This window comes from Wolffia australiana, chromosome 3, assembly GCF_029677425.1.
Source record: "Wolffia australiana isolate 7733 chromosome 3, ASM2967742v1".
Classification (NCBI taxonomy): domain Eukaryota; kingdom Viridiplantae; phylum Streptophyta; class Magnoliopsida; order Alismatales; family Araceae; genus Wolffia; species Wolffia australiana.
The window spans coordinates 5,835,807-5,906,797 of record NC_135837.1 but is presented as its reverse complement, the minus strand read 5'-3'; the positions used below and the strand labels follow the sequence as shown (position 1 = coordinate 5,906,797).

At 41.0% G+C, this 70,991-nt stretch overlaps 4 protein-coding genes across 11 annotated transcripts; 3 read left to right on the top strand and 1 right to left on the bottom strand.

Annotated features, from left to right (window-relative positions):
- The first annotated feature begins 8,357 nt into the window (after positions 1–8,357).
- Positions 8,358–12,911, top strand: LOC144700754 (amino-acid permease BAT1 homolog). Of its 2 annotated transcripts, XR_013580845.1 has the most exons (9): positions 8,358–8,587; positions 8,656–8,916; positions 9,441–9,459; positions 9,533–9,752; positions 9,854–10,035; positions 10,682–10,971; positions 11,651–11,780; positions 12,006–12,111; positions 12,509–12,643. XR_013580845.1 is itself a non-coding variant. In XM_078572256.1 (8 exons), exons 1-8 carry the CDS (start codon positions 8,367–8,369, stop codon positions 12,875–12,877), a joined length of 1,692 nt encoding a protein of 563 aa, XP_078428382.1. In that variant the 5' UTR covers positions 8,363–8,366; the 3' UTR covers positions 12,878–12,911. The 2 variants fall into 2 exon arrangements, 1 of the variants encoding a protein (XP_078428382.1); XM_078572256.1 differs by lacking the exon at positions 12,006–12,111 and having other exon boundaries at positions 8,363–8,587; positions 12,509–12,911.
- A 16,733-nt stretch (positions 12,912–29,644) lies between these two features.
- Positions 29,645–43,541, top strand: LOC144700753 (amino-acid permease BAT1 homolog). 3 transcript variants are annotated; one of them, XM_078572254.1, is made up of 11 exons: positions 30,175–30,302; positions 30,886–31,029; positions 32,005–32,265; positions 38,152–38,243; positions 38,339–38,599; positions 39,590–39,608; positions 39,703–39,922; positions 40,024–40,205; positions 40,626–40,915; positions 41,975–42,104; positions 43,108–43,541. In XM_078572254.1, exons 3-11 carry the CDS (start codon positions 32,251–32,253, stop codon positions 43,459–43,461), a joined length of 1,563 nt encoding a protein of 520 aa, XP_078428380.1. In that variant the 5' UTR covers positions 30,175–30,302; positions 30,886–31,029; positions 32,005–32,250; the 3' UTR covers positions 43,462–43,541. The 3 variants fall into 3 exon arrangements, with proteins under 3 accessions (XP_078428379.1, XP_078428380.1, XP_078428381.1); XM_078572255.1 differs by lacking the exons at positions 38,152–38,243; positions 38,339–38,599; XM_078572253.1 differs by lacking the exons at positions 30,886–31,029; positions 38,152–38,243; positions 38,339–38,599 and having other exon boundaries at positions 29,645–30,302.
- Positions 43,542–47,633: 4,092 nt separating this feature from the next.
- Positions 47,634–60,901, top strand: PSS1 (phosphatidyl serine synthase family protein). Of its 2 annotated transcripts, none has more exons than XM_078572252.1 (12): positions 47,634–47,809; positions 48,617–48,682; positions 48,790–48,849; positions 49,240–49,330; positions 49,617–49,665; positions 49,755–49,834; positions 49,934–50,050; positions 50,141–50,225; positions 50,672–50,763; positions 59,822–60,075; positions 60,175–60,263; positions 60,664–60,901. In XM_078572252.1, the coding sequence occupies exons 1-12, from the start codon at positions 47,691–47,693 to the stop codon at positions 60,789–60,791; spliced, it is 1,230 nt and encodes a 409-aa protein (XP_078428378.1). In that variant the 5' UTR covers positions 47,634–47,690; the 3' UTR covers positions 60,792–60,901. The 2 variants fall into 2 exon arrangements, with proteins under 2 accessions (XP_078428378.1, XP_078428377.1); XM_078572251.1 differs by having other exon boundaries at positions 47,635–47,809; positions 49,617–49,671.
- LOC144700751 (amino-acid permease BAT1 homolog) lies at positions 60,795–66,410 on the bottom strand. 4 transcript variants are annotated; one of them, XM_078572247.1, is made up of 8 exons: positions 66,028–66,410; positions 65,671–65,911; positions 65,040–65,058; positions 64,725–64,937; positions 64,442–64,623; positions 63,498–63,787; positions 62,245–62,374; positions 60,795–61,245 (listed from the first exon to the last, which is right to left on the bottom strand). In XM_078572247.1, the coding sequence occupies exons 1-8, from the start codon at positions 66,147–66,149 to the stop codon at positions 60,910–60,912; spliced, it is 1,533 nt and encodes a 510-aa protein (XP_078428373.1). In that variant the 5' UTR covers positions 66,150–66,410; the 3' UTR covers positions 60,795–60,909. The 4 variants fall into 4 exon arrangements, with proteins under 4 accessions (XP_078428373.1, XP_078428374.1, XP_078428376.1 ...); XM_078572248.1 differs by having other exon boundaries at positions 65,704–65,911; XM_078572250.1 differs by having other exon boundaries at positions 65,671–65,786; positions 66,028–66,166.
- Between the last annotated feature and the right edge of the window lie 4,581 nt (positions 66,411–70,991).

The following is a 70,991-nucleotide window of genomic DNA, read 5'->3' as shown; positions in this document are numbered from 1 at the left end:
TTACCAGATGTGCTTTCGTCTCTTCCTTATTCACTCCTCAACACTCCCTAGCATAGTGGCCATATTTGCCACAATTGTGGGACTTGACTGTTGACCGGTCATGTGGTGTGTTACCTCCATCTCAACATCAACTGTCTTCATTCTAGCTTCGTCCATGTCGGCTTTGGCTGCCATCATTCCAACCATGATCATCCCGGGCTTCGAGTACCATCATTCCAGCAACATCCTCCATCACTGTGGCCTTGACCCTAACTTCATGCTCTGAATCGCCCCCAACCACATCCACGAGAAGAGAACCTATCATCTTTATTGTAATTTTACTGAGTCTGCAGAGGTTGTTCCCCCTGCCATGCTTGTCAGCTTTTCAACTTCTCGTGGGCTATAAGTGATCCGATTGCTTCCTCCAGTGACATTATCCCCAAATCACCGAGCTGCTCTATAGAGCTAGTTGTTGGGAGTTGTCCATGGCTGATGGATGATAGAGTGAAGGAAGAAAGGAAGCGAACAAGAAGAAGAAGAAGAAGAATAGAAATTATATTTCACCACAGCAGCAGTGTTCCAATGTTATAGTTATATAGAGGATCTCTCCTTCATGGTGAGCAATTAGCCATTACAACGGTAGTTGCAGACTGATCAGGGTCGTACGTATGGTCTAACGATTAGTTATCGATTTTAGCCACAATCCTTTGATTTTGGGTGAGGTATGTGTTTTGTTGTGATTCACTAAGGTATTAAATTGCTTTTGATTGGTCGACGACAGTTGGAGAGAGGTGACATGCTGGTATTTGAGCTTCAATACCCCCCTTGCAAGCTTAGCGGCCGCGGACGACGTTGAGCTTGGTTATGAGCTGAGTGAAGCAAGGTCGTGGAAGCGATTTGGTTAGAGCGTCAGCGAGCTGGCCATCGCTGGGAACAAATTTGACATGAAGAATCTTGGCAACTACTTGCTCGGGGACAAAATGAAACTCAATTTCAATGTGCTTGGTACTGGAATGAAAAACAGGTTTAGCGGCAAGATATGGGGGATGAGCTCAGCAAGAGGTGCAGCTCGCGAAGCAGGGACTGGATCCAGATAGTTTCGGCAATTGCATTGGCAATGGCTTTGTATTCAGCTTCAGTGCTGGAGCAAGCAACAGTTTACCATTTCTTGGAACTCCAGTAAATTAAATTACCTCCTAGGAAAATTAGAAATGCACTAGTTGAATGGTGGCCGAGAGGATCACCAGCTCAATCGGCATTGCGGAAAATGTTAAGAGCAAAATCAGAATGAGCGTGAATAAAGAGACCATACAGAATTGTGCGTTTAACATAGCGCAAAAGATGCTTCAAAGCTTGCCAATCTGCACTCGATGGGGCATGCGTTTTCTGGCAGGCTTTGTTGACGATGAGTGCAATGTTGGGATAGGTTAGGGTAAGATACTGGAGTCAACCAACAATTTTACGAAAGATAGTGGAATCGGGAGGAGTGGTTGATGAGAGAGAGGTGATGGAGGTAGCGCTAGGCGTTGGGGACGATTTACAGAGAGTCATGTTGGATTGGGCGAGAATTTTACTGATGTATTTAGACTGAGAGAGAAGGCAGCCAGTAGAACGATGAATAAGTTCAATGTCAAGAAAATAGTGAGCAGGGCCTAAGTCTTTGATGGAAAATTCAGAATGAAGAGCGATGCCAATGGTGGAAATAGCAGAGGAATATGGGAAAGAATGAGAATGTCATCAACATAAATGATGATGAATATGGGAGTGGAATTGGAGAGGCGATAAAAGAGGAAAGTGTCAGTTTTGGAGGTGAGAAACCCGAGAGTAAGAAGATAGTTACTTAAGTGAGTAATCCAGGCCCGTGGAGATTGATGAAGACCATAAATGGATTTTTTGAGAAGGCAGACATGATTGGGAAATTTGGAATCTTTAAAACCAGGTGGTTGCTCCATGTAAAGAGTTTAGGTAAGGTCACCATGAAGAAAGGCATTGGGGAGATCTAATTGATGAATGTGCCAGCGATGAGTGATGGCGATGGTGAGCAAGAGGCGGATCGTGGTGTGTTTGACAACGGGACTGAAGGTATCAGTGTAATCAACCCTTCTTGTTGAGTCAATCCTTTAGCGACGAGGCGAGCTTTATATTTATCAAGTTCCCCTGATGGTTTGTACTTAAGTCAATAGACCCCTTTGCAACCAATAACGTGAAGATAGGGATGACGAGGAACTAAGTCCCAAGTATGATTATGCATAAGAGTGTCGAATTTGACTTGCATGGCATGCAGCCAATGGGGATTCTTGGTAGCACATGCAAAGGAAGTGGGTTCAAAGTTAGTGCTGAGGTGGGAAAGAAGACACTACAGGAGAGGGTGTCGAATTAAAGATGTTGAAGGAGGGAAAGTAGTAGTAAGGGAGAGTGGAGGAGGCGAAAGATCGGAGTGGGAATCAGCATAAAGATCGTGCAGGGAACGAACCTTCATAAGAGTGCCCAGATTGAGGAGTGGTCAAGGGTGGAAAGAAGAGGAAGATCAGACAGGGAAGGGTGAGTGGGATAAAAAAAACGAGCATGAACTAGAGGAGGAGGGATGTGGAGTAGAACAAGGGTCAGAGAGAGAAGTAGATTGTGTAGACGTGGGTTTGGAAAAGCTGGACATGAGTCAGAGGAGAGAGGAGGAAGGCCTGCATAGGATGGATCAGAGAGGATGGGAGTGTCGGAGGATAACGAGAAAGTGGGAGCTGGTGAGACAACAGATGCAGAACAAGGGGAAGACTCATTGGATGATGTAAAAGAGCCAAGAATACCATTAGAGGACAGAGAAGGTATAGATGAAAAAGGGAAAAAAATTTCAAAAAATATAACATGTCAAGAGATAAAAACCTTACTTGTGTGAAGCGAGAGACAGCGATATCCAATATGAAAAGGACTATATCCCAGAAAGATGCATTTTTCTGATCAAGCATCCAGCTTGTGCTTCGCATACGGGCGCAGGAAGGGATAACAGAGGCATCCAAAAGTCTTGAGGAAGGCATAATTGGTTTTCGCACACGGGCGCAGGAAGGGATAACAGAGACATGATGAACGATTCCCCAAGTCAACAGATTAGTATGGAGCGATTTATACTCTCCACCCCAGTCAGACTGTAAGTACTTAATTTTAGATGAAAATTGGCTTTCTACTTGCTTTTGGAAAGAATGGAAAACTTGAAGGAGATCGCTTTTCTGTTTGAGGGGGTAGAGCAAGGTATATTGAGTAAAATCATCGATGAATATAACGTAATAGGAATACCTAGAGTGAGATGGGAGGGGAGAAGGCCCCCAAAGATCAGAATGAATTATTTCAAGGCGAGATTTGGTAGTATTACTAGTAAGAGAGAAGGCCAATTTGTTAGATTTCAAAATGTTGCAAGCATCACAAAACAAGTGTTTTTGACTATGAGAGAAAGGAAGCCCAAATTTAGAAACTATGAAATTTAAAATCTTCAGCTGGGGATAACCACGGCGCGAATGCCAGATCGTGAATGATGTTCGTTCTCCGAGATTGGCTGATTTTGGTGTTGGAGAGTGCAGATAGTACAGCCCGCCTTTAGTTGTTCCTCGTAGCAGCACTTGATGTATTACATTGTCCTTCACAAGACAATAGGTTGCATGAAATTCAACATATACATCATTGTCAGCAGTTAGTTTGATAAGGAACTAGCGAGGACCTACCTGGAAAAGAGGAAGAGAAAGAGACTCTCGCACACCAAGCACGGGCCAAGCTATGTGGGCCCAGGGGAGCAAAGTTAAAAAGAAAACGTCGGGCGCGGGAGAAGGGTACGGACGGAAGCCGATCAGTGTGTGAGGAAGGCGAAGGGGAGATCCTCTCCTTGCCCTAGCCGCCAGGCCGATCCGGCCACCCTGCATCAAGCTCTCCTCCCTTCTCTGTTCTCTTCTCTGGGATCTTCATCTTAGTTGGTCTCCTCCTGATTGTGACTGTTTGGACTCTTCTACTGGGACGAGCTTCTTTTGGACTTGTTTGAATATTTTGTTAGGTGGATTCCGTGGCTCGGCGCTGGTCCTACCCCGGAGTCGTAACATAGTTTTTGGATAGGCAAAATATTTTAGTGATTTCTGTAACATGTAAAACACTTTTAAGAGAGAATTTGATCATCAGTTGTGATTTAAGAGGAACCAATAGCAAGAATGTTCAAACTTGTGCCATTACCAATTGGAAGATGGTCGGTTCCTTGGTAGTTTTTCCGGTGATGAAGCATGTGACTGTCAGCAGTAACATGATTTGTGGCACCACTGTCAGGGTACCATCCTTGAGTCTCTGCGGTGAAGGACTGTGGTGTGAGATTAGTCGGGTGATGTGGAGATCTTTGACAGAGTTTAATAAATTCTTGGCATTCTTGAGCACGATGCCCAAATTGTGAGCAGACTTGGCAGCGAGGTTGAAAACGTTGACCTCTGCCTCAACCTCGCCCTTGGACGTAGTTGGCAGCATGATTTCTTCCATAATCTCTTCTTGTGCTTGAGCTATAGATTCCGGCGGATGGTGGCCCAAAACTTCATGCTTGGTTGGTGTGCCTTTAGACTGCATTGGCCATTAAGGGAAATCCCCCATTGTTGACCTTTTGATGATGCATTAGATACCCATCATGTGCCTTCAAATTTGCAATGATTTGCTCAAAGGTCATGTGGTCCAGGTTGGCATTTATGCTGATCACGAACAGAGAGTATTCGTTGTTCAACCCCCGTAGAAATGTGAAAATAATGGATGTGTCATTTACTTGTTGCCTGACAGCTTCTAAGGCTTCAACAATTGATCGAAAGTGCTTCACATACTCATTTGTAATCATTGACCCTTAGCCAACATTAAGAAACTGTAGATGTAGCTCCATGATGCAAGACTGAAGTCAGTTGGCGAAGGTACTTTCCAGCATTTCCCAGGCTTCTTTGGACGACTTTGCTTTGGTTACACATGGAAGAATAGATTCGGAGATGGAGGAGTGTAGGAAACCAAGCACTTTTTGATCAATTCTCCACCACAGCTTAAAATCAAGGTTGTCTATGAGATTTCCCTGTTCATCTGTAATCAACATAGGTGGAAGTGTTCCTTCTCTAAATTTATTCAAATCACACCCATTGAGGAGAGGTAGAACAACGCCTTTCCAGGATTGATAGTTGTCAGCATGCAGCTTGGTCGTTACTGTCATTCCAGGCGGAATGACGAATGGAATGTACCCTACCCCCAATGTGCTTGTTGAGCTGGCAGGGATGGCGGTGAGCTTCACTTCTGGCATGGAGATGGCTCTGATACCATGTTGAGAGTTGTCCATGGCTGATGGATGATAGAGTGAAGGAAGAAAGGAAGAGAACAAGAATAATAATAATAATGATAATAATAATAATAATAATAATAATAATAATAGAAATTGTATTTCACCACACCAGCAGCATTCGAATGTTACAGTTATATAGAGGATCTCTCCTTCGTGGTGAGCAATTAGTCGTTACAACGGCTAGTTGCAGACTGATCAGGGTCGTACGTATGGCCTAACGGCTAGTTATCGATTTTAACCACAATCCTTTGATTCTGGGTGGGGTATGTGTTCGGTTGTGATTCACTGAGGTATTAAATTGCTTTTGGTTGGTCGGCGGTTGGAGAGAGATGACGTGCCGGTATTTGAGCTTCAATACTAGTAATAGCATCAGACTTTGCCACGATATCCTTCTCCGGTACCTTCTCCCCCATCGTCCTAAGCTGAGTTGCAAGACTGGTGAGTTTTGCTAAAAAATCAGCAACAAACTCCTCTTCCCCCATTAGGGGGAGCTCATACTCACACCGCAAGCTCTGAATCCTTGCATGCTTCACTCGATCAACTCTGATACGGTTCTTCCATTGAGCCTCCCACGTCTCCCAAGCAGAGACGTCATCGTCCAGCTGCTCCAGCAAGTCTTCTAGCAGCGCTTCATGTAGAATCATAAGGGCCTTCCTGTCCTTTGTCTTCTCTACTCTTTCCTACTGAACGGCTTCCCAAAGCCCACGGACGTCCAAAACCACCTTCATCTTCCTTGCCCACACCACATAGTTTCTCTTCGTCAACATAGGCAAACCTATTGACAGCATTTTTACTGATGCAGACCTTGAAGGATGTGAAGCCACACCAGAGGAATCCACAATAGGTCTTTCTTCTTCACCAGCTCCCTTCAATCTCGTCATTATCACCAAGACCTGATGACGCTAGGAAGAAACTGAGCTCTGATACCAACTAAAGTCTCCAGCCAAAGGGAGTCTCCCTGAGAGGGAACTGAGACAGATGTGGAGGGGTGTGGAGAGGTTTTACACAGAATGAAGAAGGAGCAAAACAAAAATGACTGTGGCTTACGGTTCTGTGACGTTTAATAAGACAGAAAAATGCATAGTCGTTTCGTGAGAAGGTAGTTACATAGCCATCTTCCCGAGCGATCAATTCAAACAACCCAACTCCTGCGTAATCTGCTGAAACGTAGTCTGTTGTACAGGATTCGAGTCGAGTGATCACAGCTCATGTAAATCAATCGGATCTGGTTCTGAATCTGGAGGCTGCTCTGTGTCAATTGATTCTGCCATTCTTCGTTTTAGTGAAGTATATCTTTTTGTTAGGGATGCTGAATCACACACTTAAATTTACCGACATAAATTATTTTAGTTTATGTTTTTTTTAGTCAGTTCATATCCTTATAAATAGTAAAGATGATGTAACAAAATTGTTACTCCCCATGTATGTTTATCGTGTTTAATGATAGGTTTTATATCTGTTTCTGTTGATCCTCACTATCTCAACGGGTTGTCCACGTGACCTTCGCAACTCTATATTTTGTTTGAAAAAGCTCCAACCCTCATCGCCTCAGTCGATGAGTAATTTATATGAATGGTGCATTACAAATTTGCCCTCATCCTTCCCCTCTCGGTTTTCATTTTTCGACTTATTTGAGAATGAGAAAGGGCTATAGCTAGGGACACTGTATTATCATTAGGTAGGGGAATTCCTCATCTTCCCTTTTTTATGGGATGACTCAGGACAGATTATTGCCTCTTCAACGTTCTATGTTCATTTTTCGATGAAAACGGTCATAATTAGGCCTCTCAATCGAATGATATGAAAGATTTCTAAGTGTAGAGAGAAACAAAAGTAGAATACTCAAAGAGGGAGATATACACGGAGCTAATGTATAGAGATTATTGAGTGATCTATAGTGTCTTTGTATTACATGATGATTAACGAGAGAGCGGAGAGACAGACAAAAAAATTGGATTCCCTGTTTAAGATTTTCTACACAATTGGTTTCGTCATTTTGACATCTTTTTATTAGAAAAGGAAAGATTGATGCTCCAAGTTCACTATTTTTTCCCCACCTTCTCCTGCAAAGTACCCATCTCGTCGTAGCCATCGCCATCCGATTCAAGGCACTCGTCATCGTTATCATCACCCACTTGGGATGAGCATGACTTTTCCATGTCATCGTTTTTATCCTCTTCAGCCACACATCATCCTAACATGACACCCATATTCATAGATGATATTTTTCTTTCCTCCTGTCCTAAGCATGGTGGAGGCATGCTAATCTTCTCTACCTTGGATGGGCTCTTCTGGGAAATTGTCTGAACCCCTTCGCGTCATGGATCACGCGCAGGTAAGAAGCTGAGAAATTGCTTTCCACTCAAATTGATTTCCATACAATACTCATTTGTTCTTCTTTTCTGAGCCCAACAACTTGGCCGAGCGATCGCCCTTGTCGGTACAGAGAATATCAACAAAGAAGATACTTTAGTTTTGCACTATTCTGTGCAGCTAACGCGTAAAATTTATATTTGTTGACCAGATGGTACACCTCAAATAGGCTCTACAGAGAGAGAGAGAGAGAGAGAGAGAGAGAGAGAGAGAGAGAGAGAGAGCGAATAAGAGAGAGAGAGAGAGCAAGCGAGAGCGAATAAGAGAGAGAGAGAGAGAAAGAGAGAAAGAGAGAGAGAGAGAACGAGAAAGAAAGCGAGAGAGAGAACGAGATAGAGAGAGAGAGAGAGAGAGAGAGAGAGAGAACGAGAAAGAGAGAGACAGAGAACGAGAAAGAAAGCGAGAGAGAGAGAGCGAGAAAGAAGAGAGAGAGAAAGAGAGAACGAGAATGCGAGAGAGAGAGAACATGAGAGCGAGAGAGAGAGGGAGAGCGAGAGAGAGAGAGAGAGCGATTCAGAAACCGAGAGACGGAGAAAGAGAGAGAGCGAGAGAGAGAGAGAGAAAGAGAGAGAGAGAGAGAGAGCGAGTTAGAAACAGAGAGACGGAAAAAGACAGAGACAGAGACAGAGGGAGCGAGAGAGAAAGCATGAGATGGATATACTTTTAACTGGGCCACGCTTCATTTAATTCCATGTGCACAGTGCATGCAAAAGTCGTCGGCTTCGATAGAAAGGGAGAGGCTGCATCATCTTCTATTCCCAATCTCCAGCCAAACGGCAAGCAGACACCCGAAATGACCAAGGAATCTAGTGCATCGAGTAAGGTTCACCAGGATGGCGATTCCGGCGTTGACTCCGGCCTTTCTCGCCTGCATCAGCTAGGCTACAAGCAAGAGCTCAAGCGCGATCTCTCGTAAGCTCTGGTCTTTTCATCTTCTCTTTGAATCTTAGCCGTCGATGACACTTAAATCTGATGATCAGAGTGCTCTCCAATTTCGCCTTCTCCTTCTCCATCATCTCCGTTCTCATGGGTATTACCACGCTCTACAACACGGGGCTGAGATACGGCGGCCCATTAACCATGGTCTACGGCTGGCTCGTCGTCAGCTTCTTCACTATGACCGTCGGACTGTCCATGGCTGAGATCTGCTCCTCTTATCCTACCTCCGGCGGGCTTTACTACTGGAGCGCTCGCCTCGCTGGGAAGGAGTGGGCTCCCTTTGCTTCTTGGATAACCGGATGGTATGATACCCATCAACTTAAAATGCTACAAATGATTGAATTTGCTTCAAAGTTTGTAGCTTTTTACTCTTTTATCCGTCTTGGATTGTGTTCTGCGACTCGGTCATAGACGATTGATCACCCTGATCGAGACTCTCGGAGAGTTGAATCTGATTGTCCGGACATAGATGAAAACTTATTAAAACTTATGGGGGGCTACTTGTAAGTACAACATGTGAAAAATGAAACAAAGGATTGGAATCGTTTCCTTTTTCTTAGTGTTGTGAAGATATCATTCATCGATCTAGAAACAGAGGATTCATGTCAGCTTGATTGATCACTTTTAAATATCTGTAAAAGAGGAGTCAATGGGCCCATTTGCCATGTCAGACTTAAACATGACGTTATATGAGATTACTTGATGAAGCCTAAATAAAGAAAATTTCGAAAGAAAAGCCTGTCAGTCTATCAGAGAAACGAAACTGATGTCTGGCCTGTTGGATTTACACCTTGTTTACAGATTTTGTTCGTCTGATTTTTTGCAGGTTCAACATCGTCGGACAGGTACTCGGATTGGATAAACCCGGAAAAAGAAAGAGTCAACGGAAGTCTCTGATGGGGAGTTTTTCTTTCGCAGTGGGCTAATGCCGCCAGCGTAAACTTCTCGCTGGCCCAGCTGCTCGAAGTGATTATCCTTCTCAGCACTGGGGGCACCAACGGAGGGGGGTACGTGGCGTCAAAATACGTCGTCATTGGCTTCCATGCTGCTATTCTCCTCAGCCACGCATTACTAAACAGCCTTTCTATCACCTGGCTATCCATTCTAGGCCAATTTGCAGCTGCATGGAATGTCATGGGTAATAATATCAAACTTCAACGCTCTTTCTCTCTCTAAATTTTATAGATTCCTGGACGAATCAAATCCTTTGAGATTGTTATATTCTCGTTATTGCTGCAGGCGTGCTTCTGCTCATGATCCTCATACCCTTGGTCGCAACCCAGAAAGCCAGTGCTGATTTCGTTTTCACCCACTTCAATACGGAAAACGACTCAGGAATCCACAGCAGGCCGTATATATTTGTTCTTGGGCTGTTGATGAGCCAGTACACATTGGCCGGATACGATGCATCTGCCCACATGGTAATTTTCATTTTAAAAATTTGATTATCTCTAAACTATATTAAGTGATCAATGTTTCATGATAATCGCTTACCAGAATGATTGGCCTAATATGAACATGTGATGTCTCTTTTAGAGCAACAGAGTGGTTAATAAATTTAGCCTCAATCAAATATTTCTCCTGTCACTTTGAAGAGAACTGATGCTGAGAAGAATCCTGTGCTCTATGTTCTAAAATTGATTTGAAGGTTAAGAACGAAAAGATGATTGTTGCTATTGTATTCAGTAATATAGGTTTAGCCATGATCGTTTTGCAGATTGATAAGCTAGATTTGGATAAGAGGTATTTCTTTTCGGGCATATTACTAGATAACAAAAGAAGAATGGGTCGAGTTTTTTGTCAGACTGTGGAGACACGAATGCAGATAAAAATAATACTCAGTGATCTTTGGTTCCAGAATTAATCACGCCGTCGCTTATTAATCTTTCAGCCCACTCCCCGAAATAAGATAGAAACTTTGTCTGATTTTTCGAGGTCGAGGAAGACCATGCCTCTGTTCTATTCAGTGATCTTTGTATCTTGGCACTCTATTTGAATATTGATGAGCTTAAATATTACTATGTTTTGATAATAAACGAAGACTGAATCGGATGTTTTTGCTGTCAGACTGAAGAGACAAAAGATGCAGATAAGAATGGGCCGAAAGGGATTGTCGGCGCGATTGGAATTTCAATAGTGTTTGGATGGGCTTACCTCCTCGGGATTACATTTGCTGTGACTGATATTCCACAACTTCTAAGTTCTGAAAACGAGGCTGGAGGATATGCGATCGCTCAGGTGTTTTATCAGGCATTTAAAAGTCGATATGGCAGTGGAATTGGGGGGATTTTCTGCCTAGGAATAGTCGCAGTGGCCATTTACTTCTCCGGGATGAGCTCTGTGACTAGCACTTCGAGGTAGCAGAATATTTCCCCAAGAGCAATTTAGAATTTCCCTCCAACTCTTATATTTATTTTTCTCTCTACGACTGACCTCTTTCAGAATCAAACTTGTTTAAGTCATTTTTTTCTTAGAAAATAAGAAAGAGAATGTTGGAGTTCCGCTTGATCCACTTTAAAATAGTAATAATTTACCAATAAAATGTGCCCTCTTTTCAAACCAGCAAACCAAACGGTGTTACAGCTCAATTAGTGTCAAATATTACGCCAATTATCTTCCATAGAGTCTTAAGGGTTCAGATTCGATTAATGCTTGAAAAAAAGAGCGCTACAAATATACACATCTTTGTATACTTACGATGCAACGTTCGATCTGAATGAAAATGTTTAGTCGTTAGCATGTCTTTCATATCATGGATGGAATAGAGAAAACAATCAGAAACGAAACTACAAAAATACCATTCTACAGTTCACTTACTCATTTGTTATTCCCTTCATTCAAGTACAACTAGAATGAACAACAAACAAACGCATCTTTGCACACCCATAATTCAATGTTCGACCTGAATGCAAGTTTTAAGTTGAAAATTGGATTCCATTGAAAGAAAAGGCTAATTTCGTGTCTGATTGTAAAGGCACCTATGTTTCAACCAAGGTTTTTTAGGGATATAAAGTCTGGAAGCTATTCTGGTTTCAGGATGACTTATGCGTTTTCTAGAGATGGAGCGATGCCGCTTTCGTCTTTCTGGCACAAAGTTGACTCCCGGGAAGTCCCCATTAATGCTGTTTGGCTCTCTGCCTTCGTATCATTTGCAATGGCTTTACCCGTAAGTTCATCTTCTCTCACCTTAATTTCCCATGAAGTTATTACTTCTAGTCTTCGCCATTTTTCTTGGTTATATAATGTAAAAATCTTCGTGAATACTTGAAATTTAAGATCGGAAAAGAGCAGTTTTCCGGTGCCAAAATTTTGTTAGAGTCTCCGCGAATTGAAGAAATTACTCCGCGTGATATTCTCATTTATTTTGCATGATTCTGCGCCAAAACAACAGCATCAATTGGGCAAGCATGATGTGTCTAACATAGCCCAGCACTGCAACTGGTGATCCATGCGGGAGTTTTGGCCTTGAATTGTTTTTCATTTCACTGCCAGAAAAGGTTAAAATTTCTGCTTTTATAAACGAAATTAATGATAAAATAGCGCTAAAAATGATCATCCCGGAAAATTTGCTCCCCATTATTGGTTCTTGCAACTGATAACCAAAATATATTGCTTTTCTTTAATTGCAGTTCCCCAAACTACCCATTAATATCATCATTATAGTCATAATAATCATTGTCATCAGTTTTCACCTTTTGTAGTTCCTTCTCAGATGCTGTCCTCGGACATAATCATCATCATTATCATGGAATTCTGTATCCCATTGCCTCTGACATCACACTTTCCACCAAATAGCCGAAGCATTCTATCTTGCATCGTCATCTTACTCACAAACTACTTCCATCATCATGATTATCATCTGAAGTTCTTCTTTCTTCTTGGCCACGGGCACAGTCTCTGGGAAGCCTCGTGGCATTCCAGGCAATGGTATCAATTACGACACTCGGACTGTACATCTCCTACGCGTTACCCATCTTCTTCAGGGTAACGCTGGCGCGCAAGTCTTTTGTGCCTGGGCCTTTTAACTTGGGGCGGTGGGGGGTTGCAGTGGGCTGGGTCGCTGTGATCTGGGTCGGCGCCATTACTATCCTCTTCTCTCTCCCCGTCGTCTATCCTGTCGCTCCGGATAAGCTCAATTACACGCCCGTCGCCGTCGGTGGCCTCCTAGTCATCGTCCTCTCCTGGTGGTTCCTCTCCGCCCGCCTCTGGTTCCGCGGCCCAGTCGCCAACATCTCCCCTGTCAGCCGTCATTCACCGATCTAATAGACGATGTCTCTCTGTCTCTGTCTCTGTCTCTCTCTGTCTCTGTCTCTGTCTGTCTGTCTGTCTGTTTGTCTCTCTCTCTCTCTCTCTCTCTCTCTCTCTCTCTCTCTCTCTCTCTCTCTCTCTCTCTCTCTCTCTCTCTCTCCCTCTCTCTCTTTTTCTCTCACTCTTTCTTTCTCTTTCTCTCTCTCTCTCTCTCTCTCTCTCTCTCTCTCTCTCTCTCTCTCTCTCTCTCTCTCTCTCTCTCTCTCTCTCTCTCTCTCTCTCTCTCTCTCTCTCTCTCTCTCTCTCTCTCTCTCTCTCTCTTTTTCTCTCTCTCTCTTTCTTTATCTTTCTCTCTCTCCCTCTCTCTCTTTTTCTCTCACTCTTTCTTTCTCTTTCTCTCTCTCTCTCTTTCTCTCTCTCTCTCTCTCTCTCTCTCTCTCTCTCTCTCTCTCTCTCCCTCTCCCTATCTCTCTCTCTATTTATCTCTCTCTCTATCTATTCCTCTCCCTCTCTCTCTCTGTGTTGGAGGGTGTCAGACCCCTCCCCACCATATTACGACTAGGGTTGGACATTTAGGACCAAGGACCAGTTTTACCAGACTGGACTGAGGAGCGGTTTTCCCGGACCGAACTGGGACCGTAGATCCTCCGTTTGAGGGTAGACCGGTTTGTCAAAAAGGTTTAGATCCAAGGTCAAACCGGACCAGAACCAGAAGCTTATTATTTGATATTTTTTATAAAATTCTAAAAATATCAAATACCACTCGACGGAGAGGTTTGTATTGAGCTCAGCGTAGACACTATATATTTGACCATATGTGGGCACCCACTATATGTAGAGGATATTTAACATTACTAGGAACATAAATTTTGTACTTTAAATTTGACATTGACTAGTCAACTTGACCAGACAGGGACTAGTTCGGACCGGACCGGGACTGAACAAGAACAGACCAGAACCAGACCGAAGTTTAGGTAAAGTTTAGGTCTTTTCTAAAAACCCAGACCGGACTGGGATCATCAACCCTAATTACAAGATTGAGGGATTGACCAAGTACCTATGACAAAGCAGCTACTTGGTCACAGATCCTATTTCTAGGATATTGGGACCACTAAGGCCCTTGTTTTTGTGCATATTTTAAGGCCTTGCCTCTCCTTGTTTCTATCCTTGATATTAGACATTTCTTTGGAGGCTCTTTGCATAGAATTAGGAGTCTCTCCCTCACTTCCCTCTTCTCGCTTTCCCTCTCTCCTTTAGAGCAAAAGGTGACTTCTTGATGTTGACTACCACAGGATGTTGCTAGATTGAAGGCAACACCTAGGATATTCTCGGTGCATTACTTGTTTAATAATCCTCATTATATTCCATATTCGTTCATGTCCAAATACATTGTAGCAGGGGTTTATTCTCTATAATTGGTGCCATGGCTACATGTTTGTTAGGACATATGAAGAACTATGAAATGTCAACTTCCCTCATTTCTCGAGATGATGTTGAGAGATTGAGCAGTTCTATGAACTTCAGTATATGGTTTTTCACCTTGAATTGGTTTTTAATAGCCCTCATTATATTCCAGATTCGTTCATGTCCAAATACATTGTAGCACGGGTTTATTCTCTATAATTGGTGCCCGGGCTACATGTTTGTTAGGACATATGAAGAACTATGAAATGTCAACTTCCCTCATTTCTCGAGATGATGTTGAGAAATTGAGCAGTTCTATGAACTTCAGTATATGGGAACATAAGGTCAAAAATAAATTGATTGATAATGATATTATTGAGAGGTTGGACGATTTAAAACCACAAGGAATCAATAATATCAACTTGAACAGCTTCAAATGAAAGTTTTTAATGGCATTTACTAATGCTTGCCAGATGGTCTGAGACAACACGTTTTTATCTTAAAGATCCTGCCCTAATTGGGAAGAATTTGGGCGATGATATGTTGGGAAGATGTCTATGAAAACCTTGAATTTGATGTTGTTTGATCTCTAGATAGCTGGCTGGACCAAATATATTGATTATTTCCAAAATCAGTGCGCTGAATTGTAGAAGTTTTAGGGTGGCATTTTAGAAGAGAGCAAAACAATCATTTTGTTCATTCCTTGGACCAAAAAGTATGATAATTTTCTTACAACTATGCTCCATGGAACAAAACATTTGAGTCTACATGAGGAAATTTGTACTTAGATGGAGTCGGCCTTGATATGTGTTAAACAAGGCCCATTAGGCGTATTCTCTCTCCTCACTATCTTTGGTGGTTAGTCCCACATGGGATATTTTAAACACCCTAATCTCCCCTTGCCTATACAATAATATCAAGGCCTGTATTCATCCTTTTTCTAATCGCCTGGTGTCGGATATCGCGACAGGCGTGGCGTTCGCGCGGATCAACACGTGCAACTTGGTCGCGGGCAATCGTGATGGTTGGTCACCGCGTGGGAAGAAGTTCCCCGGTGACGTCAGTTGCACCTGACTTTCACGTCGCCATCAACCCGGTGGAGAGCTATGTTGCAAAGATAATAGGAACTTGGTGCCGGCGATTCAGGCTCGTCCAGAGAATTGGCGATGCCGGTGGTTCAGGCTCTTCCTGCTCGAAACTGCTTTGAGTGCGAGCCACGGGTGGTGGGGGCTGTACTGTGGACAACTGAAGGCTGCCCTAGCGATCTCGGATGGGTCCATAATGGTTGCACAAATACCTGAGGGCGTCGGGATGGGGCCTTGGCAGTACACCGACCTGGGCAGTCATCGTGAGGAAAAGCCAAGCACCATTGAGCGGTGTGGGCATTGACCTTCACCGTAGCGTTCACCACGAACACTCAACTGGTGGTGTACAGGAAAACATGCAACGATCAATGGGACCACTGAAGAAGGGCAACGGCGCCCTTGGCTGCAGCGGTCAGTGACGACGCCTGCTTCTAATGCTTTCCTCCTTTCCCTTCCCTTCTTCCCCTCTCCTCTCTCCTTCTTCTTTCTCCTCCTTCCTCTCCTCCTCTCTTCTTCTCTCGTGAGACCTGGAAGGTGTAACTGCCAAACAAAACAGCAAGATCTCCATCTAACTGGCGCCCATCATGGCCTTATATAGGGCCATGATGGGCCCTTATGATTTGGGGCCCCATTAAAAAAAAACAAAATGAAATTTGAGAAAACACTTGATACATACGACTACGATAAAACGACTCAAAAAGACACGAACACGAGCACAACAAATACAAATTTGATAAAACGACGATCATAGTGAACACGTGCGGACGTGTTCTACCTGGGGTATTTGAACCTGGGCGTCTTCAGGTGCGCCTTGGTGTGTCGGGCAGGCTGGACGCAAACCGGCGGAGCTATCGATAACGATGATGGGGATTCCGAAGATAACTCCAATGGAACGGGTTGGTGTGCTCCACCACACGTCCCTCCATCGGCACGCCCCTTAGCCAAAGGTACAATGTGCACCATCGACGGTGCAGCTCCTAGACGAGGCTCTCTCCGGGGCAACTAAGATCGCACCCCCTATCACCGGTGCAACTACGCTCGCCCCACTGCTGCTGACGAGAGCTGCTTCTCGTTGGCCGAGCAGTCATCGGTGAACGCTGACGGGTGTGGCCATAGCACATTGCCGTGTACTCTCTCCTCTTTGCTGCCAGGCTACCAGCCGTGACCCCCTAATTGCCCTGCGTTGTCACGATAGCACCCTGTGCCTATTTTTTCCTCTAGAGCACGTTACCCGTGGTTTTCCCCAGCGCGCCCACCATCACGGCCACGCTACACCCGCTCCAGCTGTGCCATCCGCTGTTACATCTGCCCAGCATACTGCCTGCCTTGTCACCTTCCACGTCTACCGCTGCTCCCAAATGCAGTCACCTGCTCACGCAATAGTGCCCTCTACGACTACTCCTGCCTCTGTGAGCTGTTCCTACAGTGCCATCCGTGGCCACCCCGTTCTAGCATGCGACGCCAGCCGAGGCACTGCTCGGTCCTGTCACTACCCCAAAGTTGTCACGCAATCAGTCGAGGTGTTTGTGATTGTCGGTCCTTACTCTTCACAAAAGCAGGCTCACCCAGTGTACCATCTCGGCCCACGACTGGGACTGCTCTAGCCCCAAGGAATCCCACGTCGATTCCATGACAATCGCGGCCCACCTCACGCATCTGGGTCAGAGCCCGCAGGTCACCTATTATCTTCCCTCTTGTAGTACCATTACCCTCTATAGTGCCGGTCTTTGTTTGCTCCTCTGCCGATCGTTCTCGTTTCTTAGGACTAGCCACCAACGTTCGAGTTAGGGTTTTTCTTCTTTTGTTGTCAGGTTAGCATCGCTCCCGGCGACGGTCGGCACGCCCATGGATAATGATTTTTCCCCATTCCATCGGCCTTCGAGTCGGTCATCCGGGTCATTGGGAGATTATCCGAGAGATAACCGCTCGTGTCGCTTACCTGGACTATCGTCCCAAATCAATAGGTTTTCCATCATACTTCTTGTTGAATTTTCTAATGAACTAATCATTTGCTCTCATCCCTGTGGTGTGACACGAGCCATTTGAACCTGGCACTACGTGTTACATCATATTGGTATTAGAGTCGATTGTGATTGTTCCCCATCCCGTTGGTCTTTGAGTTAGTCATCCGGGTCATTGGGAGCTTGTCTAGGAGACAACCACTGGTGTTGTTTACTTGGACTATCGTCCCGGATTAGTAGATTTTCCGTCGTACTTCTCGTTAAATTTTCTAATGACCGCATCATTTGCTCTCGTTGCCTTCATGCATATTCTCCCACTTCCTGTGGTGTGACACGAAATATTCAATCCCGTTACTTCGTGTTACATCAGGCTAAGTGATCAAATCTATTTTTATATTCATATTCTGATTTTTATGGATGTATTGATATTATTATGAATCTTTTAAGCATCATATTCTAAATTGAATTTGTTTTTAGACAGAATGTGCTTTTCAGATTTTTAATAAGTTGGAATCTATCTTTTTACTTTTAAATGTATTTTATATAATGAAATTTATTCAAGGCCTTTTGGCCTTATTTTCTGAACCTACACAAGTAACCATTCGACTTGATTGAATGGCAACCAATCAATGCTCTCTGCAATGATTAGCACTACTAATCATTGAGAAAATATGATATTGTGACATCTCAAGTTGTGATGAAATAATGGCCGATGATTTATCAATGCAATTTCATTTTTTATTCAGTTGGGTGTCGTGGTTCGATATTGAAAAAGTACTAAATTAAAAGAGTACTAAATATGATCCCATGCGAACAATAAGGCACATATCTACTTCACAGAAATGTTCAATTTATTGTACAAGAAATGCTTTAAAGACAAGAAAAGCTGTTTGCTAAGTGGCATCACACCATTGGTTAAAAGTAAAATGTGCTGATGTGACACCTCACAACAGACATGACCACATACCCAATATAAATGCAAAACATTAATGTGTATTTTTTAATACACATTAACAAAATCTGGCCACTCATCAGTCAAAAAATTATAAAAGTTTAGACTTGGTGTGCAGTGAACTGTCTCCACGTCAAACATCAAATAATTACTTAACTTATTATTTTTCCTCTTATCTCATGCAAGATGTGTCATTCTAGCAACCATTTATTGTGAGTGATTGATAATCTCAAAATATAAACCCGTACCCTCTTAGTAATCTTAACTAGTGATGAGTACAGACCGTCTCCACAGGGAATAGAGATTAAGGCTGTAACATTCTATATTTGATGATTACTGAGTTGAGGTGAGGTACATACTAATTAACAGATCGAGTAACAACGAAATGTGAAATGAGATAGTGATATTATGATGAGGAGAGTAGTTCATAGTTAGTGATAATTAGAATTTAAGAAGATCGAGTGAATGTGAAGATGAAATGACAATGATGCAAAGAATGGGGGGAGTGAGGAACGAGTTGGATACAGCAAATCACAAGCAATTTTACAACAAGATGATGATGTGAAGGTTTTTAAGACATGGTTATAGAGTGTATGCAATTCAATCTAAGCTAACAACGGTCTGGATAGAGAACAACATAAAACGAGGACACTTACTGTAGATCCTTACGTTCTGCTACGATCAAAGATTTTTTTATTGCAGGTAAGCTCCCCCTCTTCTCTGTTGCTTCTTCCCACACACCCAAGACTCCAAGAATAGACTTGATGGATCTCAAAAAAGTTACTATCTTTCAGTCAGCCCAAATGAGTAAGAAACAAGTTTAAGTATGCATTTGACAATGATCCACATATCTATTTATAGATCAGACACTACGGATGGAAAAAGGGGTCAAGATGAAGCAACCCAAAAAATTTCATTTCAATTGGACCTCTACATCGTCAGATATCGAGCTTTCAAGTTGGAACAATCCTTGCCGTCCTTTTTCTCTCATACGGCACTAACACCTCTTTTTTTCCATTTTCGTTTAAATCATCCAATTGACAGATATTAAGAGTTGACTTCTTAACATGATATCATAACCTGAACAACAAAAGTGGAAAGAAAGGTTCTGTAATAAAAAATATTTTTAATCGCCGAAATTGTACAAAATCTTGTTCATTTCCATGATCGCCTCCTTTTCTGCGATCTGCATAGAGGAAAAGATGAAAAAATAGATTTATTATTTAATCATTGCGTGATGTGGCACCACACAGCTTATCTTGGGATTCCTCATTTTTCCTTTTTCTAATTAATTCCATGATAATGCATGTCATTGATGTTAGAACGGGGAAATATTGCCTCATCATTACCTGACGTGGCATGCACTTCTAAGTGCCATGTCAGCCTTTTTCTTCCATTAATCAATTCGGGGGGTAGACATGTGCACCACCCATACTACTGCAATTGATGACTTCTCTTTTCCCTTTTTTATTATTTTCTCTCTCGTTATGATTTAAATCTACCTTTTCTATTGGTCCATGTCACCCCTGAAAATATAAATAAATAGAGTGTCAGATAATGATTGGCATATTATGGAATTGCGACTCGTGATGCCATAATCACATTCTTTTACAATGATAGCATTGGTTATCATTGCGGGTACTCATTGTTGGTTGCCATTTCACGAATCAATGGTGACACGTGGTGGGCGTATATTCAAGGAGAAACACATTAATAATGATAATAAAATAAATAGTTAGTCATAAAAATATAATATATCTATATATATTCTTAGAAAATTGTATGTCCTTGAATATAAGCTGAAACAATCATAAAAAATATATTCTGAATCAGAAAATTAAGTTAGTTAATGAGATGATGTCGGTAAAATCCCTAAAAATGATTGAGTCCTCATAAATAATAATATCAATATAAAAATATTTTTAATCATTTAAAGGTTGATAACATGCATGTATGATTATTTTAATGCATCAACACGTATAAATTTCCCAGAAATAACCCAATAATTTACTTGTTATCAATGATGCAGAAAAAAAGCAGCCAATGATGGTATGGAATATTATGAGACGTTTAATGACAGGAAACCATGAAAGGATAAATATGAGAATGTTTATTTCAATCAACAAGCAAGATTGCTCCATCCTAAAAGCTTGATATTTGAAGATCCAAAAGGTTAATCGAGCTGAAATGTTCAAGGCAGCTTCATCGTTCCCCCCTCCTTTTGTTTGCCCTTCGACTTATAATTTGAAGTCCTGATCACTGTGAAATGTTTACTTAAATTTTACATATATGTTTCCTGTTTGAAAGAGAGTGAGTTTAGAGATCCATCTGGTTCATCATTTGTGTCTTAGGTGATTGAAGAGAAGCAACATACAAATGAAGCATATTCCTTACATGTGGAAATTTGAGTGGTCATAATGGAACATAAGTACTGGGACATTTGGGAATCGATTGACATGATCCAAACTCAATTACATAGTGGAATATAAAATCAAAGACATATCTGATACCAAAAACAAATAAAAATCAAAACCATCATGTTTGCATGGATTACGTCCATGATTTAATAGTTCCTTAAGTGAGAACCTTCAAGCCATTCAGATGTCTTGCCTCTAGATAATTCAATATCATCTTCAAATATCTGGATCTACTTTTCTTTCCAATGAAGGGGGAAAAAAAGGAGGGGTAACTCAAACTGGCTCGCATAAGTATTAAATGAGGGTCACCTGAATTTATACTATTTAGGAAATCTTCATACAGCCCTTGTGGAAATTTTACAAATATCTCCATCCTTAGGAAGAATTAATGCAAGTCCTTAAACTTAGAGTATATACAGAAACATCCAAAAAACCTAGGATCTTGTATCCAGAAAACCTCTCTTCTCCTCCGTGGGGGTGCCGCTTCTTCTCTTTCTGGCCCTTCTCCGATGCGGCCCCCAACTAGTTGCGTAGTGGTAGAGCTTTCATGACTCCAAACCTTCACTCCAAGCCATGAAAGGGTATCCGCCGTGCTCCTTCCTATGACGACATATGGTAAGTTTACTTGTAAAAATTCATTTTAAAAGTTCAAGAGAAGTTCTCTCCACAGTTCCATAGGATAGACCTGATCCAACAGCTCTCCAAGGGCCATTGGATCAGTCTGCAACACCCTCCCCCCCCCTTGATAAGTTCAAAAAGTGCATGTTTATATATGTCATTAGCGGTATTTGAACTTAATCAATAAAATTGTTTATCCCTTAGTGCTTAAGTAAGGGGTCAAACCCTAGGGAGGCAATAGTGTTATTCAACTTTCATCGAGTTAGGGAATAGAATTCTCTATGTAGATGATGTGATTTTTAGTTAAGTAGACGATAGTAAAGCCATGTAAATCATAAAGCAAAATTTAAACCATCACACATTCATGTGCACCTAATCATTCTAGGTTGTTTATCAATAGAGACCTGACAGTACTTAATTCCTATATTCTTGGAAATCAACGAGAATCAAATTTATGATTACTTAGCAATTGTTGATAAGATTTGCTAAATAATCCCCTAATTTGGATCAATCATTTGGCAAGTTGATTTTAGTTTTTTTGTAATTTTAATACTACTCTTCACTAACACACTTCGACAATGAAATCTAGATGAAAAGATGACAGTTGGCATTCGTTATTTATTTGATTCAAAAACTTCATTTGGTTTGAATTACGTTTTTTTGGTCATTTCATGAATTGAAAATGTATTTAGAAAATGGATTAAATTCTAATTGGTTTATGAATTTTTATCAAAACCTGTTCACCGATTCTTCACGGATCAGAAATCTGTTATTATTAATTTTTACTTTTTAATTTTTTTATCCAAATTTAATCCCAAAATTTTGACAATACCCTGAACTAGCAAATCATGATTATGATTTGCTGATTACAGAAATTCGACGACAAATTTGAATTGATTCAAGATTCAATTCGATTCATCGTGATTTAACCTGAACTACTGAGTATTAAACGCTTGAAAAAAAGGGAAAATTGATAACTAAAATAATTGAAATCAACTTTAAGAAGAAATCGTAAACATAAAGAAACTTATGAAATTGATAAAATTGAAACCAAAATTAAGTATGCAATCAATTCAAATTGAGCCTAGAAGTACCAGGGATGATCAGTGAATTGATCTGGGCTGATTCCGCGCAACGAACACCCAAATTTCCCACGAATGTTTGCTTGAATTTGGGGAAGAATACCGCGATGGATCTGCAAAATTACTGCCCAAATCGAGCTCCAAATTGCTCCGAGTTGATTCTTGACTTCAAGGAAGCTAGGCCTTCTTTCCTTGAGCTAAAAAATCAATAACGTCCAGCTCAATTTTGATTTCCCCCTCTTATCATCGCAGAATCAGAAGAACTTGTTCTTCTGATTCCATTACTTTGTCCTTTTTTGCTTTGTACGCAGGTGGCCCAGAGCATTGTGATTGCTCCGTTTTGTGCTTCACGTGGCTTCATAGAGTGTGCGACACGCACGGAGATGTGTATGTGCGTGTCGCGCACCGAAGGCACTAACGTGGCCTCTGATTGGCTCGTAGGGTCCTCGTGCGCGTCCTACACAACTTATCCACCAGTTAGCGCTTAAACTGGCCCAATAAGGGCCATTTTCGATAAAAAAAACAATTTTTATTCAAAATTAACTGGAATAAACTGTAAAAAATGTTTATTAATGCGAAAAAATGTTTTATTAACTTCTAAATAAGTTTTATTGTTACCTATGTTTATTTATGGAAATAGGTCAATTAAAAGCATTTAATTTCTTATAAACACCATTTTAAAAATGTTTAAAATGTATAAATTGACCTAATTATTTTTCCAAAGTGTTGTTTAGTTTGAAATTTAAGAAAATTCTTCTTTTAACGTGCATTAAAATTTTATGTTTTTAAGCATTAAAAGCCCAAAAATATGATGAAATTAGCACTTTATTAGCTCTTATTTGCATGTTATCAACCCCCCCCCCACAGTTGCCAATCTCCGCCAGCTAGCGGTGGGGATATGATGGTTGGGGGTGATGAAGGACAAGTCTATCCCGCAACCATTCAATCTCTGGGAAGATGGGTCAATGGATGTGATTAAATTGCACCTCCAAACCCTTCTCACTATGGTGCACCCATTTTCTGCCTCGTTAGTGGCCTGTCATCTGCCTAGTCAGCGCTTCTTACTTCTAATTCGTCCTTCTCTTGGCATCGTGATGCAGAATGACAGGTCGCGCTCGAACGACCATTCTGACGTCAATTAGGTGGGTGAATGCCCAGGAATACAAATGTGAAATGCATCGAATAAAATTCAACAAGACGTGCAACTCGGCAATAAGAGACATCATCAACCAATAAATCATTGTGAGGGGTCCTAGGTATGTCACTAGGCTCCCAATGACCCGGACGTCGGGTTGAAGACTGGCGGTGTGAGCACGACTACTGCCTCAAGTGCAAACACCCTCAACAGGTCCAACCAAGGACGTGCCGATAGAAATTCTATCCCACGCAGACCCTCAACAGTTTGAAGACATGCTCGAGAGGTACTTACCGAAGTAATGAATGCATACTTGGGGAGAGGTGCAAGTGTACCAGTTTTCTTGTGGTCCGGTCATCCTTGTTAGTGATAATGGGAGCTAGTGGGTGACCTGTTAGTGATTTGGACAGCATGCGACAACAGCGCAGGCGGCGTGAGTAGAGTTGGCAGTCACACCGCAGACGATGGCACAGATATCGAAGTGTGGTTGATACAATAAAACACAGCGGTAGAGACACAGTGCGGGTGGCGGCAGCAAGGCACAGCGGTGACACGATGCGATAGAGGTGCAATGTGGCGTGGGGATGGCGTTACGCAGAGCGGTGGCGGCAACCCAGTGTGGTCGACATCAGAATGTGCAGTAGCGACACGACACGGGCAGCGGGACAATTGTGTGGTTAACGGCAGCGGCAGTGCAAACCTCACAGAAGCGGAAGGGTGGCCCAAGGCAGCATTGTGGGGTGGCTCAGGGGTGCCAAGATGGCATGACGGCGTGAAGGCAGCGCGGGGCATGGAGATGGCACAGCAATGGGTAGAGAGGTGGGGGTGTGAGGGGGGCATGGAGACATCAAGATAGACCTAAATTAAAATTGCACTTTTAATTTCTACAAAAATGACATTTAATTTACTGTTGTAACCAAATGCATTATTTAATTCATGAAATGAAATTTTATGTTAAGATGAAGATAGTATAAATAAAATGATGCCACAAATGGCCTTAGAATATGTATGGTTTCATGCCACATTTACGACTCATCACACAACACTCATGATGTTTGCTGAAATCATGAACAAAATGAAGGTGTTGGCGATGGATAACTATACATAAGGTTTTGACAATATATATTCAAGAATTTTAGGTGGCCAGTTCAGAGCATGAATCTGAAAATAACAGTACAAAGAGGTTCCAAGTTTCTAACCAACTTCTGTTTGAATCAAATACAAACCCCATGAATATTTGGACATCAAGATACACCACAAAATATAATATATTTTAGGTCTCTAATGGAAGATGAAGAAGAAATTTTCATTAATCGTGAGACAAATTTCCTTGGGAAGACAATCCTACATGTTGGGCATCATGAAGAACATGATTCCCGACTTAAGGTGGATGGCATGATAGGGAACATATTGCCTCTCCTCCAAAAAAAGCCTTGAGTTGAAATCACCAAAAGAGTATATTTTTCGAGTTCAACACAAATCTAAGGAAACACATGAATCACGTGTGATATAATTTTTGGAAATATATTATAATTCTTGCGCAAAATTTTTACATTTCACATCTCTTAAATAATCATGGACAATATCTTTACTATAATACACATGTGGTGCTAAAAACTTGTCTCCACTAATACATACAATCACTAAGTGAATTATGATGATATCATTATACGTTAGTCTCTAGTCTTTAAGCATGTGGTATCATTGTGAAGTATATATGAAAAGAATGGTACCATCTAGTCCCATTCATATCATTAGTATGGCTGATCCCATAGTAATAAGTGTAGAGATACTAATGACATATATTTTTTGGTTTACTTAATGGTTTATTTAATGGTGCTTGCCAAAATAATTTACTTAATTTATATGTATGAATCCCTGGATTATATTATACCCATGTTTTAATAAATTTAATTTACCTCGTAGTTATATAACGGTTCCTTAGAGCTGAGATATGAAAGACACATTATGAATGTGCGGTTTTGTTTTGAGTATGTCCAACAATTTTCTAACCATGGAGTTAAATCTTTCTTATTTTAGATACAACAAGAAATTTGCAACAGTGATTGTGAGGTCAATATCGGATCATTAGATTATAACACACATTCTTAATAAGTTGGTATAATGATATTTACATGTTTATTTGTGTTAAATTGGTTATATATGCATGCTTTCAAACCTAAAAGGATTAAATTTAATTTTAGACTGATTTTTTTAAAAATATTTTTAGCTATTTTTATAATGTCACACTATGAAAGGAAAAAAAATGTTTGAGTGGGAATAAGATTTTTCCAGAATTTTTCATTTTTATTTTCATGAAGATATGCTTTTATGAAATTGATATTTATATTTATTTATATATTTTGGGTTTGGATTTAATTTTACATGAATTATTAGCGTATTTTTGGGTTTAAGGTTTCTGTTTGATTTGCCAAACAGTGACCGACAGATTATTCTTATTCATGATTGATGTCAATCAATTCCTGATCCCAATTAATAATTGGGCTCAGCTAATCATTAAAACTGTACTGTTATGGCAACGCAATTAGCCAACCACAAGCAGGTGATGATAGCTATCCAACCAATAAGCGCCCAGATAAACAAAGCCCATAGTAGGCCATGTAGCAGATGACACACAACCTGTACTTGCACGTGGGGAAGAGAGAATTTTAATTCAGCATGTATATAGCAGTTATATTTATTTATTTTTCTGTTAGGGAATTAACACATTTGTCTTTTAAGTTTCAGGTTTGCAGTAGCTGAGCTGATAAGATAAATAAATGGATCATTGTTGAGCAGACCGTGACTTAAATAAAGAAAGACATAGAAAATTGACTTGGCTTTGACTTGACCTGGACTTAAAGAACTATCAGGTACGCATCTTGTTTTCATTTGAATTTCATCGAATAGCCGATCTGAAGCATTTCATTGAATGCCTGTTGGATATCAAAAATTTTGTTATAAAAATAACAAAATTTACTTAATAAATACATAAAGCATATCCTATAAATATAATCGACCTCCCTAATAAAATCAGTAGATGTAATCAAATTCCTAACCCATCTTTTTATTCTCTAGTATCCTCTACTTCCCCCTCTCTATCTAATCTGTTACTTTCTCCTAAACAATGAAACACAACATTGCCTTACCTCGAACTCCTATCATATGCAACATTTATCCTTAATCTATGAATATACATACAATCAATTAAGTTATTTTACATATCTATCTAACTCTTATTCGCATTCTTCTCCTCTTCCTCTTATATCTTACTAAAATGAACACACTTATACATTACCTTCCATATTAGATAAAATCTAATCAGTAATTAAAATAAGTATTCATAAAAAGACTTCTTTATTACCTTATTATTACAAGTCTGGTCCCGTAATTAAAATGAAAAAATGAAAGTTCACTACCTATCTTAATCTCTCCTTCATCAGAATACTAAAAGTATACCTCATCATCCTACATATCCATAACCTCTAATCCCTATAAAAATAATAATATCTGCTCACTTTTCAGTATTTCTATTTTTACTATAATCTTTATCCAATTTTACTACATAATAAAATATCTATTATCCATACTATCTTCATATTCTTCCTCTTTCTACCTTACAATTAGACCCATATCTTAAGGTTAGTCCTTGTGGAGATGATGTCACTGACCACTATACATATTTGAACGAGTAATTTTATAGATCTGGAAAATTTACATTTACAAAAACACCAAAATTAATGCCCTAATTTGTCTTCATCAATAAAACATAAAATAATGTCAAATATCATTTTTTAGGATTATGATTTATGCAACAAAGTTTCAAGTTATTTCTTCACTATGTATAGAACAAGGGTCTAAACAGTAGAGAGTATGTAATAAGGGAAAGAGATAGAGGTGTAGCAAGAGAAAGAGAGATCTTCAGAGGCCGAGAGACAAAGAGAAAAGAGAGATGCAACAAGAGATGTGATTATTAGATAATAATATTTTTATTACTTAGATTGTTTTATATTTTTCGGACTTTTGTGGTTTTATAGGAATTCAATGAAAATTAAGGTAAATAAAAAACTTTAAATATATAAATTTAATACTTCTGTAATAAATTATCTGAAGTTTATAATATCTTAGACATCTTCTTGGGATTTTTTAGGTAAATAAATGAACAATACATCAATAATAAACCTCCACTCAAATTTTTCGAGCAGTAGTTTCATGCGTTTGCATGAAAAACGGGCACAAGTTAGGTAAGCAACACAATGAGCGGTGTAAAAGACTAGCAGAGGGGTGTAAGAAACACTTTAACATTTTCTACAAGAAGTATTTTGAGGCGTGGTCTCTGGAATTGGAAAGTTCCTGATCCAGGCTATCATTGCAAGGATAACCTAAAAACAAAGATGAAATAACATTTGAAGAATAGAAAATAACTCATGTCACACCTGGAAGCAGGCTTGGAGGGCTTCCTGGATAGAGAAAGTAAACTGCAGATGGATGATCACATTAGCTGACTAATGGACCAATTAAGCTGAAAAAGTTGGCTATATTGTTAATCAAGTAGTGGAAGCAGATCAAAACTGGAGGCCCGCAAAATGAGCTAAATCACATGAACCAGGGGGATGGACTTAGTTCAAAATTAGCCAACCCATGTTTAAGTTAGACTGTGGTATTGTTGGGCTAAGTCACCTCAAGAGTTCAAGAAGAAGAAAAATGGGGATTGTGAGATTCTGGTCAGAGGGTGGCATAATATTTGTCTTACCCAAGTGATATCAGGAAAAATTTTCTTCTAGTTTATGTGATATTTTGAACTAGTTTCCATATTAAACATGTTCTTCTAATAGATTTTTATTTTGGAGTTCCAAAGGTATACTATGATTAACTTTGGAGATATAGAGACCTTTTTAAGAACACGTCTTATGACTACAGTTGAATGAATTATGTCAATCTGAAAATACATTATTAAAATTTAGGATTCACTCATTCTATAATTAAATCCAAAAATGAAGGATTTCAATTCTTTTTGGGTACAAACTGAAATTATGCTTTACACATAATCTAGGAGAAATAATTATTTTTATGCTGGTTTATAGTCCTATTTAACTGTCTCCCATGAATACATCCACTTAAGTTTATTGTGTGAGCGATTATATTGCAGTTGTTTCATCCATGAGCAGCCTTTGGTTCACTTAAGGTTGAGTCAACCTGTAAGCCTAGATGAGCAAGTATGGTATCTAACTAGACAAATGAAGCTGGAATTCTGCTTCATCCATGATAATAAATATGATCCAACCTTCAACTGGCTGCGAAATAAAACCCCCACAAACTGGAAATGTTTCTATTCCGCCATAGAAATGTTAGCATAACTCTTAAAGTAGGTGCCAAGATCGGTCATGGTCTTACTAGCAAGACGAGGGAAAGAACGACAACAGCCCACTTGGATGGATTTGGAAAGTATTGGCGTCTGCCTCTTCTGCTTGTGGCTCTCCTTCCTGCGGCCGTCCACTTGTGGCAACGCGTGATTTATGACCAACAACTACTCTTCTCTCTCTCTCTCTCTCTCTCTCTCTCTCTCTCTCTCTCTCTCTCTCTCTCTCTCTCTCTCTCTCTCTCTCTCTCTCTCTCTCTCTCTCTCTCTCTCTCTCTCTCTCTCTCTCTCTATCTATCTATCTATCTATCTATCTATCTATCTATCTATCTCTCTCTCTATCTCTCTCTCTATCTCTATATCTATCTATCTATATCTCTATATCTATCTATCTATCTATATCTCTATATCTATCTATCTATCTATATCTCTATATCTATCTATCTATCTATCTATATCTCCATATCTATCTATCTATCTATCTCTCTGTCTATCTATCAATATATCGCTCTCTCTATCTATCTATCTCTCTTTCCCTCCCTCTCCCTTTCTCTCGCTCCCTCTCTCTCTGTATGTCTTCCTCTCTCTTGTCTTTCTCTCCCTCTCCCACTCTCTCTGTATGTCTACCTCTCCATTCTCTCTCTCTCTCTCTCTCTCTCTCTCTCTCTCTCTCTCTCTCTCTCTCTCTCTCTCTCTCTCTCTCTCTCTCTCTCTCTCTCTCTCTCTCTCTCTCTCTCTCTCTGTATGTCTTCTCCATTCTCTTTCTCTCTGTACGTCTACTAATATCTTCTCTTTCTCTCTTTCCTCTCTCTCTGTCTTTGTATGTCAAGCTATCTCGTCTCTCTCCCTGTACTTATGAACCTCTCATCGCACTCTTTCTGTCTACCGATCTACCTCTCTCACTCTCAGTCTACCTCTACCTCTCTCCCTCTCTACCCCTTTTCCTCTCCCTCTCTGTCTACCTCTATACCTCTCTCTCTCTCTGTCTCCTCTCTACCTCTGTCTCTCTCTGTAAAACCTCTCTCTACCTCTGTCTCTCTCTCCCCTTACCCCCTACTCTCTCTGCATCTCTGTCTACCTCTCTCTCTTCTCTCTCTGTCTCTCGCTCTCTACAAAGAGCGTGTGAATGTATTCGAGAGGAAAGCGGAATAGTCAGAAAGTGTGAACGGGTGGGATAGAGAGACAAAGCGCTCTTCCAAGCGAAGGAAAAGAGCGTGAGGGGCTGTGAAAGAGGGTGTTCTTCCTCAAAGTCGGAGTTTCTGTGTAGAAATGGCGACGGAGAGAGGAGCCGACAACTCCCCCACAGACGACGTGGACGCCATCGGGCCGTACATCCTCCTTGATAGCTCTCCGACGATGGAAATGGACGGTGATCGCTCCCTCCTCATCCAGCTCGGATACAAGCAGGAGCTCGGCCGCCATCTATCGTAACTTCTCTTCCCTTCGACTGTCAGATCTTCAAGCTTCCTGGACGGATGACGGCCAGGATGGAATTATAGTGCAGGGACGCGGACGGACGAATTTCAGGACGAAAATTCGTCCCGGGACCACCGAACGGGACGATTTTCGCCCCGTGGGACGAAAAAATTGTCCGCCCGGAGGACTCCGGACGATGGACGGACGAATCTGGACAGATAACTGCCGGATTCACATCTGACGGTGGAGATGTTTCCACGTGGCCTCGCAAGGACAATATATAATATATTATAATCAATTATAATATATTTAAAAAATAAAATGTGTTTTTTCGTCCGGGACAAATTTTGGGATGAAAATTTGTTCCAGGAGGACTGGCCGGGACAAAAAATCGTCCCGAGAGTATTGGACGGGACGGTTTTTTTGTCGGTGGACGAAAAACCATCCTGTCCCTCGTCCCTGAGCTAACATCGGGCATACAACGGGACGAAATTCATCCTGTCCCGTCCTTCGTCCACGTCCGGGACGATCCGGAACTATAGATGGAATGAAATACTTTACCAGCTCTCAATCCTATGTTTGTCATCTGTCCAGAACTTAACAAGGAAGTTTCAAGTTGCCATGGTGGAAACTATGATCATGGCAAGTCTCCACTTTTATTTGAAAATATATCAAGAAAAGAATGAAGGTACCCCAGGGTATCAGATTCCAAAATCAGGATATTTAATACTGTATCAGGTAGATTTCTCGACAGGGTCATGATCAGGAATTATTTTTTCATTGGATAACGGAAAATAAGATTTTGATATCAGCTGGGTCAGGATCAAGAATTCATTTTTTCATTGGATAATGAAAATTGTAATCTTTATATATCAGTTGGGTCAGTTTCAAGAGTTGATGTTTCATAGAATAGCGCAAAATAATAACCTTCTTCTATCAGCTGGATCCTGATCATGAATTGATTTTTCATAGGATAATGCAAAATAATTCACTTGATCTATCTGCTGGGTCATGATCTAGAGTTTTTTTCCAAAGGATGACGAAAAATAATATTATTTTCCATCAGCTGGGTATGATCGAGTGTTCTTTTCATGTGATAATTCTAAATAATAATCTTTTCCTATTAGCTGGGTTATGGGCAAGAATTATTATTTCATACAATAATGCAAAATAATAATACTTCTCTATCATCTGGGTTATGATCAAGAATTATTATTTCATATGATAATGAAAAAAGAATAATCTTTTTCTATCAGCTGGGTTATGATCACGAATTATTATTTCATATGATAATCCAAAATAATAGTATTTCTCTATCACTTTGGGTTTATGATCAAGAATTGCTATTCCATATGATAATCCAAAATAATAATCTTTTTGTGTCAGCTGGTTCATCATCAAGATTTCTTTTATCATATGGTGATGATGCAAAATAATAATATTTCTCTATCAGGTGGATCGTGCTCATGGTTTATTTTTTCATAGGTTTATGCAAAATAATTCTTTTATTTTATCAGCTGGGTTAGGATCAACAATTCCTTTTTCAAAGGATGGCTCAAAATAATAATGTTTATTTGTCACCTGAGTCCTCATCAATAATTATTTTTCATAGGATAGTGCAAACTAATAATTTTCTATCATCTAGGTTAGTATGAATCATTCTTTTTCCATAAGGTAAGGCAAAATAGTAATCTTTAGTGTGGGTTATTTCAGGGCTTTCTCCAGCTTTGCAGTGACTTTCTCCATCATATCTGTCATTACTGGAATAACAACAACTTATGGACGGGGCCTGGAATTTGGGGGACCATTGACTATGATATGGGGTTGGCCAATCGCGGGTTTCTTCACTCTTGCGGTGGGCCTATCCATGGGAGAGATTTGCTCATCTTTCCCCACCTCGGGAGGACTATATTATTGGAGCGCAAAACTTTGTGGAAATGATTGGAGCCCCTTTGCTGCATGGATTACAGGCTGGTAAGAATCTATCCTAGCTTTCCCTTGAAATTGATTGACATACTATATTCATCTTGTCAAGTGAGGAGAGAGGAAGAGAAGAGAGGACAAGGTGAGGCTTGTGATAAGTGAACAAAGGAAGATGGGCTTGAGGTGTTTAGGAGGGAGAATCATGACAATGGGAAAAGCCTACTTATGGCCATAGTGCCGCAAGGGGCATGCCAGTAATAGGGTTTAGTTTTCTGAGTGGGACCAAGAGTGGTCAATATGGCTTCACAATACTCCCCTTTTAGGAAGTGATGTTAACTAATTTGACCTTATGGTTGACGAGGATATCATGGAGCCGTTCATGTATACTCTGCCTCAGTAATACAAGTATCCACACTCTATTTTTGTGCTTCTCCATAACATAGGGGTCCCCCCAACAAATATACAGTATCTTGAGGAAGATCACAGATCATCTCTGTTTCCTACCCAATATAAATCTGTATAACATTCTGCTTCCAAGTATTACTATAAGTTTATAACACTCCAAGTCATTGACTGCCTTTGGGATATTGAAGTATACACATGACAGCATCCCAATGGCATGATCTTTGATCATGAGTGAACTGACAAACAAAATTCACCACATAAATGATATCATGACGTGTATGTGACAAATAACTTAGAGGCCCCACCAATCATTGATATAGTTATCATGTCAACTTTCTCTCCTTCGTTAAGTGCTAGTCAATGATGTTGATCAATGGGGGTCACAATTAGCTTACAGACTAAAATTCCAGTCACTATGAGAAGGGCTAGTGTTTACTTTATATTGGGTAAGAAAACCCCAAGGAAGTATCTCAACTAACCGAGCTTTTTAACCTCAAAAGTTTCTGCTCCATCATCCTATCTTCTGATGATATCATCTGCATATGACTGAAGGAATAGTGTGTGATCACTGTTCCTTTTTTGATAGGCCATCTGATCAATAACCTTGCAAATAAATAAAATTGTGCTCATAGAGACGGACATATAAAAATCCCTTTAAATTAAATATGTCGCCTCTGTGATACATAAAATCACTGAAGAATTTTCAGTACTTCCTCTTGAAGATATACATGTACAAGTTTATTTTCCACATGAAGTAGATATACAACACATACATTATTAGCAGCAGACAAGATGAGAGCTCATAGAGAACGCATCTTTGCAGTGGGTGCAGAGGTCTCCATTTAATTCAAGAAATAATTTTGAGTATATATTGTTGCCCCTAATTAGGCTTTTATTGATCTACAATTTCGTCTGATGTTTTCTTTATTATAAATACCCATTTGCATCCTACATGAATTTTCCCATCTAGTTGCATGATGAGTTCTCATGTTTTATTTCTTCCAAGGCATCCATTTATTTGGGCATTACTTCTTCCACTTGAGATCTTCCCATTCCAGTTTCCAGCTGGAAGAAGCATTATTTGATCAGAGATATAGAATAAAATTCCTATGGGACAAGCTAAGTGATTTTTATAATACAAAATCTACAATGACATACTTTTATCACACAATGTGGAAGGAATTGTTGTGCAATGTATGTCTTTGCATAATGCAATTGGTACATACAATTCCTTCGCAATCTGAATAGTTTCTCATGATAAAACCATCAACTGTTACTCAGGTGTTGTGGTGATTTCTCCCTTTGGCCATGGAAGAGTTGAGCGATTGTAGCTCCCCTATCATTGAGATGGATAATCTGGTGAAGCTTTTCATAAATATAATGAGAGGCAGGTTTTTAGGCATAAATCCCATGAACCCCATCCTCTTTGTGCTAGGCACAAAATATTCTTCAATGGAAGAGCTTCCATACAATAATTCGTGCTCACAAAATGTCACATCTATATTAATGTATATTTTGTGTTTGAGGTCAACCATCACTTTAAGCTGTTGGGAATCTCACCTTGTCATCCAATTCTAATCCTGATGGAAGAGAGACAGAGACATCAACAAGGAATGAAAACACCAAATCATTAACTCTTTGGAATAGCTGCAGTTCCTTAGGAGAAAAAGAGGGACAATATCCCCTTTTAAATTATAATAATAATAGTCCTCAAATGTTTCATTTATGAGGAAAAATGGAAATAATCCTAGGTTGAATATGGCTTTATCTTCCCATACGTATCCCTCGTTTTTCAGCTTTTACAAGTCAAGCCCTTCACACATTCACACGATTGTAGGGCTAACATACACCAACAAAAGCCTTTTTGGGTGGGTGAATACACATGAGGATCAAGTTTCCCTTGAAAGGATAGATGACTCTGCAAAAAACACGCACAACCCAATACTTTGAAAGGCACGCCATTGCAATCCCTCCCTTTCAAGCATTCAATGGGATTCTTGAAGTGCAACATCCAAAGCTTTGTTGTTAATAAGATAACCTGTTGTAAGTGCTACCTTATTCCAGAAGACTTTGGAAAATTGATCAAATCAAGAAAACAATCAGCCACATATAGAAACATTGTGTTCTATTGTTCAACTTACATATACTCAGCAGGAGCATTAACATATGAGGGTTGGTGTATGAGGCCGAGCAAGGATAAATAGTCTTGCAATTTCTATGATGTGTTATGTGTCATTTTCAGAACATAGAGTCCTCATAGTGGTTGAGTACTGTGTATATATCATATTGCAGAATGATAGAAAGTATGTAAAAACTTCAAACATACTATAGAATGAATGGAGGTACGTAAAAACTTTGGTCTTGTGCTTTCATCAAATATATCTGAGTGAAGTGACTCAGACCATCAATAAATGTGATGATCAAATTGATGAAAAGAAATGGATGATGTGCCACCCAGCCTCCACACATCAGAATGAATAATTTCCAAAGGAGATGTACCTAAAACTTGTAAGGATTCTAGATAGGACGCTCTCATATGTTTAGCAATTTCACAAGCATCATGTACAAATTTTATTTGTCTCAACCACAAATTGAAAATGACGGTTGAGGGGTAGATGTATCGTTTTCAAATGGCAAATGTCCAATCTGAAAATGGTGCAAAACCATTTTATATTCCGGGGAAGAAAGTACTAATAGTCCATTGTGGACAACACTGCAGGTGTCCCCACCATCCAAAGCAGTAGATGTCTTTACTCATGTGTCTGTCCCAAGTGCTCGTTCAGTTTGGGCACATGTTGAATATAGGAATCTTCATGAAACTATAATACAGAATGAATGTCACAAGTGAGGCCGCAAAGACGGGATTTATCACAAACAAAGAATGGCGCACAAGTAATAAATGCCATTGAAATCCCCATCATATGACTAGATTGGACAAAATCAACTTCCATGGGATGAATTCAGGATAAGTCAGAGAAAATGACCACAAATTTTTGCTGAGGGAAAGTAACTCCACACATTTGACTCAGGAAACATGCACTTTTATTTGATGGACTAGAATGTGAAGCACTAGTTTGTGGTTAAGGCTCCATGTATAATACTCGAGGAGTATAACCTTTGTTGTTATCAGGTCTCTAGGTATAGAATTAGAAGAAAAATGGGCATAGTTATTAACAGATGGCCTATAGTTGCCACAATTATTAACATATGGCCTATTATTAACAGGCCCTAAAATGGACAAGTCAAAGAAAAGGCATGCCCTTGTCATTACCACAATTAGATGGCCTATAATTACCCAATTCTTCTTGATCTCTACCATAGATATTAACAGAGTCAAGATGTTCATGAAAATCATAATAGGATCTAAAGAAGTCCTCCAAGGGTCATTTATTCGAAATATTGTCAAAATCAGACAAACCAACAAGGTCCCGTAGGGCCATGCATCCTCCAACATAACGCGAGGCGAAATATAATATTAATGTTACAATACTCATGGATAAATATATATATATATATATCTAAAGGTCATATACAGATTCTTTCACACTCGCATTCAAGGTCTTATGCATATTGTTTTAGTGGTGCCACAAGTAATCACTTCTTATTCCCATTATATCCAAATAATGTAAGAATAAAGACCCCAAGAGGTCTTCTTTGACTCTAGGGCAAAACCACTGTTGGGGGTCTGTTTAAACTAGCAGACCCACAATCAGGATGTGCAGACCAAACCCTATGGCCTAACAGCTAATGCTAACTGGCCTATTTTGTATTTTTTCCAGCCAAAAGCCCAATTCCTACAGTGTGGCAGCAACCCATTATTGCTCTAAAATTGTCCATCTGCTAGGGTTTGCGGACGGATGACGGGACTGAACCAGATGGGCAGAACGAGACAGTAGTACTGACATCCAGTCTGGCACCCGTCCAGGAACCAAACTAAACCATCTCAAACAGCTCCAGCATCCGTGCACCGTCTCAAGGTTACAAGATGGAACCAGATGACAGTCTGGTTAATTTGGCAAATAGTGAAGTGGAAAACCATATCAGTTCAACATCGATGACGGTTCAAGAAGGATGACGGATGACGGATGACGCAGAGTGAGTAAATTACTGCTATCTTTTCCAGGAGATGGCTACTGCTCTGTTTTCCACGAGACAAAGAAGATCTTGTTTTGGGTTTGCATCGTATTCAAAGCCAACCCAGAGATTCGTTCAAAGATCCCACGTGGTCCAATGCCTTTCATTTAGGGCAGAGAGAGAGAGAGAGAGAGAGAGAACAAGAGAGATAGAGGCAAGATAGAGAGTAGAGACAGAGAGAGAGAGAGAAAGAGACAGAGGATGCAAGAGATGGCAAGTGAGAGAGAGGGCAATGTAGAGACAGCGAGAGAGAGAAAGAGAGGAGGGAAGAGAGGAAAAGAGAGATAGAGAGCAGTATAGAGACAGCGAAAGAGAGAGAACGAGAGATAGGAAGCCCGCAAGAGAGCATTATAGAGACGGCGAAAGAGGAAGAATCAGAGAGAAAGAGAGATAGAGAGAGAGCAGGAGAGAAATAATGAGAGAGATAAAGCAAGATAGAGACAGCGAGAGATACAGAGCAAGCAAGAGGGAGAAAGAATGATAGAGAGAGGAAGCAAGAGAGAGAGAGCAAGATAGAGACAGCGAGAGATGGAGAGTGAGCAAGAGGGAGAAAGAATAATAGAGAGAGAGAGGCAGCAAGAGAGAGCGAGAGAGAGAGCAAGGGAGAGAGCAAGGGAGAGCGAGGCAGCGAGAGAAAGTGCGAGAAGATGGGAGCAAGAGAAAGAGAGAGAGAGAGATACAGCAAGAGAAAGAGCGAGCGAGAGAGAGAGGGCGAGAGAGAGAGAGACAGCAAGAGAAAGAACGAGAGAGAGAGAGGCAGCAAGAGCGAGAGTGAGGAAGACAGAGCGAGAGAAAAAGAGAGAGAAAGAGAGAGAAAAAGAGAAGGAGATAAAGAGAGCGAGAGAGAGAGCAAGGGAGAGAGCAAGGGAGAGCGAGGCAGCGAGAGAAAGTGCGAGAAGATGGGAGCAAGAGAAAGAGAGAGAGAGAGAGAAATAGAGATAGAGAGATACAGCAAGAGAAAGAGCGAGCGAGAGAGAGAGAGACAGCAAGAGAAAGAACGAGAGAGAGAGAGGCAGCAAGAGCGAGAGTGAGGAAGACAGAGCGAGAGAAAAAGAGAGAGAAAGAGAGAGAAAAAGAGAAGGAGATAAAGAGAGCGAGAGAGAGAAAAAGAGAAGGAGATAAAGAGAGCGAGAGAGAGATAGAGTAGAGGAAGAGAGAGACGGAGAGAGGATTCCAACGTATGGTGGAGAGGAAGGGACGCGTCCGTGTCCATGGGACGCCATCACTGCGCTGCAGCTATGGAGTGTCGGGAACTCCCATCACTTAAAACGCTTTCATTACTGTTCCTTCTTCTTGTTTTCCTCTCACAAACTGTATCAACCCGTTCGTCTTTCTCCCTCCCTTCACCATATCCAAAACACTCAACATCTCTGATCAAACTCAAAGGAAACAACCCAGATGAACACGACCAAGAACACCCATGAAGAAGATTCAGGCCTCGCCCGCCTGCACCAGCTCGGCTACAAGCAAGAGCTGAAGCGCGACCTCTCGTAAGCTCTGCTCTCTTCTTGTTCTTCTTCTCTCTGGAGCTTTCATCTTCGTCGAATCTCGGCCGTCGATGACGGTTCGATCTTATGATGATCAGGGTGCTGTCCAACTTCGCCTTCTCCTTCTCCATCATCTCCGTGTTGACGGGGGTGACCACGCTGTACAACACGGGGCTGAGATATGGCGGGCCGCTGACCATGGTCTACGGCTGGCTCGTTGCCGGCTTCTTCACCATGATTGTCGGCCTGTCCATGGCGGAGATCTGCTCCTCTTATCCCACTTCGGGGGGGCTCTACTACTGGAGCGCCCGCCTCTCCGGCAAGGAGTGGGCTCCCTTCGCCTCTTGGATCACCGGATGGTATCAAACCCATCAATCTAAAAATGCTAGAAATGCTAGAAATTTGGTTCAAAGCTTGTAGCTTTTCACCGCTTTCTTGATTTTAAATCGACTATTTTTGTGACAATTTTCTTCTTCTTCGTCTTCTTCTTAACATTTTCTTCTTTTTCTTTATCAAAAGCTTTACCATCATCATCATCGTCATTTCCATCATTATCGTTATCACCATCTCCATCATAATCATATTCAACATCATCATCATCATCATCATTTCCATCATTATCGTTATCATCATCTCCATCATAATCATATTCATCATCATCGTCATCATTTCCATCATTATCGTTATCATCATCTCCATCATAATCATATTCATCATAATCGTCGTCTCCATCATCATCGCCATCATCATCGTCTCCATCATAATTAACTTTCTCATTTTCTTCTCCTTCTTAACATTAGTTTATTTTCCTTCATCAACAGTGTCATGATCATCACCTTCTTCATCGTTATAATCACCATCATCAATGGCTCTATCATAATCAGCTCCATCATAGTTGTCTCCATCATCATCATCATGATCATAATTGTCTCCATCATAATCAGCTCCGTCATCATCACCATCATCATCGTCACCATCATAATCATCCGCATCATCATCGTCCTCATCGTATTCATCTTCCTCAGCTTCATCATCACCATCATAATCATCCGCATCATCATCATCGTCATTGTATTCATCTTCCTCAGCTTCATCATCACCATCATCATCGTCACCATCATGATCTTCCGCATCATCATCGTCGTCATTGTATTCATCTTCCTCAGCTTCATCATCACCATCATCATCGTCTCCATCATTGTCTCCATCATAATCGTTGTCATCGTCTCCATTATCATCACCATCATCCTAATCGTCTTCTTCTTATTATAATTTATCATGTTATAATTCATAATGATTATCATCAGAAGAATTATTATTTTAAATTGTTTTGGTTGGCTTTGTTGTAGGTTCAACATTGTGGGGCAGGTACTCTAATGGAAAAGCAGAAAATGAAGGATAGAGAATTTGAAAACTAATATATGATTATTGATGTCGCTGACGGGGAGTTGTTCTTGTGCAGTGGGCAGTCACTGCCAGCATAGACTTCTCGCTAGCCCAATTGCTTGCAGTGATCATCCTGCTTAGCACCGGCGGCACCAATGGAGGGGGGTACGTGGCATCAAAGTATGTCGTCATTTGCTTCCATGCAGCTATTCTCCTCAGTCATGCAATACTAAACAGCATTTCTATCACCTGGTTGTCCCTTCTCGGGCAATTTGCAGCTGCATGGAATGTCATGGGTGATAATATCAAACTTCAATTCTCTTTCTCTCTCTAAATTTTATAAATACCTGGATGAATCAAATCCTTTAAGATTGTTACATTCTCACTATTGTTGCAGGTGTCTGTGTGCTGATGATCCTCATACCCATGGTCGCCACCCAGAAAGCCAGTGCTGAGTTTGTTTTTACTCACTTCAACACGGATAATGACTCTGGAATCCACAGCACGCCTTATATATTTGTTCTTGGCCTGTTGATGAGCCAGTACACGTTGACTGGATACGATGCATCTGCTCACATGGTGAGGAATTTCGTTATTTTTCTTTTAGTCGCACATTCTATCGAGGTGTCTTATTATCTGTGTTGAACTACAACATCGTACTTAAAGATGAAAAGTAGCACCCTTGCTATGAGCTATAGCTTTTATTACAGTTGATATGCGCTTGAATCCGACTCGGTGTTGGAGCAACGCTCTGCACACTTGGGCCATAAATAGGTCAGTGGCAGGTGTTGTGAGGGAGTGTTGAAGTGCAACATCTTGCATAAAGGTGAAAAGTAGTGCTCTTGCCATGAGCTGTCGCTTTTAGTACAGTTGGCAAGCTCTTGAGTCGAACAATCTGTGTTATGTTTTGTGATTTATGTTTAGTATGAATTTGATGTTTTGTAGAAGAAAAAATAGATGAGAATAAATGAAAACTGACTCGAATGTTTCAATTGTCAGACTGAAGAGACAAAAGATGCAGATAAGAATGGGCCAAAAGGGATAATCAGTGCAATTGGAATTTCTCTAGTGTTTGGATGGGCTTACCTCGTTGGGATCACATTTGCAGTGACGAATATTCCCCAACTTCTAAGTTCTGAAAATGATGCGGGAGGGTATGCCATTGCTCAAGTGTTTTATCAGGCGTTTAAGAGTAGATACGGCAGTGGAACTGGTGGGATTTTTTGCCTGGGAATAGTTGCAGTGGCCATTTTCTTTTGTGGTATGAGCTCAGTGACGAGCAATTCGAGGTAGTCGCCTCATCTGTTGCATAATTACAATTTTCCTGCCATCACCTTTTCTATTTAATTTATCTTTTTATTTCTTGAATAATGTGCATGATGACCACTGGGCTATTACACTGTTATGTCTAGGATTTGTTTGATTCGATGTGATCCTTTTTGTTCATCCTGCCCCCTTTATTTTTATTTGTTCTGACAATTTTTTTTTGGCTACACAAAATAAAAACGGTGATGGGAGACCATGGATTTGTTCACGATTTGATGTCATGGAAGCTCATAATCCCATATTTCCTAGCAGATAACGTGCCGTTAAACCTATATTTCCAATAGTATTTACAAAAGTTTTATCTTTTAAAATTAACTATTTTACATGGATGTTATAATATATTTGTAATTTCGTTAAAAAAATACTCTATTTTGTAAGAAATTCATATCATTCAGTTTCGTATCGTTTTGTGATTTTCCATCTTGCCTCAAAAAGTAATTTAACAATGGGAGCTTCACCTACGACTTAAATACTCCCTGAAAGATGTTGGGATTTCTACTATTTCAGTATGAGGGACATATATTTATATATATAATGGTTTTTCAGTCTCTTGTTTTCAATTTTGATGGATCATCATGCCCCCTTTTCAAATCTACAAAATGCATGGTGTTAGGTCTTATTCAGCTTCCAAAATTTTAATAGATTCTTATTATCTTTCATATTTTATTATTGGTGCAGATCTGATTAATATAAAACAAGGTAGACACCTTTTTGTGCTTGCTTGTTTGTTTTAACTAATTCATTCTTAACCTGTACACCATGATTACCTTACATCATTCCAATATGCAGTTCAGTTAATTGGTTGTTCTTCCCTTCATTCACAAATCAAATTTAAAAAGGAGAAACGCATCTTGCATGCCCACAATTCCACTTTCCTTGATCTGAATCGAAATTTCCTGTTAAGAATTCGATTTCATGCGAAGGCTGTGATGACTCAGGAAATACAAGGCTAATATCGTCCTTATACCCAATTACCTCTGTTTCCATTATATCTTTTAATCAAAATAATGTTCGGGTTTCAGAACGGTGTATGCATTTTCTAGAGATGGAGCAATGCCACTGTCGTCTTTGTGGCACAAAGTCAACTCCCAGGAGGTTCCCATCAATGCAGTTTGGATCTCTGCTTTCATATCATTTGCAATGGCCTTGACAGTAAGTTCATTGATGCCACTATGCGTGATGTTACTTAATATGCTAATTCTTTTCTGGTTTTATGAATGTTAAAATTTTTGGGGAAATTTAAAAAATGGAAATACTATCCGATGAAAACAGCGGTTTGCGGATCCCTCAATTTAAACAACTTCTCTCCAAATTCCCAAAATCACTTGGCATACTATTTCTATTTAGTTTCATTATTCTGCTGGAAAAATGCATGAATCTCAGCAAATGGGGTAATGGTTATCATAGGTTTCACCCCTGCTACAGGTGGTCTCTGCTGAATTGTAGGTCCTCAAAAGTTTTTCATGGTACTACAGAAAAAAAAAATTTATTATTGTTTTTTTGAAAACATAAGAAAAAAATTATTATTGTTTTTTTGAAAACATAAGAAAAAAATTATTTTTTCATTAATAAAAAGCAATCATATTTTCTCTACCAAAGATCTACCACGGAATTCCCTCCAGATCATTGGTTCTTGTTAGTAATAACACACATTTTCTGGAAGTTCAATTTCCTATCTGGTGCATGTTGTCATCGTCAGGAATTTTATCATCATTATCATCACCATTAGGATCATAATTGCCATTCTAATCATATTGCACATTTGGTTATTCTTTCACGGATGTTATGTACATCATCATCATCATCCTCATCGTCGCCATTATATTATTTATTTTCATCCCTCTCATGTCACCTTTACATCCATCTTAGCGAACGCAGCAACAACATCACCATCTTCGTCATAATGTTTTCCACATGACCACATGTTTTTCCTCAACATCAGAATCTCCATCAGTTTTTCAAATTTTTTTATCAAAAGAAATTCCTTTAATGAATTACTCAATTCCCTTAATTTTATTTTATCATGGATTTGAGTTAAATAACAAATTCACTGGTTCTTCTTTTTTGTTACTCTCTGTAACATTGTATTGAAAATTGAAGCCTTTATTTATCAGCATGATCATCAACTGAAATTCTCATTTGCTTTTATCATCAGTCGCTGGGGAGCCTAGTGGCATTCCAGGCAATGGTATCAATTGCAACAATTGGGCTGTACATTGCCTATGCACTACCCATTTTTTTCCGGGTGACGCTGGCGCGCAAGTCCTTCACACCGGGGCCCTTCAACTTGGGCCAGTGGGGGCTTGTGGTGGGCTGGGTAGCCGTGCTCTGGGTCATCACCATCACTGTCCTGTTCTCCCTTCCTGTTGCCTACCCTATCGTTGCTGACAACCTCAATTACACGCCTGTTGCTGTTGGTGGCCTCCTTGTCATTGTCCTCTCATGGTGGCTCGTGTCTGCCCGCCTCTGGTTCCGCGGCCCAGTTGCCAACATTAAGCTCCAGCCATAGTCCATTGATGTATTTTACCTCTTCTCCCTCACTATATTAAATATTAAATAGACAATGAAGAATGTGATCGGTATTCTCCATTCTTCTCCCTCACTACCTTTCCAATGGCTAACCTCTGCTGGAGTCAAGATTTCCTGCTCATTTGAGCATTTATGCCTGCTGTTCAAGGTATGGAAGATCTTTTCCTGCAGTGTGCAATTGCTTGGTCATTGCGCAGTGTGGATAATCCATACTGCTCAGGCCTTCATACATTATGGTCGTGCATTTTTATCATTTGCCTGCATTGTTCCAACCCTTTCTATCATTTCTACTCCCTCTCTGTCATTTTTCATCTCTCTTTATCATTTCTTCTCTTTCTCTCTAGCTGCTCATCTTTCTCCCCCGTTGCTATCTATTATCCTGTCTCCATCACATATTTATTGTCTCTAAGTCTATGTGTAATGTTTCTTCTCATTCTCTCCAGTTGCCCATATCTCTCTTGTTCCTCACTCAAATCTCTAACTTATCTCTTTTGGATGTGGACCTTGTTGATTAGCCACGAGTAAGGTTATTACCATTTTTTCCATGGTAGATGAGTGCACATCAGGGGGCGTTATGGTCCGTTTCCTAAAACATCTAATTTTCGAGTCTTTACCTGGTCTTCCAGGTCCCTGAGACATAGAGGGATCCACTGACTTGCTGGAGCCATTTTACCACCACTAGGTCAGTCCAAAGAGCTAGATGAAAATATTTCTAAACTCTCTTGTCTGTCTCTTGTTTTCCCTTTCTTTTGTTGCTCATCTCTCTTATCTGTCTCCCTCTCATTTTCCCTCTCTTTCTCTCTCCCTGTTGTTTCCCCTTCCTTTCTCCTGTTTCATCTCTCTTATATATATTTCTCCTTGTTTCCTCTCTCTCTCTCTATTGTTTCTCATTCATCTCTTATGTTTATCCCTCTCTCATTTCTTATCTGCCCCTAGTCGTGGTCGTGCAAAGTTTGTTTAAATTATTCGAATCGTGCGAAAAGCTGTTCTAATTTCACACAAAAAAAGAACAGAACAAAAAAACAAGGCCCTGTGCAGTTCTTTTGTGCGAATTTTTTGTTTGTTTCAAACAAACATAACAGAACAACCATGTCTATCTGCCCCAAAATTCATCTGCCCTCCTTGCAGTGGGTCTTGTGCTGTTAGAAATTCACCCACTTGATGCGAATATCTATGCCCCACCACTCAATTATACATACTCCTGGGTCTCTGCAAATGTAACATCATAGATGGTGGGTCCCATGCACATTGGGAGGGGCCATCACCAATAGGGATTGAGCGGGAAATTTTGCTTTGCTACGCGCTGCTCAAAACTGCGGGATAGAGAGATGAGAGATGACTGAGAAAGATAGAGCAGTGAGAGGGATGAAAAACAAGAGAGAGCAGCAAGATAGATAAACACAAAAAAGAACCCACCATGGTAAGCTAATTTCTTTTCATTTCTCTGCCTGAAGATCTGCACTGTAAGCAAGGCAGATGCTGGGGGGCGAGGAGTATGGTTTTAAAATTCAAACCACACCACACATTGACTGCTCAATCATGGCTCACACGTAGGGATTGCCCAACTGATATCCGTTCGATATCCTGTATCGGACAACCGATATCCGGTATCGGACAACCAATATTCGATATCCAAAAAAAAATGTGACATTGTCTGATCTTGGATATCGGATATCAGACGATATCCGTCCATTAAGAATAGACGGATATCGAAGACGGATATCAGATGGGTGAGGACGATCCGTATATCGGATACCGGATATCAGATTTTGATATCCGAATATCGATATCTGGTATCCACAGAGAAAAATAATATCGATCAACGTTATAGATGGTTAACGTTTAGGCGCAATGTTTTTGATTTCTTTTCTAAGTTGTTTAATATATACCTTTCAACCTTTTTGTTTTCTTCCACATGGGATAACAGGATTGGGAGTTTAACATTGAACTCTGAACCCTATTGTCCCATATGGAAGGAAACATAAATTTTGAGCTGTATATATAGAACGAGGTAGGAAACATGTCAAATAATTTAATAATATTTTATAAATACATTATTACCTTATTCAGGACGTAATAAATATATAAATTTAAGATGTTATTATCTCATAGTTCAAAAAAAAATGGTATTATCTCGTTCAATAAATACGGCTCAAGGTTTCTGTTTTCTTCCATATGAGACATTAGGATTCAGAATTTACACTCCGAATCCTGTTATCCCATATGGAAGGAAACAAAAAGATTGAGAGGTATATATTAAACGGGCTACTTTCTAAATTAAAAAGAATACTGTTAAAGAGCTGGCCCACATTTCCTCTACATACAGTTCCACTTTGACAGCGAAATAATATTTTTAAACAACCTTTCTAAGTTGGATATCGCAATCCAATATCCACATCCAATATCTGATATTGTCATCCAGCCCGCGAGACGGAGGCGGATGACGACAAGGAGACAGATACCAATATCGGATATCGTTACTATGGCAACCGATATCCGGATATCGGGAAAAACGGATACTGAAAACTTGATTTTCGGTATCCAGTACAACATCTGTCCCAATTCCGTAATCTGATAGCGGTATCAGGACAGACGATCCCTACTCACACATGATCGGATGATCCGGATAACTCCCAAATGAGTTACTGGGCTTGTTGTTTTTCTCCGTCCCGCTCCATTCCCATCTCAAGAATTGGAGGGGACGGGTGACGGAACGAAGAGATGACGCTTAAAAATAGACTACGTCAACAGAAGTTTACAGATGGCACAGTGCAGGACAAAACGGTAATCATAAAGAGTTCAGCTCCGTCCCGTCCCGTTCTATTTACGACCCATTCCGTCCCGTCACGTTCTATTTACGACCCATTTCCGTCCTGTTCCATTCTACTTACGACCCATTGCTGTCCCGTTCCGTTTTATTTACGACCCATTTCCGTCCCGTTCCATTCTACTTACGACCCATTGCAGTCCCATTCCGTTCTATTTACGACCCAGTTTTTACCTGTTCCGTCCCTTCCAGTTTCCACCCGTTCAGTTCCGTCCGGTCCCTACCCGTTCCGTTTAATCCTAAAAGTTGTTAAATATTTTAAAATGGGTTAATAACACGGTACATCCCAAACCATGTCCAAAGTCTGTGAGTTAACCTTAGTTTTTTTTTTGGCACGGTATATCCCAAACTCACTAAGTCGTTTGCGATATATCCCGGTGATGACGTGGAGTCCATCGTGGCTGCCAGGTGGATCTCCGGCCAGATTTTTACCTGGCGGAACCCACTTGGCCGCCATGCTGGATTCCATGTCATCTCCGTGATATCTCTACCTGCCAAGAGAGAGAGAGAGAGAGAGAGAGAGAGAGAGAGAGAGAGAGAGAGAGAGAGAGAGAGAGAGAGAGAGAGAGAGAGAGAGAGAGAGAGAGAGAGAGAGAGAGAGAGAGAGAGAGAGAGAGAGAGAGAGAGAGAGAGAGAGAGAGAGAGAGAGAGAGAGAGAGAGAGAGAGAGAGTGTTCTAGAGAGCCGTTGTTCTCTAGAACCCCTCCCTTTCTCTCCCTAGAACACCTCTACTTCTCTCTCTAGAATACCTCTCTTTCTCTCTCTAGAATACCTCTCTTTCTCTCTCTAGAACCTCCCTTTCTCTCTCTAGAAAGAGAGATCTAGAGAGAGAAAGAGAGGTGTTCTAGAGAGAGAAAGAGAGGTGTTCTAGAGAACAACGCCTCTCTCTCTAGAACACCTCTCTTTATCTCTCTAGGACCTCTCTCCTCTCTCTCTCTAGCACGCCTCTCTCTCCCTCTCTCTAGAATGCCTCTATCTCTCTCTTTAAGTTAAACCCTTGGCAGGTAGACATATCACAGTGATGATGTGGAATCCAACGTGGCGGCCAGGTGGGTTCCGCCACGTAAAAATCTGGCCAGAGATCCACCTGGCAGCCACGATGGACTCCACGTCATCACCGGGATATATCGCAGACGACTTAGTGAGTTTGGGATATACCGTGCCAAAAAAAAAGCTAATGTTAACTCGCAGACTTTGGACATGGTTTGGGATGTACCGTGCTATTAACCCTTTTAAAATTAGTTAATTAAATATAAAACGAACGATTTATGTTAATTAATGATGGATTTCAAACTAATCTTATGCTTGGGAGTATAGCTCTGAAAGTAGTTGCTGCCCTTGATTCGTAATTCTTACCGAGATCCAAGAAGAGGACGAAAGAAGATGCGGGCGCGGTCTGAGATCAAAGGCAGCGCGGACGGCAATGATCTTGATCCCTGGACGGCGTGGGCGTATACCCCTCGCACAGTCACGCTTCTTCTTCTTGGCGCCTGCCTGCTAATGTGATTCTCCTTTTTTTTTCAATCCCCGCTTCTTTGTCAAATTATAAGTTGATCATTGGGTCGTGCTTCTTTTGTTAAATTAGAGGTTGACCAATGGGTCATGCTTCTTTTGTTAAATTAGAGGTTGATCAATGGGTCATGCTTCTTTTGTTAAATTAGAGGTTGACCAATGGGTCATGCTTCTTTTGTTAAATTAGAGGTTGATCAATGGGTCATGCTTCTTTTGTTAAATTAGAGGTTGATCAATGTGTCGTGCTTCTTCTGTCAAATTCTAAGTCGATCAATGGGTCAAGCTTTTTTTTTTTTGGGAATTCCCCGATCATTCCACCTCCCATTTCAGATTGTTTTGCCACGGATTATAATTCATCGCATAATCCTCATTTGATGTCGTCTCATATTCTTGAATAACTGTGGCATTACCTTTTGATAGCTTTATTGAATATGAATGACTGAAAAATCGCGACAACGAGTGAGATCATCTTAGGTCAACAGTACCCCTCAGACAGTCGCGTTCCTTTTGTCAAATTATAAGTATCGCCCCATGGTTGGACTCCAAATTTCCCGACATTTTCGCCGTCAGGTTCAAATTTCTTGTGCAAGAATTGAAATTCATTGCAAAATCCTCATTTGATGTCGTCTCAATTCTTGAATAATCGTGGTATTACCCATTGATCGCTTTGTTGAATATGAATGACTGAATAATCGTTATGATAACTAAGATTGTCTAAGGTTTCTAATAGGAATGGTTTTTAAGGAAGTAATCAAGAGTTTAATCTGATATTACCCTCACCACCGCATGATTCTCAGTTGGGCTAGCGGAGTTGGTAATCCAGAGACTGCTGTATCTTCTGATCGAGTTGAATCCACAAAGAGGTAAACTTGATTTTTTTTAAAGATCATTTTTTTTTTTGATTTTTTTGTAACGATCATGTGTTGATCTGTTTTGTAGAATGTATGTTTATAATGAAATTTTTTTTCAGGGGAATCTGGGCTATGATTTTTGTCTTCCTCACTTATTGCTTGCTTCAAGCACCATCCACGTAAGTTTTTTACATAACTTATATTTGAATATTTTATGTATTCCATGATCCCTAAGAAGATTGGATAAATATCCATTTACAAACCGTCTTTTTTTACTTTCTTGCATTGAATTTCATAGTTCTCTGGAAACTGAAGAAAAGAGTATCACATTGCTCACCAATTTCTTTAAATGATTCCAACCGTGTGTGAGACCATCCTTGTGTCTTTGATGAAGTTACCAGAGGGAACATCATGTCGATGATCTATTCAATATCTTCACAGAAAATATGTTGTTGCAAGGATTGGTGCTGATGTAGGAGAACATTTATTTGTTGCCGTGTTCATATTTATTTTTCTCCACAGGACTCTCACTTCATGCTAGTTTCTCACAATTTTCATGGACTTGTCAGAATTCTTATCAGACCTCATCCTGCCTTATGGCGCCTGGTGCATGGAATGGCTGTAATTTATCTGGTTTCACTAACATTCATACTTTTTCAGGTGAGTAAAATTACTTAAATCACATGAATAATTAGTCCCTTTTCGGTTTAGCTTTAATACATTTTATCTGAGGCCTCATTAATTGTGTGGGATCATTATATTTAGACTGAATGATTGTTAAATGGCTAAAACTTCAAATTTGAAGCATGGTTGTCTTCTATAAAGTTTCTCATGACAATCTATAGGTTTTTTTCTTGAACTAGTTCCCGCCTCTTCAGGCTGTCAGTATTATTTTCTTGAAATCTAATATCATTTCTACTTATTCATTTTATTTATTGTTCCTCAGGCGCGCGATGATGCCCGACTCTTCATGAAATACCTTGATCCAGATCTAGGTGTTGGTAATAGGCCTAGCTATATTTGATGTTAAGTTTACAAATCCTGGTTTCCCCCATGAGTAATTCTTGTTTTCCTCAAACTTCAGAGGTTCCAGAAAGGTCTTATGGATCTGATTGCCGTATTTATGTCCCAGAAAATCCGAGGAACAGCTTCATTAACGTCTATGTATGCTGGTTCCAACCATCAACCTCAATAATATTTTATTGCGTTTACCTCAAATGCCAGAAATTTCAGTTTTCCTGATTTTGGTTCAGATACTTATAGGAGACCCTGTTCGATGAGTTTGTTCTGGCTCATATTTTTGGTTGGTGGGCAAAAGCTATAATGATTCGAAACCAGCCCCTTCTCTGGATCCTCTCTATTGGATTTGAGTTAATGGAGGTCAGTTTTGTTTGTTCAATTCTTCCCTCTATCCATTTCTCCAAGATTTAGATATGTTTATTTTCATTTATTCATTCTGGTCCATTGCAGCTGACTTTTCGGCATATGCTACCCAATTTCAATGAATGCTGGTGGGACAGCATTATTCTGGACATTCTGATCTGCAATTGGTTTGGTAAGACCTGAAATTGATTAATTGATCAACTTTACTTTGACATTGTTATAATTAACATTAACTGCAAACCCTTTGTCATGATTTGCTCCTATGATCTCGTTTCTTGAACAAACTGCAAATTACATTTGTGTTTACATATCAACCATACAGTATACAATTTACACAAAATGTTTGGGACAGCCCTTTAGATAAGGTCAAATGGCTACACAGTTTTGCATTTATTTCGTACATTCTCTGATGGGTGAATAACCGACTATTGTTAGTTTTGCATAAAATAACTCGCTTTCGCGAGTACTCGTGCCATCAATCCCAGCTAGGTCATTAACCTGTAAATTCCTTTTGGCCGGTTTTGGGGATCAATACCGAAAGAGGAGCATTATATAATGAAAATATGTTTTTAATTGTGATTTGTATCCTTCAATTTGTGATCTGTCTTATTCTTCCAGGTATTTGGGCTGGAATGCGCACTGTTCGCTACTTTGATGGAAAAACGTATGAATGGGTTGGTTTAAGCCGCCAACCAAATATCTATGGAAAGGTATGGCTGATGACCCACTGGTTTTGCTTTTGGACATTTAGAGAACGTCTTCACCTCAGTTCACTTGTAGAGCTCTTTCTATTAGCAACCATTATTCTGGTGATAATATTTTCAAATTTCACCTCTAAAAAGTTATAAAAAACCATTATTTTGGTGATAATATTTTCAAATTTCACCTCTAAAAAGTTATAAAAAACCATTATTTTGGTGATAATATTTTCAAATTTTACCTCTAAAAAGTTAAACTAGGCATGTAAACCTCGCGGTTCATCTTACAAGACCTTTTGCCTCAAGTCTGTGCAGTCAAACTGTGAATACTTTTAGGTTAACTGCTTGAGTTTTTTATGTCAGTTGATCGCCAAATTGGAGATGAAAGGTACAAGAAAAAGGACTGATAAGATGAAAAATTCGAAGAATTGTTTTGCTTCGAAATATGTTCTAGTCCTACATTATAATGAATCACTTCTTTCCATGGTCCATGGTTTGCCTCAAATTATTATTCTACTGGCATTTCTGCATGATTCGTTCTACCTGCAAAGATAAATACGCATTTGCTTCTAAACCTAGTGTTATCCAGCCATCATATTTTTATTTTATTCTGTTTCTTTTATTTTTCTATCTGTAAGTGGGCCACGTGCTATAACTGGACCCACATGCACAAGTCACTTATTTTCTCACGTGAGAGAATAAGTGACCTAAAGACAATGGGCCCAGCCCATTTAAACTGTACAAAGCTGGTATTTAAACCAGCCCTAAGACAAAAATCGTAACTAGGGTTTTCTGTTCTTTCCTGGGAAGCCCTAACTGAAGGAGAAGGAGACAGGAGGAGATCCAGAGCATCTGGAGTAGAGTAGAGTGTGTGTGACACTCTATCACCAGCTGAGGTGAGTCTTCTCTCTGGTCACCAACATTCCCTCCCAACTCCTGCTCATCCAGCAAGCCAAGTACACTGTGTGAAGGGTGATTCTTGGAGCCGACGATGAAGGAGGCATGACACAACTCACCTGCCGCAGTAGTGGTGAAAGAGAGGATCACCATTGTGTTGCAGACATTCCCATGAAATTTGATGGGACCAATGGATTCCAATGGCGTAAACATGTGGGGCTGTCATTGGAAGCGAGATTCCTCTCACATCATCTGACTGATGATACAGTTGAGCCAGGGCAACCCCATTACAAGACTTGGAAGTCTGAGGAATCTTTGATTCGCCAATGGCTTCTGGGGAACATGGTCAGTGATATGGCAGATAACTTTCTGTATGTTGACAGTGTGAGAACTATGTGGGACGAGATTACAAAGAATTGTGCAACCCAGCAGAATGACTGGAGGTGTTATGATCTGATGGTGCAAGCTTCACAAGCCAAGCAAGGAGATTCGACTGTGATGACCTTTGCCTGCAGATTGAAAGCGATATGGAGGGACATTGATCATTATTGGCCAGTTGATAACCCTAACTCCAGTGAACGCCAGTAGACTCTCAAGCAGAGGATGTTTACCTTTCTAATGGGCCTCAACCAAGAGTATGAAAATGTGCGCAGCCAAATTCTCCACAGAGAGATCATGCCTGATCTGGATCATGCAATTGGGATGGTTATGAACGAAGAGAAAAGACTGAAGATTGGACCAGATGGATCTAAGGGAAATTCGGCCGCTTTTTCCACAAAGAAGACTCAACCTGCTCAGGTCGACGACCCTGGGGGAGGTACCAGTTTTTGGCAACAAGGTATCAACTCAAATCAATCTTAAGGGTCTAAGGCTGACCCAAGGGATGGTATGTTCTGTGTATACTGCAAGAAGAGAAGACATACTAAGGAGAACTGTTGGAAACTAGCTCAGAAGAACCAGCAACAGTCAAAAAGGGCATTTGCCACCACTACGCAGCCTCATGAGACTGGAGAGACATCATCCGGAAAGGGAAAGTCGTCTGATGAGCAAGGAGGGGAAGTGCAGCAACTAAAAGAAGACCTGCAGCAGATCAAAGAATTGTTGAGTTCCACATCCCTTGCACGCTCAGGTGAGAGCTATGCACTCCTTGGAGTAAAACAGTTTTCTAATTCTGGTAGTTCCTGGATTTTAGACATGGGTGCTACTGACCACATGACTCCACATATCTCCCAGTTTATTACTTATTCATCCATCCGTGAACCACACAAAGTACTCATAGCAGGGGGAGGCATACTACCGGTGATTGGCATTGGTGATGTTTATATCAACCATGCATGCACTCTGAAAGGAGTCTTACATGTGCCTGAGCTAAAGGCATAGTTGATATCCTTACAAAGATTAGTTCGTGATATTGGATGGAGATTTGTACTTGATAGTGATGTTTGTTTCTTGTGTGACAAGATGTCCGAGAAGAGGACTTCATCTGTTAGGAGGGAAGATGGCTTGCTCCTACTCGAAGATTGTCTGACCGTTTGCCTTTCCTCGACGAAACTGTCTCAGGCCGCAGGCAGGATTCAACTTCTGCATAGGCGTATTGGTTATCCAGGCTCTGAACTTATGAAGTTATGTTTTCCAACAATTTTTAATGGAGTTGATGTTAGTACTTTGGTATGCGAAGCTTGTCAATTAGCTAAGCACAAACGATCTTCATTTAAAAGTTTGAATGAACGAAGTTTACTTCCCTTTGATTCTATCCATAGCGATGTTTGGGGACCGTATTCAGTGACAAATTTATCAGGTTGCCGGTGGTTTGTGGTTTTTATCGATGATTGCACTCGTTTTATGTGGCTCTATCCGCTGACTTCTAAGGCAGAAGTTACATCGACTATTGTACAGTTTTGTCGAATGATATACAATAAGTTTGGTGTCCAGATGAAACATTTTAGGTCTGATAATGCTCGGGAGTATTTTAATGCCACTGTCAGTTCTTATTTTACTGAGAGAGGCATCACCCATGAGTCTTCATGCGTTAATACACCACAGCAGAATGGTTTAGCTGAAAGAAGAACTGGATACGTTTTGGGGACTGCCAGCTCGTCCAAGCGAATATGCCCAAGCATTTCTGGGGTGAAGCTGTGAAGACAGCAACTCATCTTATAAATAGAATACCATCAAAAATGACTGGAGATTGTAGTCTAATTGACCAGATGATGTCAAGCTTTCCAGGTGTGAGACTGAATACTGGATTGATAGCCAGAGTTTTTGGGTGTGTAGCATATGTGCATGTGCAATCTGGGAAGCTGGATCCAAGGTCAATCAGTGCGTCTTTGCTGGTTATTCTAGTACCCAGAAGGGATACAGGAGTTATCACCCAGAATCCAGAAGATTTCTTATTTCTGCGGATGTTACTTTCTGTGAACAGGAAATGTACTTCAAGTCCCAATTAGAAGAAGGTGCTATTCAACCAAATCCACAGTCACAAGGTCCCCAATTCCTTTCTCTGCGACATGAGAGCTGGTCCGAACAGAATCATATGCCCCAGGAGGTCATGCAATCTCCACCAGAAACAGGGAACACTGATACATCTCAGAGGATATTGTCACAGATCGACCAACCCACAGGGAGTTCACAGCCAGTTGAACACACTCTTCTCAGAGGATACAATAGAGAGGGGAGTCACCGCTGAGAAATATGGAGTCAGTGGATGAACAACGATCAGGTCAAGGACTAGTGGATGAAGCAGAGAGCAGCCAAGCTGTAGAAGATTTGAGGTGGCCGATAGCAAGGGTGTGAGAAGTTGTAGACAGACACCAAAATATCCACTCAGTAATTATGTGCACTATGGTCATCTAGGCCTTCAGTATGCAAGCTTTGTGAGTATTCTCAGGAATATATCCATTCCAAGAATTCTATCAGGTGCACTTGAAAGCAGAGAGTGGAAGAAGGCCATGGATGAGGAGATGGAAGCACTAGAAAGAAATCAGACATGGGAATTGACTATTCTACCTAAAGGGAAGAGAGTGGTTAGATGCAGGTGGGTGTACACCCCTAAGTTCAAAGCTGATGGAAGCCTGGAAAGATATAAAGCCAGACTGGTTGCCAAAGGTTATACTCAGTCCTATGGTATTGACTATTTTGAGACTTTTGACCCAGTAGCAAAGTTCAACACTGTAAAGATATTACTTGCTTTGGCAGCAAAACTTGACTGGAACATCCTCCAATTTGATGTAAAGAATGCATTCTTGCATGGTGACCTGGAGGAGGACGTATATATGTCTCCACCCCCGGATACCAGCTCTCAGATCAACCAAATGTTGTCTGCAAACTAAGGAAAGCATTGTATGGCCTTATGCAGTCCCCCAGGACTTGGTTTGGAAGATTTGCCATAGCCATGATGAGCTTCTGTTATTGGCAGAGTAACGGTGATCATACATTATTTATCAAGCATAGTATCTCTGGAAAACTGACAGCTCTTATAGTGTATGTGGATGACATTTTGATTACAGGAGATGAAAGGGAAGAGATTGAGGAGTTGAGCAGCAATCTATCTGAACAATTTGACATCAAGTCACTTGGAACCCTGAAGTATTTACTGGGAATTGAAGTGGCACACTCAAAAAGGGGTATGTTTATCTCACAGCACAAGTATATTATTGATCTACTTGATGAAACAGGAATGCGAGATTGCAAACTGGAAAATACCCCAGTCGATGTGAATGTTAAATTGGGAAAGGGCGATGATGGTGCTCCACTGGACAAAGGCTCCTTCCAGAGACTCGTAGGGAAACTCATTTACTTGAATCACACTCGCCGAGATATATCATACGCAATAAGTACTCTGAGTCAGTTCATTAGTGATCCCTATGACATTCATCTACGGGCAGCATATCGTATATTGACATACCTGAAGAAAACAGTTGGACAAGGCATCCTGTTTACCCAAGGTGGTGGACTCTCCGTTGAAATCTATTCGGATGCTGACTATGCCAGTTCAGCAGTAGATAGACGATCCACATCTGGGTTCTGCACTTTCATTGGTGGCAGTTTGGTTACTTGGAGGAGCACGAAACAAAAGGTTGTGGCACGTTCAAGTGCAGAGGCAGAGTTCCGTGCATTGGCTCATGATATCTGTGAAGGTTTGTGGATAAGAGGGATACTAGAAGATCTGAAGTTGTTCCAGGCTCAGTTGACTATGAAACTCTACTGTGATAACCAGTCTGCTATTGCGATAGCTCATAATCCTGTCCAGCATGACCGCACAAAGCACATTGAAATTGATCGCCATTTCATCATAGAAAATATTTATGCAGGCCTTATTTGTCTCATGTTTGTGAGATCCTTGGAGCAGATAGCTGATTTATTCACAAAAGGACTCCCTGGTCCTCTGTTCCAGCGGCTGGTGCCCTAGATTGGCATGATCAACATTCATACCCGGCTTGAGGAGGGGTGTTAGCCAGCTATCATATTTTTATTTTATTCTGTTTCTTTTATTTTTCTATCTGTAAGTGGGCCACGTGCTATAAGTGGACCCGCATGCACAAGTCACGTATTCTCTCATGTGAGAGAATAAGTGACCTAAAGACAATGGGCCCAGCCCATTTAAACTGTACTAAGCTGGTATTTAGACCCGCCCTAAGACAAAAATCGTAACTAGGGTTTTCTGTTCTTTCCTGGGAAACCCTAACTGAAGGAGAAGGAGACAGGAGGAGATCCAGAGCAGCTGGAGGACGATTTCTAACACCTAGTCAAGATGTTGCGAAATTTAATTAGATGAAAAATTAGAAGAATTGTCTTTTGCTTAGAAGCATGTCAAAAGTCCTAAGAAATAATGAATCATCTTTTTTCCGTGATCCACGTTTTGGCTCAAATTATTCTTCTTCTGAAACCTTGTCTCACTTTAACATTATTTCTTTGTTTATGTTTTCAAAAAAAACATTATGTCTTTGTAACTTGTGGTTCGGAAATTTTTTTTTGGTCTCCCTCTGCTTCCCACACTAATATGTCTGTTAAACAGAAAATGATATTATTTTATTGGACTTTATTGGATATATAGATCTGAGATTTCGTTGATAGAGGGGAAAGCCATTTCGTGCCATTTGATGTTTTTGCCTCCTTTTCTTGACTCCTAAAGTAGTTAGAAAGCTGATAACAATGTCTTCTCTGAGAGTAAACCTTAACTCCATGAAATTATTTGCGACTTTGAATCTATGACCATGAATCTCTAAAAGATTGATATGATACTTGGCGATTCCAATGCTAAATGTTGGCCTGGTATTGCGTCAATGCCCTTCCCAATGACACTCAACCTTTACAATGCAGCAGGCAGAACCACTCCACGAGATTCTTTTCCTCTCCACTTATTACCTTTCCCATCCCCCTATCTCTCTCAACCCTTCCTCTCTACTGCTTTCTGTGGTCACTTTTGTGTTTATGAGCAATGCTCTCCTGGGAACATCATCAGCGAATTCTCATCCCTCTCTTACATCTTCCCCACCCTTCTACTTGTCAGTCCTGAATTGATTAAATCTAACCTTCATTTTTTTTTTGAATTAAAAATCTAACCTTCATTTGTAATTGTCGATTAGATTGGTCATATTGACCAATATGTTTAAAGTTCGTATGAATTGGTATCAGAGCTTGGTGCCGCTTCACGGACAAGGCTAAACAAGTGACAGAAAGAGTGATGAGGGTGATGGACTACCGCATCAATGGTCTTCAGGTGACTGTGACTGCCATGGAGCAGAGGAAGAAACAAGAAACCTCAAACTTCCTTACTTCAAATGGTATCCCCTGCCATATATATAGGGTTACAATGTGGGTCCTCATTGGGCTTTCTAAAGAAAGACTTTTGCACTTAATACTTGCGAGGGTACTTACGCAAAAAGGGAAAAATAAAGGCATGCAAAAAAAGGTCTTCGGTTGACACTTATGCATCGTTTGAGTCGCCCTCAACAAGGATCCTCCCTTCCAAGCGCTTGATGCCAGGGTGTGCATCAACGATGCCCCGATTGACTATTGAGCTTGTTTCAACAATGGATCTATCTTTGACTGGGAGACTTGTGCTGTTCTGGTCTGAGCATCCACTGGGCTCTGTCAGGCGCAGAGGCAGGTGTTTCCTCAAGTCCAGAAATTTTTCAAAGCCAAAATTGAATGTGGCACAACATTCTGATCTTGGCTAGATGTGTGGTTGGCTCTGAGCACAATAAAGACAATTCCATGCCTGTCGGCCAGTGCACGGACTCTCCATGCCACGTTTTGGGAGTACTAGGATGGTGCGTACAATCCATGCTTGGTCAATAGCCTGTCTGACTAAATTGTGGAGGAATAGGCTTTATCCGCCTCCGTCCACTGTAAAGGGACGCATGACAGATGGAGGGTGACAGGTACATCCTTCTCTATTTGGGATGCTTACGTGAGGCTCAGCAGCAGACACATGGTGGAAGAGCTGAGGACATCCATGCATGTCACACCATATAGAAACAAAAGATCCCCCTAAAGATGGAGGTTATTTCGTTGGCTGCTCTTTTGACAAAGACTAGCGACGAAGGCCATCAGAAAGAGTTGGCTCCTGGACGCCTCGGTCGAATGTGGTATGTGCACAGAAGCAGCAAAGAAGAATACACCCATCTCTTCTTTGACTGCTTTTTTGTTCGAGCAGTGTGGACCCACCAACCACCCACATGGGTGGAGGTCTCTTCAGAAGAGGTCTTCTGGACTCTATACAAGGTGGTGAGATGGGGGCATGGTCGACTCTTTGCGAGGCTGTGGGCAAGATGGCTGCATAGGAATGAGGCCATCTTCAACAGACAGGAGGCATCCATAGACGCTGTTGTACAAGCGATGACGAGTCTTTCTTCTTCATGGTTTGAAGTGCCAGGGCTAGGACACAGGGTGGCCCTTGAGGTCCTATCCGTATGTTACGAGCATTAGTAATTATCACGCCAGGGGTGTCACTTATTTTGTGTACCGGTTGAAGTATAATCAAATAATGATTTTTGGGGCTGGAATTTGTAGTATCAACAAATAGGGTGCTTTGTTTTTTAATTTCTTCTCTTACCAGAAGTAGAAGAATAATTAGTAGCAGGTGATCAATGTACGTATTCAGGAATAAAATACGGTTTGTTTTATGCTGCTTCTTACCTAATCGTTTTCGTTTCTGCATTATTTGTAACAGTTCTTTACCCTGTTATTTACCTTTCCAGTCAACTGTTCCAGATATCTCCTCAGCTGAGATGGGAAAAACGTTTTTGAACTTCAAAAAATAGCTGAGCTATAGAAGCTAAAGGGCCTCAATCTCCTGGAATGAGCTAACTTTGTGAAGATGACTCTACTTGGACTTAAGTAGCTCAAATACCTTTCTGAGCCACCTTCAAGTGAATCCAACCCTCCTGCATGACATGTGTCAGCTTTTTCGCTGATCAGAAGAGAGATAGGAGGCAGCGTGATGGGAGGAACCTGTCGGACTGGGATCAGGGAATAAAACCGTAGAAATTTAGCGGAATAGCTCAATGTCATTCAAGTTCTATCTGCCCTAAATAATGAACGAATACTACACTTTTACATAAAACCCATAATAAATTTCCAAGTTTGATGACGAGATTGATTATCATCATCATCTGCCACTGCATGTGGATATGCAATGCAGATCATTGATGGGTGATGAGGGAGAAGGAGGGATTAGTCCTCGGACAAGCTGGCGGAAGGTCAGGGTAGGCAGATAATCGCTAGGCAGTCAATGGGAAGACAACAAGAAGGAGAGAGACCTGACATGGGATTGAGTTGAGTTCACTTCATTCTTGACTGCCCTCGTACAGGAAGAGCTACATCAATTTGGTGGGAAAAGGAAGAACTATCCTTCATTCAGGAAAAAAAGAAAAAAGGAGGAGCTATCCTGACAACCAAATGTCCAGAATGACCCTAATCTGCCTAAGTGCCAAAGATACAGAATGACCCTCAAATTTAAAACCCAAAATGATGATAAAACTTATATTACAATATGAAAAATTCACCTTCCTAATCGTTGTCCTTCGATTCATAGATGGGAGCTTATAAATATTGACAACTCCAAACAGCAGGACTTCAAACACAAAGTTCTTGTCAAACCGTTTACTTCTATTTAAGTCAGCTGATTTTATAGCCATATTAATCATATTTATCATGACTTATATTAAAGGTCAAGAGGACGTTGGGCCAGTTTACTCCAGCACATTGGGATAAGGACCAGTGGCACCCTTTGCTGGGGCCTTGGCGTTTTGTCCAGGTGTTAAGCCTTTGCGTCGTGTTCATGACTGTGGAGCTCAACACCTTCTTTCTCAAGTTCTGCATGTGGGTCCCACCCAGCAACCCCATTATCACCTACAGGCTGATCCTCTGGTTTCTGATTGGTTTGCCTGCCATAAGAGAGTATAACAGCTATCTCCAAGACAGGCATGGCCCTCATTTTCTTTCTCATCTGTTTCTCCACATTCTTTCATTTGTTGAATATATCGCAGTTTGTTCATCCTTGTTTTATGGGCATTGGTTCAGGAAGCCCACGAAAAAGTTGGGCACCTTCTGCTGGCTCTCCTTGGCCTTGTGCATTTTGGAGCTCCTCATTTGCCTTAAGTTTGGAAGAGGTGAGCCTCTATCTATTTTTATCTTTAGACCTCACTTTCTCTTTCATCTCTATCTATTTTTATCTCTCTTTCTTTTTCATCTACTATCTTTGTTATCTCTCTCTCTCTCCCCATCTATCTCTTTCCCTCTCATCTCTATCTCTCCATCTCTATCTTTTTCTTTTTCATCTCTCCCCCCTCGATCTCTTTGTCTTAAATCTCTCTCTCTCTCTCTCTCTCTTTATCTCAATCTCTTTAATCTCTCTCTCTCGCTCTCTCTTTTCCTTTCACCTCTGTCCCCATCTCCCCCTATCTCTCTCTTTTTTCATCTCTTTCTGTCTCTTTTTATTCCTCTCTATCTCTATTTCTCTTTCATCTTTCTCTCTCTAGAAATTTGTCACCACTCTCGTTGTTTGGACAGGTTTGTTCCCCGATCCTATGCCACAGTGGCTGGTCGTCTTCTGGAGCTCGGTGGGGCTCAACCTCATTTTTTTCCTCGTCCTCTGGACTTGGCAGAACCACCGATCGCTTTCTCAGAAGCAGCTCTGAGGCTTCTGTGCATTACCCCACTTCTTTACATCAATATAGACAGAACAGACAATATTTTCTTGATTGGCTGCTTGGTGGGAGAGACATGAAGATAGAGTGTGTTTATTGCATTGGTGGGTTATGGCTCAGTATAGATGTTGGCAACCGGGCCGTGGAACCACCGGCGGGCACTTATGAGCCACCAGGAGAGAACAATGACGAGGAGGCCACCGACAGCAACAGGCGTGTAGTTGAGGTTCTCTGCGATGATGGGGTAAGCAACAGGGAGGGAGAAGAGGACGGTGATCGTAATGACCCAGAGCACAGCTACCCAGCCCACCACAACCCCCCACCGCCCAAGGTTGAAGGGCCCCGGCTTGAAGGTCTCGCGTGCCAGCGTTACCCGGAGAAAGATGTACAGTCCAATGGTTGCAATTGATACCATGGCTTGGAATGCCACAAGGCTCCCTAGTGACTGATGATGAAAACAAAGAAGAATTTCAGTTAGTGATTATGATGATGCAAGGAGGCGACGTGGAAATGTTGACATGGATGAAAGACATGTGTATATGGACAGTATTTTGATGTTGGAGGCCAATGCTGTTGAGATTGTGGTGCTGCTAGTCTTGGCTGATGAAGATCGAAAATGTTAAGTGATTACAATCATCATTATGGAATATGTGAATTAGAATAATAGAATGAGTAGGATTATGATGCTCGTGACGAATACAAAGTGATGATGAAGAAGAAGATGATGATGATGCGATGATAAAATATCTGATATTGACCAGGGGGAAAAAGGGGGACTGAAGTCACAGAAAAGCCAATATGAGAGGATTTAATCCTTAGATGTTTAAAAGTTGATAGAAATTCCAAACCCCAATGGGATGTTGACCCAGAGGTGGTCCTTTCTTCGTCGGCATCAATATCTTTTCCTTCTTAAGGGGGATTTATTTCAGTGAAAGGGGAGACAATTAATGGTTGTTAGCACTTACAAAAACCAATAATTGGGAGAAAACAAAAGACTTCACCATTTCAGGCAGGGTTGTGAAATAGCTTTTAGGCCAAAATTCAACCACTGACCACACATTTCAGTGCCAAAGCTTATAAAACTATTGACCAATTTTCTTAGATTCCTGCTATTTTTGGCCTGGAATATAAAAGTTAACTTGTGGAACGGTCAAACTGCAGATCCTCACCTGCAGTGCTGTAGCTAACGCGTTAAGCATCCTGCCTTGAAGTACACTCGGGAAGAATGCATTTTAGGAATTTATTTGGCATAAAAGTTTGGAGGAGGGGGAAGTTTATTTAAACTGAGGGAACTCCAACTTGCTGTCTACTTCAGATTTGGAATTTTATATTTAAAATTATCATCAAATTTTTAACATTCACAAACCAGGAAAAACAAGGAAGATATAAATCATATGTTAAGTACCACCTTGCAAAAAGAAAAAAAAAACATTAGTGAACATACCGTCAAAGCCATTGCAAATGATATGAAGGCAGAGAGCCAAACTGCATTGGTGGGGACCTCTTGGGAGTTGACTCTGTGCCACCAAGATGACAGCGGCATTGCTCCATCTCTAGAAAATGCATACACCGTCCTGAAATGATAACTTTATGACTTAATATCGTTGAAAAGTTATAATTGAAATTTTTTTTCAATAGTACTAGTCTTCTCTTTCCATGGAATCAAATTCTCGATAAGAAATTTCAATGCAGATCAGAACCGGTATTTTGTGAGAAATCCAAAATGTGTTTCTGCATTGTTCATTCTATTTATATTTAAATAATGGTAGTAAAAAAAAAATAGCTGAACTGCAAAGTAAAAACCTCACTCAAAACCATGTGATCCACATCACGAATTAAATAGTGAAGGAAAGATGAAGAAACCAGAAAAAGGGCAGTCCCTATTTTTATCATGAAACATAAAAAGTATAATTGAAAAAATTGGAAAAAAAAGATAAGGTCCTGAAAAGGGGCATGTTCCGCCAGAACTGTAAACACCGTATTTGGGGATACATTCAAGTGAAAATTTGCGTATGGAATAGAAAGAATGAAAATTTTGCAACATCTTGGGAAGATTTTCAAGTCAGCTGACAGCCTATGACAAAAATGGAAAAGATGGATGTTGGGAAGCTAGGACGAAAATGGTTTAATAGAGAAAACTGAATATTTATATAAGGGTAAAGCAGAATTTCAATCGTTCCCTTTTCTTATTTTTTAAGAAGAAGAAGATCCAACTAATATTGTACTCCTGTTCCGCATGAAGGTTACTTTTAGAGTAGAAATAAAAAGTAATAATAGAGTTCATAGCAAAAAAAAACTAAATTTGGAAGGAGAAGATGCCTATTTTTACATGAATCAATTACAATGAGAATCAATTATGAAGTATAGTGACCCACCCAGGTTGATTTCATGGAGTTGGTGGCAGGAAAATCAAACCAATAATAATAAAAATAAACAAATAGAATACTTAATAGCAAGAAAACCCAAATTTAGCTGGAGAACACCCCTATTTTAACAAGTTCCAAATCAAAAGAGGATGAAAGCAATAGCGTAGGAATCTACCGGGCTGGTTGTCGAGTAATTTAGTATTCTAAAGAATAATAACAATCGTGATGATGATGATGACGACGATGATGTTAATGATAATGAGGATGATGGTGATGATAATGATACTATATGGGAGGAAAATCTATACTTTGCCGGAGAATATGCCAATACCTTGAATTGTTAGTCACTGAACTCATGCCGCAGAAGAAAATGGCCACTGCGACTACTCCCAGGCAGAAAATCCCGCCAGTTCCGCTTCCATATCTTCTCTTGAACGCCTGATAAAACACTTGAGCAATCGCATACCCTCCCGCATCGTTTTCAGAACTTAGAAGTTGTGGAATATCCGTCACTGCAAATGTGATCCCAACGAGGTAAGCCCATCCAAACACTAGAGAAATTCCAATTGCGCTGATTATCCCCTTCGGCCCCTTCTTATCTGCGTCTTTCGTCTCTTCGGTCTGGCACGGAAAACCTCTCACTCAGTATTCATTTATTCTCGAATTATAATTTCAAAAGATATCAAATGTTCATATTCAGATAATCAACGTGAAAAGCGGTTGTCATTGGAAATAACGAGGATAATCACATGTGGATATCGATTTTCTTCATCTTTCTGTTCAGTAAGTTTGAAAGGGGAAAGAGATCTGAGCTGGTTATTCACCATTTATTTGTTCAAAAGATATTTATATTCAGATAATCAATGTGAATAGCGGTTATCATGGAACGTAGATCATTGAATACAACAAAGATAAGCACATAATGATATCGATTTTCTTCGTCTTTTTGTTCCTTCAGTCTGAAAGCGGAAAGAGACCTGAGCTGATTATTCTCCAATTATTTGTTCAAAAGATATCACATGTTCATATTAAGATAATCAATGTGAGAAGCGGTTATCATTGAAAATGGATCATTGAAGATAACAAAGATAATCACATGTTGATATTGGTTTTTTTTAACTTTCCGTTCATTCAGTCTGAAAGGCGAAAGAGATCCAAGCTGATCATCATTATTCCTCCATACTGTCTTTCAAAACAATATATAAATGTTCGTATACTATAGATCAACATATTCTTCAAAAACTAGTGATAAAACTAAAAAAAAAAGTTTTTCACCATGTGAGCAGATGCGTCGAATCCTGTAAGCGTGTACTGGCTCATCAACAGGCCAAGAACAAATATATAAGGCGTGCTTTGAATTCCGGAGTCATTATCCGTATTGAAATGGGTAAAAACGAACTCAGCGCTGGCTTTCTGGGTTGCAACAACGGGTACGAGAATCATTAACACACAGACGCCTGCAACAATACCGAGAATATAAGAATCTCAAAGGATTTGAGTCGTCCAGGAATTTATAAAATTTAGAGAGAGAAAGAGAGTTGAAGTTTGATATTATCACCCATGACATTCCATGCAGCTGAGAATTGGCCGAGAACGGATAGCCAGGTGATAGAAAGGCTGTTTAGTAATGCGTGGCTGAGGAGAATGGCACCATGGAAACAAATGACGACGTATTTTGACGCCACGTACCCCCCTCCGTTGGTGCCCCCAGTGCTGAGAAGGATAATCACTGCGAGCAATTGGGCGAGGGAGAAGTCTATGCTGGCGGTGACTGCAAACTACGCAAGAACAGTTCTCCATCAGCCACATCAGTAAAAATTTATTACCTTTTCAAAGTTTGTATCCTTAGTTTTGTATTTTTCCAGTAGAATACCTGCCCTACGATGTTGAACCTGCAAGAAAGTAGAGCAAAATAGTTTAAAGCAATTATTCTTATGATGATATTCGTTACGGTGACGATAAATGACAAGAAAAAGAAGACAATTAGGATGATAGTGATGATGATGCAGATGATTATGATGGGGACGACGGTGAGTGGAAAGATGGTGATGATGATGATAAAGATGGCTACGATGGGAAGATGACGATGGACGTGGTTAAGATGGGGAAGATGAATATGGAGATGCGTATGATGGAGAAGATGGCGATGGAGATGGTTATGATGGAGAAGATGGCGATGGAGATGGTTATGATGGAGAAGATGACGATGAAGATGATTATGATGGGGAAGATGACGATGGAGATGTATATGATGGAGAAGATGGCGATGGAGACGGCTATGATGGAGAGGATGATGACGGAGAAGATGACGATGGAGATGGTTGTGATGGAGAGGATGATGACGGAGAATACGGTGAAGATGAAAAGGAAGAAAAAAATGTTAAGAAGAAGAAAAAAATTGTTGCCGAGATAGTCGCTTTAATATCAAGAAAGCGGTGAAAAGCGACAAGCTTTGAACACAATTTCTAGCATTTCTAACATTTTTAGATTGATGAGTATGATACCATCCGGTGATCCAAGAGGCAAAGGGAGCCTACTCCTTGCCGGAGAGGCGGGCGCTCCAGTAGTAGAGTCCCCCCGATCTCCGCCATGGACAGGCCGACGATCATGGTGAAGAAGCCTGCAACGAGCCAGCCGTAGACCATGGTCAGCGGCCCGCCATATTTCAGCCCCGTGTTGTACAGCGTGGTCACCCCCGTCAACACGGAGATGATGGAGAAGGAGAAGGCGAAGTTGGACAGCACCCTGATCATCATTAGATCGAACCGTCATCGACGGCTGAGATTCGACGAAGAGGAAAGCTCCAAAGAGAAGAAGAAGAAGAAGAAGAAGAAGAAGAAGAAGAAAAGAGCAGAGCTTACGAGAGGTCGCGCTTCAGCTCTTGCTTGTAGCCAAGCTGGTTCAGGCGGGCGAGGCCAGAGTCGATGCCGGGAACCGAGTCAAGGTCGTGAATTCTGGTCGTTGCATTATTCATTGGGGCCATATTCTTCTACCTTGTTTGGCCGCAGATTGAAGAAGATGAGCTGCAATCTATCTCTTTTTCTCTGGATTTCAAACTGTCGACTTCTTCATGATTATGTGGTTAAATACAAGACTCTCAGCCCTATCGTCCAATCACCGTACTTTCTTCCCCGGCCTTCTCACTCTCTCTGGATCTATCAATCACTCTCTCTCCCTCTCTCTTTCTTTGTATCTTCCTCCTCTCTCTCTTTTGGTATCTCCCAATCTCTATCTGTCTATCTGCTCCTCTCTCTGTGACGGTAAGGACATTTACAGGCATTTGACTTCGTGGGATATTATCCATAGAGCGATATCCTATTGACCAATCAGCATACTTTCTTCCACACAACTTCTCTCTTTCTCTTTCACACCCGCACTCTCTCAATCTATCTATCACTCTATCTTAGTATCTCTATCTCCCTTTCTCTTTCTCTCTCTCTCCCTCTCTCTAGCTCTCTCTCTCTCTCTCTCGGTATCTCCCCCTCTCTATCTGTCTGTCCCTCTCTATCTGACGGTAATGACATTGACAGGCATTTGACCTCGTGGGATATCTGGAAGAATGGTTATCGGGAAAATACTAACCTTCTAATACTGAAATCCAATATCGTGATCACTTTACCCCGAAAGCAACAGACGGGTTATTCTACCAGCTCGTCATCTATGATGCGGAGGAGCTCCTGTCATTTTCTCTCGCTTTTGCGCTCCAGTAAATAAACCCAACTTGAAGCTACTGCCATCCAGTGGGGCAAGATGAATGGAGAAAGTCAATGCCCAGCTGCTAAAGGCCCTTAACCCACTTGTAGCAAATATAGTTACGCAGCATTATCTTATAAAAAAATTTATTTCTCATCGCCTAGTTGACAAATGTGCCCCGAAGTAGTCGAAACTATCTCCATTATGAAAACCTAGAAGTTAATGTGGACTGTTTATTTAATTGTATTTTCAGATGCAAGTAGAAACTTTCATCATAGTTTCCGCGACTGCAAGTAGAATCTTTCTCAAGCGTTGAGGAGAAGAAAAATCTATTTATTTACTGGAGGAAGCATATTTAACGCGTACTGCTTGTATTCTAGCTGTTTTTGGGATGAAGCAGGTCGCCGTCAGGGTTCTCACCGTCCATTCCCAAGGATGGAAAAGTTGTAGGGAGGGACTCTCTTACGGTGGAAGAATGAGAGAACGAGGGAGGTATTGAGAGAAAAGAGAAAAAAAAGGAACTCTCGCCTTGTTGATTATAAGGAGAAATGGAACATACATTTATAGGGAAATGAAAGGGAAATAACTGACTCAAATGTGGATCCATGTTCCCACGTTTTTGTCCGCATCTATCTCTAAACTAGGGTTTGACATTTTGGACTGGGGACCGGTCGGACCAGACCGAACCGGGACCAAAAAAAGACCGGACCGGAAGTGGACTGAACTTTAGGTACGGTTTAGGTCCATGCCAAAAAACCGGACCGGACCGGACCCTATCCCACATACTACTCATTCCCCTCCCCATCTCCCTTTCCATCACCTGCCAAAAAGCTCATTGACGCTGCTCCGCATGCACAATGCCTCTGTCCCCCCCCTTCCTCCTCCGCCACCCTCGGTACTGAACCGGACCGGGACCGAACAAGACCGGACCGGAACTGGACCGAACTTCAGGTATGGTTTAGGTCCATGCCATAAAACCGGGACCGGGACCACAGAAAAAACAGAAGAACAACTCCTACACTTCAAGTTTAGAGCCCACGATCTCCATCTTCATCAGGATTATTCCAACAATCTCCCCCATAATCTTGATGCATCTCCCAAACAGAAACGATGCAAAGTCTAAGACGAAGTTCCACAAACTTGATCCTTCCCAAAGTCTTCATAAACAAATCTGCTATCTGGTCTTCAGAACTAACATAATGCAGGGTAACCTTCTTTCCTTCCAGGCATGGTCTGATAAAATGAAACCTTGTTTCAATGTGCTTTTATCAACCGTGAAATACCGGGTTCTTGCTCAAAGCTATGACAGATTTATTATCTACCGTTAACTTCCCCTTCTTCTCTTTTGTTTTCTTCAATTCTGCATCTAGACGTGCTAGCCATATTCCTTGACATGCTGCTTCAGTGATAGCGATGTACTATGCTTCACATGAAGATAGTCCAACTACTTTCTGTTTCTTTGAATACCAAGGAATTAAGTTTCCTCCGAGGTAAAATGCCATACCCGAAGTACTCTTTCTATCATCCACATATCTGGCATGATCAGAATCACTATATCCGATCAGTTCACATTCTTCATCTCTCTTCTTATAGATAAGTCCCAAGTCCAAGGTGCCTTTTATGTACCTCAAGTATACAATTATGCTCCGGAATTCAGTAGAGTTAATTGGTGGAGAAGTCGCGTTACAGCTGAATTTCTGTCTCGCTTCAAGAGGGGTTTGTACCCCATTGCTTTCTTTCATGCCGGTCTGCTCCAAAATCTTTAGAGCATAGGCTTTTTGACTAAGCCATATCTCCCATGCTTCTGATGTAATTCTATGCCAAGATATGAGCTGAGAAATCCAAGATCTGATGGCGCGACATAGCCCGAGACCGCAGGATCATCGCTCAAGGAGTCGGCATCGTCATCGACTTCGCCACCGATTCATGTCCAGCCCGCACGGCAAGCCAAGGTGACGACGCGCTCACCCGGATTCGAATACTCCGGGTAATGTCGCGCTATCTTCAGTCTTGATTACCGCTTCTATCCGTTTTGCATTTTTACATTTCGTGTTTTCCCTCGTACTTCCCTTCTTCATAATCCCGTTGTAGCGAGGGGAAATTCCCGTATGAGGATACTTTCCCCTCCCTCCCCTTTGTTGGGCCCAAAACATTTTCCTTTTCATTTTCTTTGTAGTCTCAAAGGGGGCCCATCCACCTCTCCCCTATAAAGGGAATGGGTGGGCGCCCTTGAAAAACACTCTTTGAATTTTGTTGAAAGCATATAATGTTCAGAAGTTGAAGACCCCCTTGTCGAGGAAGGAGGAGAAGGAAGGAGGAAGAAGAAGGAGGAAGAAGAAGGAGGAAGAAGAAGGAGGAAGAAGAAGGAGGAAGAAGAAGGAGGAAGAAGAAGGAGGAAGAAGAGGAAAGAAGAAGAGGTGGAGCCATCGCCGCCGCCGCTCGCCATCACGAGCGTCGCTGCCGTCGCCGCTCACCGTCGCGAGCACTGCCACCGCTGCGAGCACCGCCACCGCCTGATACCACCGCCGTCCGCGTCCGTGACGCCCCCACCCGCGCTGTCCGCACTCGTGCCTCCGCCCTTGCGCCGCCACACCCGCGCGTGCCCACACGCGCGCCGCCGCACAGCGCGCCCGCGTGCCACCGCACCCGCGACACCGCACTCCGCGCCGCCACGCCCGTGCCATCGTGCCTTGCGTCACCGCGCCCCATGTTGCCTTGCTCCGTGCCGCCGCATTCGGCGCCGCCGCGCCCCGCAGCGTTGCGCCCCGTGTTGCCGCGCCGAGACGCTGAGCCCGAGATGTAGATCTTTCGCCAGAGATGTGGTACCGCGCCGAGATGTGGTACCACATCTAGATCTTTCGCATTCCGTCATATGTCATATCTGCTTATCAGCATTATCGGACGACGCTCTCCACCGTGGTCTGATAGAGTTCCGTTATCGATACCGAGTCGCTACCCTCGGTGACGACCGGACGACGCTTTGACGACATCCGGCATCAAGATCACTCATCTCAAATTTCTTCTTCATTTCTTCCTTGAACTTATTAATATCGTCCTCCCTCGATCCAGTCACAATCAGATCATCGACATAAACACTGACTAATAGTACACAATCGGCGGTGTGCTTCATATAAATGGCATGATCTTGTATGCTTCTAGTGAAACCAAGTGAGATAAGGCTCTTATCTCACTTTATATTCTATGCCCTTGATGCTTGTTTGAGCCCATATGACGCCTTCTTCAGCTTCAACACGTGATGCTCTTTTCCTTTCTGCACAAAGCCTTCCGGTTGTCTCACATAAACTTCTTCTAACTCGTCATTTAGAAAAGCTGATTTAACATCTAAATGATGTAATTTCCACCCTTCTTGTGCTGCTAAGGCCACCAATACTCGTATCATCTCCATTCTTGCAACAGGAGCAAAAACATTGTTGATATCAATACCAAGTTTTTGAACATACCCTTTAGTGACCAATCTTGGTTTGTAGCGTAGAATTTCTCCATTCAGACTCTTTTTTACTTTGTAAACCCATTTGAGACCGATAGGCTTACATCCGGATGGCGGAGGGACAAGTTACCATGTCTTATTTCTTTCAATGGCTTCCATCTCTTCTATCATGGCCTTCTTATATTCTTCTTCTTTCCATGCTTCAATGTGATCTCGTGGCTCCTCTGAGATCAACATACACTCCTCCAGATCAAGATGAATCTGATCTGATTATTTATAAACTTCATTCAGCTCTCTGTATCTTACTGGAGTTTGGTTTGACGAGGATGAACCTTGATGTCCTGATTGCTCTTCAGGTGTAGCTTCTTCGGTGCTTGATCCTTAGCATAAGAATCGAAATAGATTCACTCCCCTTGGATGTCATCATCACCAAGTTCAGAAAAAACATGAATTTTAAGCATGCACCCACTCTCTTCATTTTCTAGATCTTCCCACTTCCATTTTTCATCTTCTTCACATATCACATCCCTGCTCACGTCAATATTCTTCTCTACTAGATCAAAACATCTATATGCCTTCGAACCAGTTTCATAACCAATTAGAATCATAGGCTTTCCTCTATCATCAAGATTCTTGTGATTTTCAGTCGTCGTCTTAACATGAGCAGTTGAGCCAAATACACGC

Coding starts and splice junctions, on each gene's coding strand:
- PSS1 (XM_078572251.1), top strand. CDS start 47,691: ATGCGGGCGCGGTCTGAGATCAAAGGCAGCGCGGACGGCAATGATCTT. Junction 48,850..49,239: donor TTGCTTCAAGCACCATCCAC/GTAAGTTTTTTA, acceptor TGGACTTGTCAG/AATTCTTATCAGACCTCATC. Junction 50,764..59,821: donor AACCAAATATCTATGGAAAG/GTATGGCTGATG, acceptor CTTATATTAAAG/GTCAAGAGGACGTTGGGCCA.
- LOC144700751 (XM_078572247.1), bottom strand. CDS start 66,149: ATGGCCCCAATGAATAATGCAACGACCAGAATTCACGACCTTGACTCG. Junction 64,624..64,724: donor AGCTGCATGGAATGTCATGG/GTGATAATATCA, acceptor GTATTGTTGCAG/GCGTCTGTGTGTTAATGATT. Junction 61,246..62,244: donor CATTTGCAATGGCTTTGACG/GTATGTTCACTA, acceptor TTTCATCATCAG/TCACTAGGGAGCCTTGTGGC.
- LOC144700754 (XM_078572256.1), top strand. CDS start 8,367: ATGTGCACAGTGCATGCAAAAGTCGTCGGCTTCGATAGAAAGGGAGAG. Junction 8,588..8,655: donor GAGCTCAAGCGCGATCTCTC/GTAAGCTCTGGT, acceptor TCTGATGATCAG/AGTGCTCTCCAATTTCGCCT. Junction 10,972..11,650: donor TCTGTGACTAGCACTTCGAG/GTAGCAGAATAT, acceptor TTCTGGTTTCAG/GATGACTTATGCGTTTTCTA.
- LOC144700753 (XM_078572253.1), top strand. CDS start 30,145: ATGGCGACGGAGAGAGGAGCCGACAACTCCCCCACAGACGACGTGGAC. Junction 39,923..40,023: donor AGCTGCATGGAATGTCATGG/GTGATAATATCA, acceptor CTATTGTTGCAG/GTGTCTGTGTGCTGATGATC. Junction 40,916..41,974: donor TCAGTGACGAGCAATTCGAG/GTAGTCGCCTCA, acceptor TTCGGGTTTCAG/AACGGTGTATGCATTTTCTA.